The sequence below is a fragment of the Zea mays genome, chromosome 7, assembly GCF_902167145.1.
Source record: "Zea mays cultivar B73 chromosome 7, Zm-B73-REFERENCE-NAM-5.0, whole genome shotgun sequence".
In the NCBI taxonomy this organism is placed as follows: Eukaryota; Viridiplantae; Streptophyta; class Magnoliopsida; order Poales; family Poaceae; genus Zea; species Zea mays.
The window spans coordinates 179901039-179971887 of record NC_050102.1 but is presented as its reverse complement, the minus strand read 5'-3'; the positions used below and the strand labels follow the sequence as shown (position 1 = coordinate 179971887).

The following is a 70849-nucleotide window of genomic DNA, read 5'->3' as shown; positions in this document are numbered from 1 at the left end:
AATAAGTGCTGATGCCCAAGATAAGTGAAATACTGGCAATCTGCTGGTAGTATGTCTGTGTGAACAGAACAGAATATTCTTAGGAAAAAGAATTGAAATTATTTTACCTGTCCTGCATAGCTTTGGAAGCCCGTAGCTGATCCTTTCTAACTAGTAAATGAACATGTCGAGCATATTTTGTCAAATATACTGCTTCCTCTGTAGCTACATCACCACCCCCAACAACTGCAAGAACCTGGCCCTTGAAAAGTGGTGAAGCTCCATCACATATTGCACATGCGCTGATGCCTCTACTCCAAAATTCATCTTCACGAGGCAGACGGAGGCGCTTAGCCGTAGCTCCAGTTGCAATAATTAGACTATGACATTTCACCTACATATGCCCTGAGATTAATGCAGAGAAGAAAATGTCTAAAATAGTTTGCGTTCATTATACTCCATCTGTTTTTAAATATGTGATGTTTAGGGAAACTTAATTAGTTAAAAAAGAACAAATTAGCTTGCCTTAAAGGTCACATATTTAAAAACAGGAGTACCAGGTGGATACATATTGTAAAAACTACAAACAAGAGACAGGTATCAGAAGAACTAAAGACCATAAGACCAGACAGTAGTGTAAGACCTATAATCAAGTAAACCACATAGGGCTTATTTGGTTGGAACCCTCACAGGCAATTGCCTGCCAGGCAAACCATCCCAGCCCCAGGCGTTCGAAATCCAATGTTTGGGAGAACTGCCTGAGCCAGGCAGCTTCGGCGGGGAGGAAACCAAACGAGCCCATAAACACTGGACTGGCCTACAGTTCAAAAGCTTGCTCTTGTAGACATGCATCCTTACATTTTCTCCCCCTATATGAAAGCTCCTATGTTTTTTGTTTATCATCAGTGGATCTTATCCGTAGTTAATTTGTTAAATTATGTTAGTACCATCCATTGAATGCCAAACAAACAGCACACGCAAGTACGCAACACCACCTTGTGCAGAATGAAAATTCAAACTCGAAAACAGATTATAGAGGACGGACATGCACGAGGAATAGCACAACGGCGTGTACCTCACGGTCGCTGCTACGAATAACAAACGGGCTGCTCTTTACATTCACAAACTCAACATCCTCTTGGTAAAGCTCTGCGCCCCAGCGTTCCGCTTGCTTGCGCATTCTGGTTTTAATCAAATGCGCCGTCGATGATGTAAGCATGGTAACATACCAACATGACACTATGGGAATTGAACCGATCGGAAAGGTCTCACCTGTCCATGAGATCAGGCCCGGTTATACCGTCCGGGAAGCCAGGGAAATTCTCCACCTCGGTGGTGGTCATCAGCTGCCCGCCGGGGACACCCCCCATCTGGCACCCTTCAAACACGACAGGCTTCAGGTTCGCCCGGGCGGCGTAGATGGCAGCGGTGTAACCGGCTGGTCCAGAGCCGATGATCACCAGGTTCTCCACCCCCTTGCTAGCATCTGCAGGCTCGGCGAAACAACCAATTACTTTACCACGCTTCGCTCTTAGATTTGAAACGTTGCTAGTAGCCCGCTCTCACTCCGACCGCTCACAGATCAGATGTGGCTCGGGCAGTTGCACGAGCAACTCGGCGGTTTTACGACAGCCCAATCTGGAATCCGAGGGAGGCGGATGCTAGAGTGGGAGGCGCACCTGACGGAGGGGAGGAGGCAGGAGTCTCCTCGTCGACCGCGCCGGCGGCAGGTGCGGCGGCGGCGGCCTGCAGAGACATCGGCGCGCGGCTGTTGCAGCAGGTGGCCGAGGCGGGGAGAAGGCGGCAGGCGGAGGGGAGGGCAACCCGGTGGCGGCGGGAGGAGAGCGGGGCCGCCGAGAGGGCGGCGGCCACGGCGACGCGCGTGACCGCCATCGCAAGCGGCGAGGGGGGAAGTGGCGGGGCTGCTGGCTGCTGCTGCGTTGGTGGGCGGAGGGGAGGATGTGGAGCAGGAGGTGGGATGGATGGATGGATAGGGGGTGGGTGGGTGGGGGAGAGCGCGCGAGACTGCGGGAGGGATCTGATACGTGCTCGTCGCGGCAGCAGCCCAAGGACGAAGGCTCGAGCAGACGGCCGTTGATTGGGCTCAAGGCATCTCCTTTGTTTCTGCCGGCCTGCCCCCAACTCACCATTGTCATTTTATTAATTACTTATGTTTGTGCTTTGATATGTTTGTTATATACCCATCCATTTTAGAATATAAGTCGTAACCATTTTTTATTTTGTCCCACAATATAAGGCGTGCTCTCTATGCACACGTACATTATTGGTACAGTGATATAGAGAGAATTAAATGAATTTTTTTGTCTTTGAACCAGATGTGGTTACGCCTTATATACTGGAACTAAAGGTGTATTATACTAGTATGGTTGTCGTGTGTTACAACGGAACACACAATATTTGTTAAAAATTTATTACATGTGCATATCTATGTTTTTGAAGTGGCATGGTAGACAGGTTACCTCATTTAAACAAGATCTATCTATGTGAGGTAACTGTTGGGAACAGACTTATTAATCTCTGCAACACCCACTTTCTAGTATGGTGCCCACTGCAGATTACGACGTGGTAGACCGATTACATCATTTAAACAAACTATTCGTTAAATGCTTATTACCTGCACATGTCTAGACGATGTAAAGCAGATCTATCTAGTATGATGCCCGTGCGTTGCAACGAAACACAAACGACCTTCTGGTAATTACACGGCAAATCAATCGCGTAGGTTGTAGCAGTTACCGTCCCGAGGTTGTCCTCAGGTGAGGCGTGACCGTGTCTCCCGCCCGAGGTTGGCCTCACAAGCCATGATTGTCTCCCACCCGAGGTTGGCCTCGGTCGAGTCGTGACTGCGTCTCCCGCACGAGATTAGCCTCGCGAGCCGTGACTGACTCTCGTCCGAGGTTGGCCTCGTGAGCCGCGATTGTCTCCTGGCCGAGGTTGGCCTCGGGCGAGGTGTGACTATGTCTCCTGCTCGGGGTTGGCCTCGGACGAGCCGTGACTGCGCTCCCGCCCAGGATTGGGCTCGAGCGAGTCATAATCGCGTCTCCTGCCCAAGGTTGGCCTCAGGCGAGTCGTGAATGTGTTTCCCGCCCAGAGTTGGCCTCGAGCGAGTCATGAATGTGTCTCCCGCCCTGGGTTAGCCTCGGACGAGTCGCCCTAGGCCGCAGCCACCTGGCTCCACTGCCACGCCCCACGTCGTGTGCCTACACAAACATGAGAGTGTGCCTCTCTTTGTCTATTTGGCCACGTGGGAGCTCAATGAGGAACTGAGCGACGAAATGTAACATCCCAATTTTCAACCCGAGGTTTGGAACCCTAATCTAACCCCCCTTCTTATTATCTATCCTTAATCTCCCCTAGGTCTTCTCATCATATGCATACACTTTGTCTGATTAGAAGCACCTCACTTAGATTTTATTTTCTAGCACCTAAGATTATCTAGTAAATTAATTGTTCAAAAGAAAAGGATATAAAAATGGAAATAAAAATTGGAAAATAAAAAGAAAAGGAGAAGCTTTTATCTCCCCCCTAAGTAGACCAATTCCAGCCCACACCTGTGGCCGCTTTCCCCCTTCCGCGCTCGCGACTCCCCCCCCCCCTCGGCCCACCTCCGACCCACTCCGCGCTCGCGCCCGCGCACCACTGACACGCCGTCCCCACTCGTCAGTCGCCTCCCCCTCGCCCTCGCTCGCGACCGCTCCCGCTGACAGGCTGGCCCCACCAGTCAGCCACCCCATCGTCCTCGCCGCGTACGGCTTCGCCGCGGTCACCTCCGACCACCGTCCTCTTCCTCGCCCCATCCCCTCGCCCATCCCCTCGCCGCATAGGGAAGTTTGGCACCGCCCCGTTGAAAGTCGCCTAGAGGGGGGGTGAATAGGGCGAAACTGAAATTCTCAAAAATAATCACAACTACAAGTCGGGTTAGCGTTAGAAATATAATAGAGTCCGCGAGAGAGGGCGCAAAACAAATCGCAAGTGAATAAGAAGTGTGACACGAGGATTTGTTTTACCGAGGTTCGGTTCTCGCAAACCTACTCCCCGTTGAGGAGGCCACAAAGGCCGGGTCTCTTTCAACCCTTCCCTCTCTCAAACGGTCCTTCGGACCGAGTGAGCTTCTCTTTCTCAAATCACTTGGGAATCAAAACTTCCCGCAAGGACCACCACACGATTGATGTCTCTTGCCTCAATTACAAGTGAGTGTTTGATCACAAGAAAGAATGCCAAAGAAAAAGAAGCGATCCAAGCGCAAGAGCTCAAATGAACACTACAAATCACTCCCTCTAGTCACTAAGGCTTTGTGTGGAGTTGGGAGAGGATTTGATCTCTTTTGGTGTGCTTTGTAATGAATGCTAGCTCTTGTATAGTGGTTGGAAGCTGGAAAACTTGGATGCAATGAATGGTGGGGTGGTTGGGGTATTTATAGCCCCAACCACCAAACTAGCCGTTTGGTGAGGCTGTCTGTTCGATGGCGCACCGGACATGTCCGGTGCGACAGCCACGTCACCAAAAGCCGTTGGGGTCGACCGTTGGAGCTCTGTCTTCTGGGCCCGCCTGGATGTCCGGTGGCGCACCGGACATGCACTGTAGATTGTCCGGTGCGCCAGCATGGGCGTGCCTGACCTCTGCGCGCGCAACGCGCGCATTTAATGCGACGCAGGTAGCCGTTGGCGCGAAGTAGCCGTTGCTCCGGAGTTGCACCGGACAGTCCGATGTACACCGGACATGTCCGGTGAATTATAGCGGAGCAGCCGTTCTGATTTCTCGAGGCAGACGAGTTCCTGAGGCCGCTCTTCCTTGGAGCACCGGACACTGTCCGGTGTACACCGGACAGTCCGGTGAATTATAGTGGAGTGCCTCTGGAATTTCCCGAAGGTGGCAAGTTTGAGTTGGAGTCCTCTGGTGCACCGGACACTGTCCGGTGGTGCACCGGACACTGTCCGGTGCCCCAGACCAGAGGTGCCTTCGGTTGTCCCTTTGCTCTTTGGTTGAACCCAATACTTGGTCTTTTTATTGGCTAAGTGTGAACCTTTGGCACCTGTATAACTTATACACTAGAGCAAACTAGTTAGTCCAATTATTTGTGTTGGGCAATTCAACCACCAAAATTATTTAGGAACTAGGTGTAAGCCTAATTCCCTTTCAATCTGCCCCTTTTTGGTGATTGATGCCAACACAAACCAAAGCAAATATAGAAGTGCATAATTGAACTAGTTTGCATAATGTAAGTGCAAAGGTTGCTTGGAATTGAGCCAATATTAATACTTATAAGAAATGCATGGATCGATCTTTTGTTTTTAACATTTTGGACCACGCTTGCACCACATGTTTTGTTTTTGCAAACTATTTTGTAAATCCTTTTCGAAGTTCTTTTGCAAATAGTCAAAGGTAAATGAAAAAGATTTTGCAAAGCATTTTCAAGATTTGAAATTTTCTCCCCCTGTTTCAAATGCTTTTCCTTTGACTAAACAAAACTCCCCCTAAATGAGATCCTCCTCTTAGTGTTCAAGAGGGTTTTGATATATCATTTTTGAAATACTACTTTCTCCCCTTTTTGAACACAATAGGAAACCAATTGATAATATTCTTGGAAACACGAAGTTTTTGAAATTGGTGGTGGTGCGGTCCTTTTGCTTTTGGGCTCTTACTTTCTCCCCCTTTGGCATGAATCGCCAAAAACGGAATCATTAGAGCCTTTTTGAACTACTCTCTCCCCTTTGGTCATAAATAAATGAGTGAAGATTATACCAAAGATGGAGTCCTTGTGCTCATGCTTTCTCCCTCAAGAATGGAGAGTGACTTGGAGCGACGGCGAAGGATGAGTTACGGAGTGGAAGCCTTTGTCTTTGCCGAAGACTCCAATTCCCTTTCAATACACCTATGACTTGGTTTGAAATAGACTTGAAAACACATTAGTCATAGCATATGAAAGAGATATGATCAAAGGTATGTAAAATGAGCTATGTGTGCAAATCAACAAAAGAAGTTCCTAGAATCAAGAATATTTAGCTCATGCCTAAGTTTGTTAAAAGTTTGTTCATCAAGTGGCTTGGTAAAGATATCGGCTAATTGATTTTTAGTATTAATGTATGCAATCTCGATATCCCCTTTTTGTTGGTGATCCCTAAGAAAATGATACCGAATGGCTATGTGTTTAGTGCGGCTATGCTCAACGGGATTATCCGCCATTTTGATTGCACTCTCATTATCACATAGCAAAGGGACCTTGGTTAATTTGTAACCGTAGTCCCGCAGGGTTTGCCTCATCCAAAGCAATTGCGCGCAACAATGGCCTGCGGCAATGTACCCGGCTTCGGCGGTGGAAAGAGCGACCGAATTTTGCTTCTTTGAAGCCCAAGACACCAAGGATCTTCCCAAGAACTGGCAAGTCCCCGATGTGCTCTTCCTATTGATTTTGCACCCTACCCAATCGGCATCCAAATATCCAATCAAATCAAATGTGGATCCCCTAGGATACCAAAGCCCAAACTTAGGAGTATAAGCCAAATATCTCAAGATTCGTTTTACGGCCGTAAGGTGAGCTTCCTTAGGGTCGGCTTGGAATCTTGCACACATGCATACGGAAAGCATAATATCCGGTCGAGATGCACATAAATAGAGTAAAGAACCTATCATCGACCGGTATACCTTTTGATCCACGGACTTACCTCCCGTGTCGAGGTCGAGATGCCCATTAGTTCTCATGGGTGTCTTGATGGGTTTGGCATCCTTCATTCCAAACTTGCTTAGAATATCTTGAGTATACTTCGTTTGGCTTAGGAAGGTGCCCTCTTGGAGTTGCTTCACTTGAAATCCTAAGAAGTACTTCAACTCCCCCATCATAGACATCTCGAACTTTTGTGTCATGATCCTACTAAATTCTTCACATGTAGACTCGTTAGTAGACCCAAATATGATATCATCAACATAAATTTGGCATACAAACAAGTCATTTTCAAGAGTTTTAGTGAATAAAGTAGGATCGGCCTTTTCGACTTTGAAGCCATTAGCAATAAGGAAATTTCTAAGGCATTCATACCATGCTCTTGGGGCTTGCTTGAGCCCATAAAGCGCCTTAGAGAGCTTATAGACATGGTTAGGGTACTCACTGTCTTCAAAGCCGGGAGGTTGCTCAACATAGACCTCTTCCTTGATTGGTCCATTGAGGAAGGCACTTTTCACGTCCATTTGATAAAGCTTAAAGCCATGGTAAGTAGCATAGGCCAATAATATGTGAATTGACTCAAGCCTAGCTACGGGTGCATAGGTTTCATCGAAATCCAAACCTTCGACTTGGGAGTATCCCTTGGCCACAAGTCGAGCTTTGTTCCTTGTCACCACACCATGCTCATCTTGCTTGTTGCGGAAGACCCATTTGGTTCCTACAACATTTTGATTAGGACGTGGAACTAAATGCCATACCTCATTTCTAGTGAAGTTGTTGAGCTCCTCTTGCATCGCCACCACCCAATCTGAATCTTGAAGTGCTTCCTCTATCCTGTGTGGCTCAATAGAGGAAACAAAAGAGTAATGCTCACAAAAATGTGCAACACGAGATCTAGTAGTTACCCCCTTATGAATGTCGCCGAGGATGGTGTCGACGGGGTGATCTCGTTGGATTGCTTGGTGGACTCTTGGGTGTGGCGGCCTTTGCTCTTCATCCTCCTTGTCTTGATCATTTGCATCTCCCCCTTGATCATTGCCGTCATCTTGAGGTGGCTCATTTGCTTGATCTTCTACTTCATCAACTTGAGCTTCATCCTCATTTTGAGTTGGTGGAGATGCTTGAGTGGAGGAGGATGGTTGATCATGTGCATTTGGAGGCTCTTCGGATTCCTTAGGACACACATCCCCAATGGACATGTTCCTTAGCGCGATGCACGGAGCCTCTTGAATACCTATCTCATCAAGATCAACTTGCTCTACTTGAGAGCCGTTAGTCTCATCAAACACAACGTCACAAGAAACTTCAACTTGTCCAGAGGACTTGTTAAAGACTCTATATGCCCTTGTGTTTGAATCATATCCTAGTAAAAAGCCTTCTATAGTCTTAGGAGCAAATTTAGATTTTCTACCTCTTTTAACAAGAATAAAGCATTTGCTACCAAAGACTCTAAAATATGAAATGTTGGGCTTTTTACCGGTTAGGAGTTCGTATGATGTCTTCTTGAGGATTCGGTGTAGATATAACCGGTTGATGGCGTAGCAGGCGGTGTGAACCGCCTCGGCCCAAAACCGATCCGGTGTCTTGTACTCATCAAGCATGGTTCTTGCCATATCCAATAGAGTTCGATTCTTCCTCTCCACTACACCATTTTGTTGTGGAGTGTAGGGAGAAGAGAACTCATGCTTGATGCCCTCCTCCTCAAGGAAGCTTTCTTTTTGTGAGTTCTTGAACTCCGTCCCGTTGTCGCTTCTAATTTTCTTGATCCTTAAGCCGAACTCATTTTGAGCCCGTCTCAAGAATCCCTTTAAGGTCTCTTGGGTATGAGATTTTTTCTGTAAAAAGAATACCCAAGTGAAGCGAGAATAATCATCCACAATAACTAGACAGTACTTACTCTCGCCGATGCTTATGTAAGCGATCGGGCCGAATAGGTCCATGTGTAGGAGCTCCAGTGGCCTGTCACTAGTCATAATGTTCTTGTGTGGATGATGAGTGCCAACTTGCTTCCCGGCTTGGCATGCGCTACAAATCCTGTCTTTCTCAAAATGAACATTGGTTAGTCCTAAAATGTGTTCTCCCTTTAGAAGCTTATGAAGATTCTTCATTCCAACATGGGCTAGTCGGCGGTGCCAGAGCCAACCCAAGTTAGTCTTAGCAACCAAGCAAGTGTCGAGTTCAGCTCTATCAAAATCTACCAAGTATAGCTGACCCTCTAACACTCCCTTAAATGCTATTGAATCATCACTTCTTCTAAAGACAGTAACACCTATATCAGTAAATAGACAGTTGTAGCCCATTTGACATAATTGAGATACAGAAAGCAAATTGTAATCTAAAGAATCTACAAGAAAAACATTGGAAATAGTATGGTCAGGTGATATAGCAATTTTACCCAATCCTTTGACCAAACCTTGATTTCCATCCCCGAATGTGATAGCTCGTTGGGGATCTTGGTTTTTCTCATATGAGGAGAACATCTTTTTCTCTCCTGTCATGTGGTTTGTGCACCCGCTGTCGAGTATCCAACTTGAGCCCCCGGATGCATAATCCTACAAAATAATTTTAGTTCTTGACTTTAGGTACCCAAACGGTTTTGGGTCCTTTGGCATTAGAAACAAGAACTTTGGGTACCCAAACACAAGTCTTGGAGCCCTTGTGTTTGCCCCCAACAAACTTGGCAACTACCTTGCCGGATTTGTTAGTCAAAACATAAGATGCATCAAAAGTCTTAAATGAAATGCTATGATCATTTGATGCAATAGGAGTTTTCTTTCTAGGCAACTTGGCATGGGTTGATTGCCTAGATCTAGATGTCTCACCCTTATACATAAAAACATAGTTAGGACCAGAGTGAGACTTCCTAGAATGAGTTCTCCTAATTTTGCTCTCGGGATAACCGGCAGGGTACAAAATATAACCCTCGTTATCCTGAGGCATGGGAGCCTTGCCCTTAACAAAGTTAGACTAGTTCTTAGGAGGGGCATTAAGTTTGACATTGTCTCCCCTTTGGAAGCCAATACCATCCTTGATGCCAGGGCGTCTCCCATTATAGAGCATACTTCTAGCAAATTTAAACTTTTCATTTTCTAAGTCATGCTCGACAATTTTAGCATCTAACATTTTTATATGATCATTTTGTTGTTTAATTAAAGCCATGTGATCATGAATAGCATTGATATCAACATCTCTACATCTAGTACAAATAGAAATGTGCTCAACGGTAGATGTAGAGGGTTTGCAAGATTTTAGTTTTACAACCTTAGCATGCAACATATCATTCTTAGTTCTAAGGTCGGAAATAGTAGTATTGCAAACATCAAAATCTTTAGTCTTAGCAATCAAATTTTCATTTTCTACTCTAAGGCTAGCAAGAGAATCATTCAATCCCTTAATCTTAGCAAGCAAATCATCATTATCATTTCTAAGATTGGGAATTGAAGCATCACAAACATAAGAATCAACCTTAGCAATTAATCTAGTATTTTCATTTCTAAGGTTGTCTATAGTGTCATGGCATGTGCTTAGCTCACTAGATAATTTGTTACATTTTTCTACCTCTAGAGCATAAGCATTTTTAACCTTAACATGCTTTTTGTTTTCCTTAATAAGGAAGTCCTCTTGAGAGTCCATTGTCGAGCTTGGAGGCGTCAATTGGTTGTCTACTCGGTGTAGACTCCTCCTTCTTCTCCTCCGTCGCCTTAAATGCCACCGGTTGTGCTTCGGACGTGGAGGGTTCGTCAAGCTCGTTGATCTTCTTTGAGCCCTTGATCATACATTCAAAGCTCACAAAATTCCCGATAACTTCCTCGGGGGTCATTAGTGTGTATCTAGGATTACCACGAATTAATTGAACTTGAGTGGGGTTAAGGAAAATGAGAGATCTTAGAATAACCTTAACCACCTCGTGGTCATCCCATTTCTTGCTCCCGAGGTTGCGCACTTGGTTCACCAAGGTTTTGAGCCGGTTGTACATATCTTGTGGCTCCTCCCCTTGGCGAAGACGGAAGCGACCGAGCTCCCCCTCGATCGTTTCCCGCTTGGTGATCTTGGTGAGTTCATCACCTTCGTGCGCGGTCTTGAGAAGGTCCCAAATCTCCTTTGCATTCTTCAACCCTTGCACCTTGTTGTATTCCTCCTTGCTTAGAGAGGCAAGGAGTATGGTTGTGGCTTGGGAGTTGAAGTGCTCGATTTGGGCCACTTCGTCCGTATCATAGTCTTCATCCCCTACGGATGGTACCTGTGCTCCAAACTCAACAACATTCCATATACTTTTGTGGAGTGAGGTTAGATGAAATTTCATTAAATCACTCCACCTAGCATAATCTTCGCCATCAAAGGTTGGCGGTTTGCCTAATGGAACGGAAAGCAATGGAGTAGGTCTAGATGTACGAGGATAGTGTAAGGGGATCTTACTAAACTTCTTGCGCTCTTGGCGCTTAGAAGTTACGGACGGCGCATCGGAGTCGGAGGTCGATGTTGATGAAGTGTCGGTCTCGTAGTAGACCACTTTCCTCATCCTCTTGTGCTTGTCGCCTTTCCGATGCGACTTGTGAGAAGAAGATTTTTCCTTCTTCTCTTTGTGGTGAGAAGAGGAAGATCTTTTCTCCTTCCGTTTGGAGGAGTCCTTCTTCTTCTCCTTCCTCTTGGTGCGGGACTCTTCCGATGAAGTGCTCCCTTGGCTCGTAGTGGGCTTGTCGCCGGTCTCCATCTCCCTCTTGGTGTGATCTCCCGACATCACTTCGAGCAGTTAGGCTCTAATGAAGCACCGAGCTCTGATACCAATTGAAAGTCGCCTAGAGGGGGGGGGGTGAATAGGGCGAAACTGAAATTCTCAAAAATAATCACAACTACAAGCCGGGTTAGCGTTAGAAATATAATAGAGTCCGCGAGAGAGGGCGCAAAACAAATCGCAAGTGAATAAGAAGTGTGACACGAGGATTTGTTTTACCGAGGTTCGGTTCTCGCAAACCTACTCCCCGTTGAGGAGGCCACAAAGGCCGAGTCTCTTTCAACCCTTCCCTCTCTCAAACGGTCTCTCGGACCGAGTGAGCTTCTCTTTCTCAAATCACTTGGGAATCAAAACTTCCCGCAAGGACCACCACACGATTGATGTCTCTTGCCTCAATTACAAGTGAGTGTTTGATCACAAGAAAGAATGCCAAAGAAAAAAAAGCGATCCAAGCGCAAGAGCTCAAATGAACACTACAAATCACTCTCTCTAGTCACTAAGGCTTTGTGTGGAGTTGGGAGAGGATTTGATCTCTTTTGGTGTGCTTTGTAATGAATGCTAGCTCTTGTATAGTGGTTGGAAGCTGGAAAACTTGGATGCAACGAATGGTGGGGTGGTTGGGGTATTTATAGCCCCAACCACCAAACTAGCCGTTTGGTGAGGCTGTCTGTTCGATGGCGCACCGGACAGTCCGGTGCACACCGGACATGTCCGGTGCGACAGCCACGTCACCAAAAGCCGTTGGGGTCGACCGTTGGAGCTCTGTCTTCTGGGCCCGCCTGGATGTCCGGTGGCGCACCGGACATGCACTGTAGATTGTCCGGTGCGCCAGCATGGGCGTGCCTGACCTCTGCGCGCGCAACGCGCGCATTTAATGCGACGCAGGTAGCCGTTGGCGCGAAGTAGTCGTTGCTCCGGAGTTGCACCGGACAGTCCGGTGTACACCGGACATGTCCGGTGAATTATAGCGGAGCAGCCGTTCTGATTTCCCGAGGCAGACGAGTTCCTGAGGCCGCTCTTCCTTGGAGCACCGGACACTGTCCGGTGTACACCGGACAGTCCGGTGAATTATAGTGGAGTGCCTCTGGAATTTCCCGAAGGTGGCAAGTTTGAGTTGGAGTCCTCTGGTGCACCGGACAGTCCGGTGCCCCAGACCAGAGGTGCCTTCGGTTGTCCCTTTGCACTTTGGTTGAACCCAATACTTGGTCTTTTTATTGGCTAAGTGTGAACCTTTGGCACCTGTATAACTTATACACTAGAGCAAACTAGTTAGTCCAATTATTTGTGTTGGGCAATTCAACCACCAAAATTATTTAGGAACTAGGTGTAAGCCTAATTCCCTTTCACCCGTCCTCGCCGCTGTGGCCGCGTCCTTGCACGGCACCGCCCCGCCGTGCGGTCTCGTCGTCGCCGCTGTGCGGCATTAACTCCGGTGTTGTGCGACCTCACCGGCGTCCGCCTAGCTCCGCCGCTCCCCTCCCCTCGGGCGCCTATAAAAGGGTCGCCCCGAGCACCCCTTTGCCCCGCACTGGCCTCAGCCACCCATCTCCCCCTCGCTCGAGCTCAATCACGCTAGCGCCGCCGTCTTCCTCCACTCCGGTAAGCCCTTCCCCCTCTTTTCCCTTCCCCCTCTGGTGGTTCAGCGAGCAAATAGCTGGGCTCATCAATTTCGCCACACCGCCGCGAGCTTGGAACACCACTCCCCTGCCCCAATCCCCGCACGAACCTCACCGGCGACGACTCCCGCCACGGAGCTCCGCCACCTCCCCGCGGTCAGCCCCCTCCTAGCCTCCTCTAGCCAAATTGGGCCCGCCCCTAAGCTCGCCAGCCCCTCCTCATGCTAGGGTGCCTGCTTGATGCCCAAGAACCGGGTCGCCGACGACGAATCTCCGTCGAGCCCACCGGCGGCCAGGTTCTCCCCGCGGACGGTCGGTTCGCCCCGCCCCGTCGACCGTTGGCGTCGTCTCCCCCTCCCGCTCTCTTTGACGCGTGGGCCCCACGGAAACGGCGTCGCCCCTCGCGCGCCCGCGCCGAGCCTAAAACCTTTTTCTTTTTCCTTTTTCAGCCTTTTTCTCCTTTAGTTATTATATCTCAATATTTTATGCACCAAAAATTATCAAAACACTTTCTAAAGTCACATGAAATGATAATATTAGAAATTGAGACACTCCACTTAGTAAACCACTATTGATGTATTGTTTATTGCCTGTTTTACTAGAAGAAGCGGGGCCGTCGATCCGGAACCCGTAGCCCCGGAAGAAGGGCCAGAGCCCGATCTCCCGGAGGTAGACCTTTTGTGCCAGGAAAGCTTCGACGAAGGCAAGTCCATCCTTCCCTTGATGCATAAATTACCTATTCTTTCTACCACTACCTAGGCCGGGATTACAGGGTGGAATAAATGCATTGTGAGTAGAGAGATAGCCCGCATTAACATATATCTTTTGGATACAAAATGTGGGATGGGAGAAAGGGCAGTGTGTTTCTTCAATCGAGGTTTTAAAAAAAGGAATGTGCGATGAAGGGTATTCACCCTCATCACCTTGTGAGTGGGATGATCAGGGACTCCCTGGTTTAGGGGAGGGCCTAAGGTGTTGGATCAGCTGGTTTAGGCGTGAGCAGAAGGATTGTCCCCTCATATAAATACTGGTTTTATCATCTTTCACTACATGTACTCATAAATAGTACAACCACTCGAGACTGTGTGGGCAGTCACTCAATCCGAACTCGTACGGTCCAACCCCAGGGTTATGAAGGCTGGGGAGCACCGGGAGGATAAGGAGGGGGAATGTTTTGTCCGGTTTGGACATGGCGGTGGCCTGACTCCTTCCGGTATAATCGTTAAGATTAGGACGTGCGAGGAAGGAAAGAGATTCGGCATTCGGGTCTCACGACGGTGAGATCGCAGAAACCGAACTAGTGGGTAAAGTGTACCCCTCTACGCAGAGTTGAAACCTATTCGAATAGTCCGTGTCCACTGGTATGGACGAGTCTGGTGTGGTATGACAATTAGTGTTTTTACAACCTCCGTGAACAGGGAAATGTGTGTGTAAGTGCGTATTGAAAAATAAAACAAGGCCACGGGAGCGGGAAGCTCAGTGGTGGTTGAGTATTGTGTTATTTTTATTTCCTTGGGAAAAACCCTACATAAACTGCCTTTCTCTGAGAAAAAGAAGAGTGACTTCAACTCCACCATATAAAGCATGTATGATATAGGTCTCTTTCTCTTTACGGGAGCGGGATGGGCTTGCGGAATACCTAGTGTATTCACCCAGATTTATTTATGTTTTTCAGCAGCCGAAGACTTCTTTTCTGCTATGCTTGATTGAGAGGGCTGTGTCTGCACCTAGTTCTGTCTGTGGTTTGGGCTAGTGTACCTTCTACTGCGCTTTATATTCTGGCTCTCTCAGAGCTTGTACCCCGGTATTGTAATAACCTTTATTTGAACTCTATACTATTTGAAGTAAGAAATGTGGTTACTAGCCTCCTGGTACTAGTAATTGTATAACATTTGAGTCCCAAAGGATCGGGACGCTTCAGGTGGTATCGGAGCCATAGGACTGGCCGTAGGTCGCAGCTCTGACCTTAAAAGTTGCCTTAAAAGAAAATACCTCTTACCCCAAGAAAAATCTTCTCTCCTTTCCCCCGATATTAACAGACCCTTCTTTTCCTATTCCAGATGGAAGACTCTCTGGTTATTAGGACATCCTACTGATCAGAGGTGGAGGGGTTCCCACATCTGTTGCGAAGTTGTGCGCTTCGCATGGGGATCCGCAAGAAGCCAGAATATGTCTCGAAGGAGTATCTCGAGAATGGAATGGAGAAGTGCTCTATGGTAGTCTACCTGGGAGAAAGCCGAAACTACCCGAACCATCCTTCTTTCCAAGTCACTTTCACCGGACACCGCTTCCCAGATACTTGCCAGAATGTTGCCCGAAAAGCCCTCCGACAACTATGCCAGAACTACAGTAGAGTAATCTTTGAAACCCCCCTTCGCTACTTTCCACCCAGCAACAAAAATACCCCCGCCTGGAGGAAAAGACTTTAGGCCCTGTCAGGGAGAGACCCTACCGAGAATGACCCCACCATCGTCTACATGGCTGGATACCTTCACACTCTCGATAACCAATATGATGACCTTGCCTCCCACTGCACTCACCTAAACTCCCGGGTGGAAAGCCTTGAGCAACAAGTCAGGGAACTTACAAGGGAAAAGACATCCCTTCAAGAGAGCCTCGAGATAGCGGAAGGCGAGGAAACTAACACCCGTGAGGCCTACCGAGCTCTGAAGATGGATTACGACAAGAAGCTAAAGAAGCTCACCCCCGCAAGAAAAATCCGCAAGAAGACCAGAAGCCAAGGATGTCATACTGAGCAGAAGGAAGAAGCCCCTCCAGCCCTACCTCCTACCAGGATAGGGAACTCGTCCGACACCGAGGAAATGTCCCTAGCTAGCCTTGATGACCTTCTCAAGGAATTTGGGGACACACTTTAGAGAAGGAGTTTGGGAGTACCCTAGATAGCACTCGTGTGTAATGAACTTATGAAGGAGTCCGTGGATAGTTAGCAATGCAAGAGGATGTCGCGTCTTTTATTTTGCAAATGCCACAAGGACAAAATCATAGATGCTTTTGTGATTGTGGATTTGTGGTTTATTTATTGGGGCAACAGAGTCCTTGCTAGATTGACATACGTTGACAAGTGTCCTGAAAGTTTCTGAAACTAGTAGTAAAAACTTTCAGACGGAGACGAGTTCCTAGCTGCATCTAAAGTTCTGCTGTCAGCTTTACATTCTTGAAGAAGAAAATGAAAGAAAGAGCTTCAAAAAACAAAACGGAAGTGATGAGAACCTTTGGGTGACAAACGTATTAGGGTAAGTTATTTTGACTGACTGTACGTCACAGTTTTTTGCGTGAATCCATATGATATTTCAGGTCGGTCCTTTCATAAATATTGTAATTTCAGTTGTACTCTACGTTTCTCTTCTTTTTTTTCGTTTTCCTCAACTGGGGACTAAACTGTACTCTTGGTTATGAAGGAATTTATACATCAAGGGGCTTCAAATTACTATCCCCTAGAACTACTTCCCCTTTGGTACAGTATTGATCCAATCAAAACTGCAACTCCAGTTATTGCAACCGTCAAGAGCAGTTGTTTGTGAAGTGAACCACTGGCACTGCCGCACTGGCAGGTCGCGCTGGTTTTGGTACTGACTGCTCTACTGGTGGAGTCCTATCACTGAAATTTATATCAGAAGGTAAGCTTGAATTTTTCAGATTATGGTATTTATCATTGTTAGTTGCTACAGACTAATTGGCTTGATTTTCTCACAATATGTCATTTAAGGCATGTAAAATGGTGTTTAATGCAAAAGCTATTGAGGTGTCGAAAGGGGTATTTGCAAAAAATACTGGAGTTGTCTCTCCATGAAGAGACGCCTATCGCAATCCAAGTAGCAACAGACGTCTTATTTCCCATTGTACAAATTCGTCGTCTGTTCTATTGATTTGATGTTGTATAAGCGCATCTACTTCTGTATTTATTAATAGACTATGTTTATAGACACTCTATTATATAATATAACCTCTTAATTATCTCTTGTGTTTGAAGAATCGTTTTGGTGTCTCTCCAATGTATATGTCCTTATTCATTGCTATTTGCTACAACAACAATGGCTTGGTTTTCTTACAATATGTCATTTATTAGTTGCTACTTGCTACAGCAACAGGACAAGCTTGATGCCAGACTAAACGCAATCGATGTATATGCAAATGATACTTCAATGAAGGAATCACTAAGCTAGCATAAGATATGATTTATTTATTTGCTGAAAGCTATATTGAAAAGTTAAGTGCTAGTCATCCGTTCCAAAATGTAAGGTGCAACTTCAAATTAGTTACATTAAAATCCACCACCGAAATACATCTTGATAGCACATATATTTGTTATCATAGTAAACCATTTTTCTATAAACTTGCCAAAGTTAGAGAGATTTGACTTGGCGCAAAACCAAAACACATTATATTTTGGAACACAGAGAGTGCCAAGTTAGGTTGCTAATAGCACTAATGTAGCTGAATGTTGTCTTGAAAATCGAAGGTACGGAGCTGGAGTAACTAATCAGTTGAAAGGTTACCTTAGTTGTGATGCAGCATTTAAAATCGTATGGAACTGGAGTTCATGTCCAATCCATTCACGAAGTCTGATATACTTCCTGCAACTTTGACAATATTCTGTTCGATTTCCACACATCCTGTAGCACACCACCCTAATTAGAACACTGAGAAGCAGTGTTATTAAAACTACGTTTAAACGTCAAAACTCTAATTAGAGGTTGAAACCACGTTTTAACGTTTTGGTGTTCTAAACTATAAAACGCAGTGTTTTATGCATTTTAGAACATTAGCTAATTTTGGGCCTAGTCTATTAATTACTTTTGGGGTTCAATCTAGCTCATGGGTGAAGTTTTGGTATTTAACTTCATATTATTGTCTGAAATTATGATGTATTGATATTTTTCTTATGTTGTTTAAAACTACGTTTAAACTTTAAATGTTTGAAAGTCAAAATTTCACCTATGAGCGTTCCAACGTTTTATCGTTTTAATAACCTTGCTAAGAAGTGTACTCAAAATTAGTTTCTTGAATAATACATACCATGTGAGATATATCCATACCTGATGTTCAAAAAGATCGACTTCAGGCAGTTCAAACTGACAGTATTGGCACTCGAGCATCCTTTGGGGGCATTGTACGCCTGTATGAAGATCCCAAACCCACATTCTACTGTGTGTTTGCAGAGTGAGCAAATCATCTGTATACGCAATAAGATTAGTGATGCAGATGAACTAATAAATTAAGAGGTGGTAATAATAAATAAAAAGTAAAGTATACATCTATTGTCATCTCTTTAATTTTTCTACAGTCTACATTAACTTAGTGGCTGACAAAGACACTTTCATTTGTTTACTTAGGCCATGTTTGTTTCCTACATTATATAAGCTAAATTACTGTGAAAGGATAGGGTGGTAAAATATCATTTTATAATCATAAATAAGCTAACATAAGCTACAGAATAATAGCTTATTTCGGTTTATTTGTGACCCCAAAGTAATATTTTACACTTTTACCCTTTCATCATAATTTAACTTATATAATCTAAGAGGTAAACAAACACACCCTTAGTGGTTACAATAAATTATGTTGCCTGCCACAAACATAAAAAAAAAACTTTCATAACTGTTTAAAGCAACTGTACATTTTGCAGGCATAATGATTGTAAACATGCATTCATGTAATGTTGCAGCTTCTTCAGAGTAAGATAAGAACTTAGGAAAAAAACAATAGTGCAGGCTTCTGTGCTTCTTAGATGCTGCTTGGTTCACAAAATGTAATATAAATGGCAACAATAATAATTTGCACTCGAGAATTAGTGGTAACAAGTTTGAATATGCTAGTATCAATTCCTAGTATGGTATACAATTACAATTTGACATGTTATCAATTACCCATCACATTACAAAATATGTAAATCAAACAACATCTCAATGTAACGCTTGACTTGAACAATACTACAATTATGAATTGACAGCATCTAAGAGAAGCTTGGAGTTTGGAAACAAAGATGCCGGAGCATGGTTTTCATCGTAGTGTTGATCCACAAGCTTCCTCGGAACTATATTTCCGCAATGTTCGCACTTTTGAAGGTTCCTAGCGTAGTGCGCGCTGTGCAATGCAATGTTTGAAGATGGAATCTCCCGCTGACTGCAGAATAAGCAGAGAAATATGGTTAATTATCAACGTACTTAACCGCAACTAAGGACTAGTCTGAGTACTCTATTTTTAGAGGGTTTCTTACTTTTACGAGGAAAAATAAACTAATTTATCTTGGAAAATAGAAATTCTATAGAAAAATAAGGTTAAGGTTCCAAACTAGCTCTAGGTAAAAAAACATGGGGGAGAACCACAGTTAATAACGCAACAGCGCGACTAAAAACAATACCCCAGACAGTGTGGTAGCTGATGCGATACTGGTAAAACTGATTATGTGTGTACACGTAACGTGACTGATCGTTGGACAATTTTCCGAAGGTAATCCACAGAGCAACGGTACCACTGAGCATGCATGCGGAAAAAAAAATCAGTATCGTAAATATGCAGCGGTTGACGACCCAAAGTCTCATCCCGTCGTGTGTTGGCGTGGCGGAGGCGAACGAAGGAATCGACCGGCGGCGGGTAAACGCAGACGCCGGGAAGGCGAGGGAAGAGCGTTACCAGTGCGGGCAGGTGGAGATGGAGATGGCGGGGTCGGAGTCCGCGGCCGCCATGGATCGGTGATCGGAGGTCCTCCGCGGAGATCCACGTCTCGCCTGTGCCGAGTCGAGCAATTTCGGGGCGGCGATGGTGCGGAGCGGAGCAGAGGACGGGGGGCAAGGGGAGAGAGGTTGGAGACTTGGAGCCTGGAGGCGCTAGAAACGGAATAGGACGATTTACTAGGAGGCCGAGGAGAGAGAGAGAAAGGGGCCCTCTCTCCTGTTCGTGTCGGACTGTCGGGGGAGGCTCGGAGACGAGGCCCACCTGTCGGCACCTAGTAAATGCTGCTCGGTTTGGAAGAGCGCGGTTTGGGCTCTTGTTGGAGCTGAACGGGCTACTTTGTTGGGCTTCCTGGGCTACAGAATACAGTACTGTGTCAGTGGACTGCAGAGATTTTGGTTTGCATCTGGTCTACACGATTCCCCCCCCCCCCCCCCCCCCTGAGTTCAGGGAAACAGGACGCAGAGACAGAGAGAGCGCACTTGGATAGGCACCGTACGAATCTCAAGGCCGGTATCATCACCAGACACCCATCAGTCTTGATTTTTCTCATCCGGCCAACTTGTCCCACACTGCACCTCGCCACTTTACCTCGGGCTTGGAGACGAACGAAGCCACCACACGTCGGGATGCGCGTGCGCCCGAATCCATATCCGATGCCCTCTCCCCGGCGTCGACGCCGACGTCGACATCGAACGGGCAGCTTCTCCTTCCCGAGAAATTCAACCGAACGGCATGGCGTGCGTGCGAATCTTCCGCCGGACGACGACGGCCGGAGACGGGCAGACGGCGAACGCGCGGGCGCACGGCCGCACGCACGCACGCGTCGGGGGAAGCTGACGCGCCGCCCACCGTCACCGATCCTCCTCGGATAGTCGGATGGAAATGGATGGCGAGATCTCCACTCACTCCTCGACCTTTTATGGTCCTCTCCTCGTCCGCGTGCGCGCGTTTCTTTTGAGCGCTTACGCCCTATCTATCTAGTACGTGCCACGACCGATGACGACGACGACCACCACGATTTTATAATAGGCCATATATCCTATACATACGAGATTTTCATGCACAAACTTTGGTACATATGAACCGACAAAGTTTTACAAAAATATATACATATTCTTTCCATTCTACTCTAATTATATACAAACTTTTAAGTTCAAAATAGTTATGTTTTAGCTGTAATAAAAAAAAAAGAGAACATTTTAGCCAATTTTCAATTTAAACTTGCCAATTTTTTATCTTTTTATTACGTTTATAATGAATTTGAGCTTAAAATTTTATATAGAACTAAATTAGGATTAAAAGAATATGTATGAGTTTTTTTAGAATTTTTCTGAACTATATTAGTTTATATACATCTATGTTCCTTTATAATAATCTCTCGAGGCCTTTCTAGTGGGCAAATGGTTTCCCAACTTTCCCAGGTCACCAAAGCCCAAACGGAAATGGATGGACCATGACAAACACTGTTGCGTGAGTGACTGACTGACTGTCGTTGTTGGCAGCGGCAGCAAGCTGTTCCGTTGCGGCGATAGGTGGTGGTGCGGTTGATGCATCGCCGTGGTACTGTGCGTGCCGTTAGGGGGCCGTCCATGCCAGAGCCAGCCAGCCAGCACACCCCCGATGGGTGGCGGCGCTTTACGGCCACTGCTAGCAGGCTTTTGTTGACGCTTAACCAAAGCTGATTAGTCTGTTCCAACAAACCCATACAGCCTGGCGGGAAAAAAAAAACCCAACCTACACGGAACTACAAGGCTGTGGCGGCGACTGGCCGCGTGAGGAAGCCGTTCCGAGCCTTCGTCGTCCTGCAACTGGCAACTGCAATGCAAGCACCGACTTGTCGTCTGGTTCATTCAGAGTTCACGTCTCATCATCATCAGATAATGAACACAGCAAAACCGTGACCCTCTTTGTTGGACGCTGCATTGCGTATGTTTAATGTAACTGGATCTTGTGTTGAGTTATGTATGTATGCATGTACATGCACAGCAAGGTCTGGGTGTTTTCTTTTTACCATGGATGGATCACAGGTACAGGACGACGACGACACAGAAACTAATGCAAAGAATTGTCAGTTCAAGTCAGTGTATAATAGCCGAAGGAAAAAAAATGAGAGAATGGGTAGGAATGAAAACTATAGCACAGCACAGGTTCAGAGCAGAGAGCAGAGGAGGAGATGAGTCCATTGAGATGGTGGCGGTTGGTTAATCGAGACTCGAGACCGACTAAACCTAGCTGTCCGACGGCATCACTCGGCCGCTCTCGGCCGCCGCCGCCGGCCGCCGGCCGCGGCCAGGTACCGGTGCGCCGCGACGAGCTCCTCCCGGAAGCGGGCAAGGTCCAGCCGCACGTTCTGCCGGTCCAGGTACACCTTCTTGGTCACGTCCCAGCCGCGCTGCGCGACGCCGGCGGGGTCCGTCAGCACGGGGTCGCCCGTGGGGTACTCGCGGGACAGCGAGCTCTCCTCGGGGAGGATCTTGTAGCCGACGTAGCGCAGCCCCATCCGCGCCGCGGGGTCGCCGTAGTAGGCGCCGGCGGCCCAGTCCGTGCCCAGCGGCACCACCTGGATGAACACCTTCCCGGGCCGCATGAACAGGAAGTGCGTCATGGCGGCGCCGTGCACCCCGACCATCGCGTCGCTGGCGTTCAGCTCCCGGTATATCTTGCACAGCTCCGTGGTGCGGTCGGGGCGGATCACGCGCACGTCGAACCCGACGTCCGCCGCCAGCGCCGCCACGTCCGCCTCGTTCTCGATCACGCGGGACCCCGTCCGCGACACGATCACCAGCCTGGGCCGCCGCTCGGCCTCGGCCTCGCGGGGACCTGCAGGAGGCGCGCGGGGGACCAAGGCGCCGCCGCGGTGGTGGCGGTGCGGGCGCCTGCGCGCCGCGCGCCGCTCCAGGCGCTCCAGGAACTCGATGCGGCCGCGGTACGCGTCGTCCAGGAACCTGCGGAAGTCGCCGATGCCCCGGCGCTCGGGCGTCCGCGCCGGGTCCACGGTCAGCTCGCCGTGGATGCGCAGCCCGGCGATCACCTCGGGGAAGCAGTGCACGCGGCGGTCGGCGCTGAAGTCGATCGGCGGGAACTCCGACAGCTGGGACACCACGTCGCCGTACTTGGTCATCCACCAGTCGTGGTACTCGAGGATCACCAGCGCCACGCGCCGCCGGAGGTGGCGCGCCGTCACGAAGAGCGGCAGGATGCCGTCGTTGAACTCGTGGTACACGTTCCCCGTGTACCCGCCGGTGGAGAACACCACGGCCGGTACGTCGTGGCGCACGTCGCACCGCGCGGCGTCGCCGGGGGCCACGCGGCGCAGCCGCACCTCGTCGATCGTCGCCATCACGTTCGCCTCCCACTTGCGCGTGTACGGCCGTATCCGCTCCCCCGGCGTCGAGTTGCCGGTGGACACGAGCTGGAACGACGCGCTGGCCGAGTGCATGCGCAAGTCCCCCCTCGCGAAGCAGATGTCCGCGCGCTCCGACGTGCGGTCGCAGCAGAGGCTGTTGTTCCCCACGGCCGAGCACGGCCCGGACACCCCGCCGCGCGCGGCCGTGGCCGCCGCCGCCGCGCCGCCTTCATCGCTATGCACGAAGGAGAGGAAGGACACGGGCGCCACGAACAGCGTCCCCACGCAGAGGAAGGAGAGCAGGAGCATGGCCAAGAAGCGCCGCACGCCGAGCGCCCTGGGTTGCACCGTCTTGCCGCTCTTGCCACCGCCGCCGCTGCCGTAGTCCTGGTAGTAGTACATGACCCGCCGCCCGACGCCCTTGGGCTGCGACACTTTGCATGCCACCTCCTGCTCCGTCTCGCCCTTCCTGAACTGCAAGATGTAGATTCTGTGTTGCTGTTGCTGCACCATGGCCGTCGCCAGAGAGAGAGAGAGAGAGAGAGAAGGCCTCCCGGTCTCGGATGACTATGAGCAGAAGAGGAGAGGGGGGTATAAATGGCTCAGCTTTAGCAGAAGAGTATAGGAAACTATTGGCGGTTAGAGGTTGGCGGATGACTATGCTATGTCACGGAAAACGCAGCCAACAGTGATGGAACAAACATCTCTTTGAGGTGCATCCAGTGGGTCCTCTGATTGCCACCTAAATTAAAATTAAAACGCGCAATATATTTCTTATATAACGACAATCATTCACTCTAGATAAATGAATCAACCCAGTTCTCTTATTTCACATCATAAAAATTAAGCCAAGACTAGCCTCAGCTGTTTGCAGTCGTATCTGATTGAAATATATATCGCTGCACTCATTTCTTGAGAAGACATATCTACGGATAATATTATGGCATGTAAAATTTATTGTCAAGTGCTTGTGTATATAGTTTTTTTTTACGAATTGGACATGAAAGTTCCTGATTATATTAGGAAAACAAAGAACGCAAATTAGGTAGTTTAATAACCAACGAGGGTGTAACAACCAAAAACAACAACTAGAGCTAACAATTAAAAGTAAAAACCAACAAACGACGGTCGGTTAGATTGAGACATCAACACGCGCCGTACGCCCGTACAACACCGACGCACTACCGACATATAGCCTCTTTTCCGAATGAATACAATTCTGTTTAGCAACTTTTAACGGTCATTTACAAGGGAAGCATTGGGACGTACTACGGGGGTTGTTGCCAACGTACAAACCGGTAACGACATGCCAGGTCAGGGATGGTCGTGCAACTGTTTTTTTGGCGTGACGCCTGGTACGCCGACAATGATCTTGCTACAAGATACATGTATCTGCTCAACCACGTGAAGAACTTTGAGGTTCGTGTGAGGCATGTGAAGGAAGATGGCATCGCCTCCATGTTGGTGTCGCGCCTAACTGATCTTGAGGAAATAAACGCCCTAGTGTACTCCATCTCTCTAGTGGACGAGCCTAATGTCCGGCAGTGCTCTTTGGCACAACAAAGCTCCATAGAGGGTACAATTTTTCGACTGGTTGGTAGGAAAAGAAAAAAATGCAATGCAAAGTTAATCTGCTAACAAAAAGAATTGATGTCAGGTGAAGCTTGAAACAACGACACATGCCCTCTTTTGCTTTGAGTTCGCAAGGCGCTTCTAGGTGTGGCTTAGGATCGACGTCCCCGAGCACGATAAAGTTCTCCTGAGCAACCTCTTGCGTCCTCTGGACACTCCAGAGTTACACTTCAACGTTTTTGTGTTATTGTGTTGTTGGGAAACGTGGAAGAGAAAAACAAAGTTGTCTTTGATGGTGTTAGGCTCAGCCTGAGGGAATTCACAACCAGGATCAGGGTTGAAGCAATGTTGTGGAGCCAACGCCTAAAAACAACAAATCGCTGGGTGATTGATAAATGGTATTCCAAGCTTAATATGGCTAGGTGATACCTATGCTTCACCCCCTGTAACATCTCTTGTAAAACAATCCTGGGCCCTTTTCTAGGAAGGCTGAAAAACCTTCAATATATTTAGGTGGGGGACTCCCCCCCTTGACCATCTAAAAAATAGATCTTGAGTTACAAAAAGGAGAAACCATGATGTGTGGGATTTATTGCACATAGTATTCTCACTTTTTAAATAAAACACATACAACTAAGAAACTATTGCTTGTATATCGTATGTATATACTTAGAAACATTATGAATGGTTTTTGCATAATGTCTTTTGATACAATGCTCAGTAATTGACAACTCATGTATATGGGTCATTGAGGAAATAATGTAGCGAAGCCACCCTATTTCTAAGATATACATAGCAAAAGGCATCTAACCTAAATTAATAAATCATGAGCTACTCATATCACGCATGTAGAATGAATTAAGATTTATTTTATGGCTATATCTACACCATTACTAAAACAGACATAGCAACTAAGAAATACATCATGTGACGAAATACTAGGAGACTATTGCTTGTATCAGCACTTCTTATGACGAACAATGGTAAGCTATGGTGTTGCGTGGCATTTGTTATGATAGACACAATTCATGTTTATCTTGTGTCATACTATAGAGAAAGGCACGTATACAACTACAAATATTCTTTAAAAAGGAAAAAATGTTTTGTCTTATTTAGCAAATCAAGCTCTAGAAAATACGTGCAATTAACACCTTATATTTTGTGTCAATTATTATAACTTACCACCAAGTATAGACTCTATCCAAATAAATGCAATTAAGAAATCATGACGTGTGAGATTTCTTATACATATTATCCTCTCTTTGAAAAAAAACAAACATAGCTAAGAAATTATAGCGTGTATATTTTTTTTTGCGTAACGTATACTTATGCTTATGGCTTTATGGATGTGTTTTGATACAATGCCCGATCATGGACAACTCACATGTATATCTAAATAGTAGCTAGAGATAACTAAAATTTGGTTTAGAAAACTTGTTTTATCCTTTGGATATATAAGAAAAGACATTTATGCTAAATTAGTAGATCAAGATGTACACGGCAACACCCATGTTTCACATAGTAACAAGAACTAAAGATAGTGCTTTATGCAACCATGTTTCTTGGCACGCACCATTGCTAAAATAAGCATAGTATATGTCATGCAGAAATATACCATAACATGTACGCCTAACAATATCATGGTATATATCTTAAGGCAACAAATGGTAAGATAGTGTGTTGTGTGTCATTTGTTATGGTGGACAACTGGTATTTTTGTTTATCTTGTGTCATAGTGTTTAGCCACACGCAAGACATGTATACAACAAACTAGGGAGAGGATGATGATTATAAGAGACATTTTCTGTTATAATTATGCTACTACTTCTTTAAAGTTAAAAACAACAAGAAGTTATATGATGTGTAATGTGTCTGGCATGGCGTACAAAGAAAACTCACATTAGGTTAAGTTATTGTGGAATTTGAGTTAATAAATCATGCATCAATTATCATCCTTGTATAGTCTAGCATCATAGCAGCAATTTTATCAAAGAAACTATAAATTTAGTATCACAAAACAAGTGAAGCCATGTTCTCATTGTTTCCATCTAAGGATGATAAAACTCAAATCAGATCGACACAAGGGCATGCACCCTTTTAACATGACTTGCTTATCGAGGAGAACATAAAGGCAAGAAAGTATGATGTCAATAGCTAGCTGTGTACAATGCCTAACATACATTGTCGCTTCTTAACAACGAACACTGGAGTTTGAATCTCCCTTTATTTTACCTGTGTGTCGATGAGTCAGACTGCTCGGTTGTAGTGCATAGACAACTCACGTACATATATAAGCCAAGGCAGTAGTGAGGGCAGCTAGCTAGCAATGGCGGATGAAAAGTTGGCGTGGAGTGTGAGATCATTCTACCGCAGTCGTCGTCTATATACCTTGCGCTGCACACTTTACTTAGTTGTGCTATGTTGTACTCCTATGGATTCTACTTAGCTTGCTTGGAAGTAGTGAGGATGATGAGTGAATTAGTTTGAGTTGGCATATGCGATGCATGCCAGGCTGGAGGCTAGCTATTAGGTGGTTTGAACGTTGGGTCAGGGTCGGACTGGATCCATTTGGGATTATTATATTTTTGAGAGGTTACCAAGCCATATATCATGGTGTAGGATAGTAACTAGAGGTAGTAATGAATCGTGATCCAAATACTTATTCATAAAATAGTAGGACTCTAAATAAATTTTAGTTTAAAAATGAATAAAAATATGATTCGATCCTAATCCCATCCGATCCTTAAATGTTATAGTGTAAAATTTACAGCTCATTATAACCCCTACGAGTAACTAAGAAGGCTGCTCATAAGTAACATCGTGTTATTAGCATCACTAAGGGAGTGTTTGTTTGTTATTATAATCTGACCAGACTATATAGTCTAACAACTTTTGAACTAATAATTAGTTTAAAAGTTATTGGATTATATAGTTTGGTCAGATTACAATCTTAAACAAACACCCCCTAAATAGACATTGTGCTTCCTTCCTCCTAACATAGTTTCTCATTTTTTGTAGTCAATTATTTTTAGCTTTGACTAAATAAATATAAAAATATTAATAATTATATTACATGATTAGAATCATTATATAGATCTTCGAATCTATTTTTATAATAAGTTTAAAGATATCAATGTTGCTAATATCTTTTATAAATCCAATTAAATTTAAGAAACTTTAACCGATACGACAAATTATTCTGGGACGGGGTGAGTACGTGCATATGTTAATTTTAATGGTGGACTTAGCTTAGAAGTATATTTTGGCGTACTACTGAGACATATATATGGCAGTCAATTTTTAACTTGCATGAGAAAGTTCAGCTGAACCGTAAACACCTACTATACCTCGGTTTATAGTACGAGCAAGTAGTACTATTCTAAAGGATCATAAGTACCCACCAACTTACATATTGGTATAATAGTAGATAGTACAACGCTGCGCTACACCAATAACAAACTTAGTACGATGTTACACAGATAGCTGGCATGTTAAATTTGCAACCATCCGCTCTTGAGCAAATTTCATGCCACCTGCTTGTCACGTAGCCACAAAGTTAGTTAGGGGTTGTTTTGAAGCAAGGTTTATTCATAGTTCCCTATATAATATTATGGTATTTAAGAATACCGTAGTATTCTAAGACTAAAAGGTGTTTGGTTTAACTTTATGGAACATTGATTTGAATACCCCAGTACATATAACCAAAATTGCATGGTTTTAAAAGTACTGAAATTGCATGGTATTGCTGTCCAAAATTTTTAAACCATGGTATTGTTGTCAAATACAAGGGTAGATCATGGTATCTAAAAATTTTGGTAGCAAACAGGGCCAGTCTCTTTTCTATAGGTGTGTCAAAATAGCTGTCGTAGTTATTTGTTTTTTAAAATAATGGGATATGATCTAGACACTACAGGAAAACTAAGAAAAAATGTCGATCAGCTTAAGAACGTCAGTTTTTACATGCCGATGTTCTTAACTTTAAAAACGTAGGTTGTTTCTGCGGCCGATGTACATAAAATTAAGAACGTCAGTCTGGACTCTGACCGACGTTCTCAATCGATTTAAGAAACTGCACCCTCAGATTCTCTTTCCTTTCTCTCCTTTGTTCCTTTCTCGCCCGCCCCTTGCCGTCGTCGCGCCACCGCCACCGCACGCCAACCCTAGCCGCAGCAGCGCTCGTTTTCCTCGGCCGCAACCATGCCACCAAGGATGCGCTGCCACCGCGTCTCCCGCCCCATGTTGGTGTGCACGCGTCCGCCGCTGCGCCGCCACCGTGCGCCCCACGCCTGCGCCGGTGAGCTCCCGCTCCGCGCCATCGTCCGCCCGCGATGTCGCCATGCTTGTCCTTGTGACCCTCGTTGGTGAGATATTACCTTTGTCCCGATGTTTTTTTTGTCTGTCCTAGGTCAAGCAATGCTAAGTTTGACCAAATTATAGTAGAAAATAACAACATGTAGAACAACGAATTAGTATCATTAGATCAATTTTAAGACAAAATATAGACCTAGCAGTCTACCATTTGGAAAAAAGGCCACACATGTATTATTCATTATGATGCACACACTACTAGGTGTGGCAATGCTAGGTTTGCTCAAATTATAGTAGAAAATAACAACATGTAGGACACCATATTAGTATCATTAGATCAATTTTAGAACAAAATATAGACCTAGCAGTCTACCATTTGGAAACCACGACACACATGTATTATTCATTGTGGTGCACACACAAATAGTTGCCCATGAAGGGTGACAACTGCATACGTTTGGTGAGGTCAATGCGGGAGGGCAAACTAATGTGTGTTCAAATTGAATACACAAATAGAATATCGGCACACACAATGTGCACACACAAATAGAATATAGGCTTAGTGATGTTATTTTTTTTGCTAAGAGCACACCTAATCTGTGTTTAAATTGAAGGAGCTCAACTTTGTCAGTTTTTTCAAATGATTCTAAATGCACAATTGGTAATTTGTTTGCTTGCAGACGTACGGTAGCAGAGTACCTCAGCAAGGCATTACTCCGACTCCACCAGCGAACCTCGTGTCTTCGCATGGTGATGCATCACAGGTAAACTAGTGCAACTTTATCAAGTTAGAGTTCTAAATCGTAAACATGACACTGATTCTCTTGTTACAGGGTTCTAGGACATATCTGCACAACCAAATGATGCAGACAACGATGTCGTGGGTATATGCTCTGCGGATGCCAATGCTGATGCCGCTTCATGTGCCAAAGCCGATGCTGCCGACATAGTTGCCATGGGGATATCCTCCTGTATATGGGGTCGTCACAAATGCCTTGGGGATATGGTTCATGGCCGACATATATGTCGTGGGGATATCCTCCTATGGAATCGTCACAAATGCCTTGGAGATATGCTTCATGGCCGACACAACCACCTCCATCACCTGGAATGGTAAGTTAAGTCTACTTTGAGCTTTAGTTAACTAAAATGTAGTAAATCAAGCTACATCTATACGATAACATATGTACCACACCTTTTGATGGACTTGTGGACTTCTAGACTTTTTATGTGATGTTTGGACCTGTTTATGCGATGTTTGGACTCGTGTCGTGTGGACATATGGACTATTGTGTATATGTGTGTGCGAACTTGTGTTTTGGAATATTGGGTATATGTGCATGTTTTAAAATATAAACCATGTTCTGGAGGCTTCACATCCGAAGAGAGAGCCAAAACAAGGTTTATATTTTTTAAATAATAATAATAATAATAATAACAATGTGGGCCAAGCCGACGTTCCCATGCGGTGATATTTTTCTTGTAATGAGAAGTTGTAGTCATTTGATACATTTTTTTCTTTTCTATGAATATAATATAATTTATGTTTAGAACAAGTCTAACTTTATTTATTAGGTTTGACTAATTTTACATAAAGTAGTAATTTATGTTTGTGTCTCCAAGTAAATAGCCGAAATATTACATTTATAGTTAATTCAATGTTATTTATCGGATATCATAGTAGATGTTAGTTTTTTTATAGATTTAGTCAAGCTTTAAACCGTCTTAATTCTTAGAAAAAATTAAAATAAAAAAATCTTTAAACCGAGGGAGTAGTTGTGGAATCATTTTTTTTTGCAGGGAGGAGCTACGGGCTACGGCTGAACGATGAGGACAAGCAACCGAACCATCTTTTGTCTACATACATACACATGGTGAGCCGTGAGCATGCGTTTTTTGACCTGTTAAGTGTCATCTAATCTAACGATGCGATGCGATGCGATCGAGCTTTTGGAAGGAAAAAAAAAAGCAAGAAAGCAAGCAACCAAAGTACGCTTTCCGTGAGCTAACTTTCTGATGCAGCTGGCTCCGTCCCAAAATATTGTAGTGTAGCAAACCCTATGACACTGACAATTATGCAGCGCCACTTTCCGTTAGATCCTATCCTATCGATCGAGTTCGATCACCTGCTTGCTTGGCCCGATTGGGAGATTTCGAATCATGCATGGATCATATGATATCATATCCAACCAAAGGCAGAGAGGATGATCACACGTTGAGTTTGAATGCCCGCTTGAAAATTTTGCCTGTCATATTCTGCGTGAATATATATTATGACAAAAGGTAATAAGAATATTGAAGTTTGGAATTGTTGACTTCTTAGACGAACCCCGAGTACCAGTTATCAAAATATTAATAGTGTGACTACTAGCTAGACCATCTAAACCATCTTGATTATATTTGTCGATCTATATATTGAACAAAAAAATAAAAAATAAAAAACCCGGTGATGTCACCAAAGTAAGCAGTTCAACTTAAAATGGAGTGAGGAGACATGTGAAAGGATGATGAAGTATAAACAATCAAGCAAAAGTGAGTGACATGATGAAACCGGTTCTTACAAACGACTCGTGCACATGAAAGTCATGTGTGTGATGCGATGCGAGGCAGGTGTTTCACCTAACCTAATTAGCAAGTTAAGTAAACACACCATGGTCCATCTCGATCGCGCGATCGATCGAGTAGGTGAAATGCAGGGCCGGGTTGGGGGGGTTTCCTCCCCGTGACATCAAAAGGGATCAAAACATATCAGCCTTTATTTTATTTTTAGTTAAATTTAACCGGGCAAGTAATCAACAACCAAGCATATGCGTATTGTGGTGGGTGCAGTGTTAATATAATTATATATACATCAAAGACTGGCCGTGGCAGGGGTTAGTTAGGGTCATGGGAGAGCGGTTGGTTGTATATATAATTGCATTGCTATTCGCCGTAGTAGGAGAGGTTCGGAGTACCTTTCACTACCGCACTTAGCTGTTTTGACGAGTGCTTCAGAAAACACTTGGTAAACACTTTGCTGAGTGTGACTCTTGACAAACCTCACAAGTCTTCATAGAAGTTTTATGATTTCATATGAAGGCCAGCTAGGTTTCTATATATTGTATGTGACAACTTTAGCGAAACAATGTTAAATTTTTATCAGAGTTTCTACATATAATATCATGACATGTCGAAAAAAATTCATGATTGTCTGGCTTTGTTTGTGTTTTATACAATTTTAAACATAACTGAATCGCAAGTTTGCGATCACGTTTCGTGCATGGTGTCCGAAAATTCCAGTACGTTCCTAAAATAGGTCGTAACTTGTTCTAAATAACATGAATATTTTTTTGCCTTCACAATTTTCTATTTTTCGAGTGACTTGCAGTTTAAATCTGAATTATCCGAAGAAATACAATTAAACGAACTAAATCTAATAGTTATAACAAACACTTTGATAATTATGCCAAAATTAAACATGTAGGCCTACATACATTGTAGGAACACCAAAAAAATGTTTGGGGAAAAAAGAAAAAAGAAATATACTTTGTTGAGTGTTAAGACACTCAGCAAAATAATGGTTTGTCGAGTGTTTGCCAGGTAACACTCGGCAAAGAAGATATTTTGTCGAGTATCAACGTCTGACACTCGTCAAAAATTTAGCGGTCGTCAACTATAGACAGTTATTGACGGCTCTTTGCCGAGCGTCGCATTTCCCCGAGAGCTTGACACTCGGCAAAGCCTCTTTTGCCGAGTATTTATATATGTCGAGTGTTTTGCCCTCGACAAGATCTATATGAAGAGTCTTATTCTGCCGAGAGTGGCATTCGGTAAAACGTCGAGCACTCGACAAATAGAGCTGGATTCCGGTAGTATTTGTTAGGCCACCAAGGTTGAAGGAGTCAGAAAGAGATCGACCAGCAAGGTTAAATGTAGAGAGGGGTTGGGTTGATAAAGAAAACTTGTGAAGCGGCAAACACACTCTATGTCTCTATCTAATGGATGGTGTGAGTTTAATTTGATAAAGGTCGCGGTGTGAATTTTACCTGCGGAATTAAATATTTTCCATTTTCTTGTGAGTTTTATTTTTTTTTTGTTTTTGACAGATTGCTACGAAGGTGAAAGCGACCAGCTGGCTACATCAATTTTTACATTTCCCGATCCCTTGTTTATTTTTTATTTCCCTGGAGGTGAAAGAGACCAAAGCTTGCAGACGACGCACGCGCGCGTACTTGTGTCGTTCAATGGGTGGCACTAAATGCGCCAGTGGAAACTATCAAACTGCGTGTATCGTTCGTTGAGTTCGAGCGCGCGCGCGTGCAGTGAGAGAAGACGCGTGCAGTGAGAGCACCGGGCGAGAGCGAGACCCAGCCCAACCCGAACAACGACCATGCGTTGCGAGCTCAGGCTCATCGTCATCAGCTCGCCGCAGGGAAGCGACCACGGCGACGGCGATCGATCGACCTTGACGACCCGGCGAGCGCGCGCGGCGGTGTCTGTGTCTGTTGGCGCGTCGCTGCTGCGCCGTTGCGTTGCGTTGCGTGCTCAGACCGCTGCTGCGCCGGACGTCGTTTTATTTGGTACGTGCATGCTGCTTTTGACGGGGCAGGCAGCGTCACACCACACGGAAATGGCCGGACACGCGCGAGGCGAGAGAGAAAAAAAAACGACGGTCAGATGGGCTATTTTCTGACCCGCTGCGTGCTGTGTACTCGTCGTACCAAGCTGGCACCTCGTCAAAGTCAGGTGTGTACGTGGGTCGCTAGCTGTACCGTGTACGCGCGTACTCTACGTACGTAGTTGCTCAGTCGATCTCTACAGATCATAGGCGGAGGATACGTAGTCACGATCGCGCCGCACAAGCATACACGTCAAATTAAGCTAGCCCGTGCACACGCCTAACTTATTATTAGTTACGATACCGACTGCTAAAAATTCATAATACCTATACTTTTTATTTTGCTGCGACAAATATGTAGAGAATCCAAAAGGAGAGCAAAATTCATCACCAGCCAGCGAGCAGTCGTCGCTCCCGTAACAATAAAACTAAATTCAAAAGAGTAACTCTTAAAAATCACCACTAAATAGAGTAAAAAAATCAAAACCCGTAAGAATAAAAACAAACTCCAATACTAGCTAGTGTGCTTCAACAGTAATTATTATAGTCTTTATTTTTATGTGCATACTAAAAGAACCGAGATGTCCAAGAGGGAGTTGGTTTGAGTTTCTCGTTTTTTTTAAAAAAAAAAAGTTAAACCCTATTAGCAAGCCTAACTTTACCCCTGCTTATGTCTAGAAGAGTTTCCATCCAATGATCAAAAAGTTTTGCACTTTAAGTTGTAGCCTTTAAAATTAGTTGACCTCGTACAAATTAAAACACTGCAACGTTTTTTCTTTCTTTCTTTTTTTTCTCCAACGGTGGTGCAAGTAATAGTTTAGTGCTCCACATGCATGTGTAGAAACATATATATACTCCTACTAGGGCCAACCAAGCCGTGCTGGCCGTATCTGGTGCATACTATTTTTTTAGGTGAGTATATATATTTCTTTTTGGCTGCTGCGAATCAAATAACAATAATTGGACGCGTATGATTGGATCCCCCCGACCCTCTCCCTCTCGCCGTCCCAGCTTTGCCATCTCCCATGAATGAATGTGTGTGATCATGATCATGCCGTTTGGCTCTTTTTTTCTTTTCCTTTTCCTTTTTTTTCCTTACCGGACGTCCCTTTTGGTTTCGGACATGACTTGATATCTATCTATCTACTCCTAACTCGCCATCACCGGTCACCAGCTATCTCTCGTTCTATCTACCTATTTATCTATGGAGAGCGCGCGTGTGCTACAAATTGGAATTCTTTTTTTTTTCTCTCTCTCTCTTCCCTTTCCAAAATGACGGGAATACAATGGTAGTATAAGTAACAAATTTTTTTGTGAAAGACAATGGCTCAGCAATTACTACATCTTTCTATACGCCCGTGTGCGTTGCATCGGAAATAGCGCTCTATGTTCAGGAGTGCGTGGGGAAAAAAAGGCGATTCAATGACGTGTTCAGCTTGTTCGCTGCGGCTTGCTGCGGCTTCTACAGTATTTTTCTCTCTATGGATTGCAGCTGCAGCAGTCCAAACACCTGCAACAGTGTCGGCTTGTAGCCAGCCGAACACGCCCGTTGAAAGAGCGTGGTTGAGTTGCTGGTTCAAATCCACAGTCAGTCAGTCAGTCAGTCACAACTCACATGAGAGACAGCCTCGTCTCCTCTGCTCACGATGGATCACAGCATCGGCGTTTCCAGAATCGTCGCAACGCGCCCGAAAGAGACGTGCGAGCTGTTTGTTGCTTGGGCAGCAGAAAAGCATGGCGTGGCTTTTCAACACTGCACGTAAGCACAGGCACAGGACTTGCTGGCTGTGGCTGTGACTGGGTAGCTAAGCTTGGATCTTGAGGAACCAGTAACCGATCCCTATCCCATCATCGTCTGCTTCAAAACCCACAAACAAATGGTTCTTCCGGCGATCCAAAACCTCCCTCCCGATCAGCAGGCGCGGTGTGGGAGGTGGCGGGTTTAAGGCTCTTCTTGAAACTTGCACCCCTCGTCTCTTCGAACCGAGGGTTTTTTTTTTCGGCGCTCCGAGGGCCATTTTTACACGGTCCAAAAGCACAGGTCGTGTGTGTCAAGTGGCCGGCTAAGCCAACAGCTAGTGGTATTTTCATCCAGTAGTTGTATTTAAAGAAATAAATAAATAAATAAATAAATAAATAAAGAGATTTGGCATTTGACAATGTTCAGTGCAGTTCCATTCCCTGCACGGAATTATTATTATTGTTCTGAAACGGAGTACATGCCTTCGCTGTTTCTGGTCGTCCTGTTTGACCCATTCTCATCTTGATCTGTTCCTCAAACGTCTACCTCGATCTCCCTGTCTATCTATCTCTCTCTCTCTCTCTAGGTACTAATGGAACTGCTTGACCTTCTTGAGCCAGTGAGATTCGTAGCTAGACTAGATATTCATCAGATGGCTGGCTAGCTAGAATGGACCCTGGGGGGGATTCCAATAATACAGTAGCCGTTTCCTCCAAGCTAGCTAGCTGCTGCATGTGGCCTTCATGTGCATGCCATGCCATCCGCTGTGCGTCTGCAACTGCAAGAACTGCTGCTGCCTGTGTGCGCGCGACTGCATATAACATAATATATAATACGATCTCGCTGACAGCCTGACACCGTGTTAACCAGCACAGAGAATTCCTCAAAGATTGTTAACAAGTCAAAACTGCCGCTCTTGCTTGCCTTGCCTTGCGTTGCTTTGGGATCCAGGACTCCGCGTCACGTACTGGATGGGTGGAGGCCTGGGAGCACTTTTGGTGCAAGCAACCGAGTTGGTGCGCTAAAATATTCTCCCCGGGCCACATGCCCGGCTAGTACACCACCGTGTGGTACTGGTACTGCCTTGCATGGCCATCGGTCGGCATCGTCTGCTCCTACTCCTGCTCCGACTCCGATCAGCTGCAGCTAAGCATCACTGTTGGGTGTTCGTTCGTTACCAGCTGCTGATGATCTGAGCTGAGAGCCCCAGGTGGTATGGTATGCCGGGACCGGTGGTTGAGCAGAAGCCGAGATGATAGACTAGTGCTGTACAGGTTGGAGCTGAAGCGGACGAGGAGATCAGGATGATGATTCAGGAGGACCCCCCCAGCCGAGAGGAGAGATGATCCCTCTGACTGTGACGTCACCTCATCATTCGGGAGCATCGTCTCATGTACTAAAATAAAATAATGGGCGGCTATATATATGTGTATACATTCTCGGAGACCGGAATATTCACATTCCGCCGTCTAGAAAACGCATTTGGTTAGGAAGGTTGAGTATTATTACATGTACAATTGGACATACACCCCCCAGAAAGAAAGATGCAATTCTAAGTTTGGATTGAGTCAGACTTAGTTAAATGTAACAGTGTTTCTGAAAAAAAAACACTATATATTATTATATATGACTTTAAATATGCATAAGCTGAGAATACGATTTATAATTTCTCTTTTTTTTTGTTTTTGGAACGACGATGTAGCAGAGTATCAAGCTTGATTAGACTAGTAGTCCATGGGTTCGGATGGGGGGCTGCTGACACCAACCTGGTTAGATAGAGGCGATTTTTATGATTGAGGTGAGGCCTGTCCGCCTGTGCACTGGCTGTACTGTACACGACATGACATGGAAGAGGGGATTGGATTGCACCATCTGCCGACTGCCTGCACATAATTCGCCGAGGGAATCAGGATAATCTGGGGGCAACCTGTTATGAGCGTATGATGGCTTGGCTTGGCTGCTTGCGCGTGGCCCTGGTCCCCCCCGTCTCTTGGATAGATAGGTAGGAGGACGGTTGAAACCACCCACCTTTCTGTGCTCCGGTGGCCGGTGGGGGCTACTGCTGCTGGTGTCTGCCTGCCTGCCGGCGGCTGCAGATTCTCTTCTCTTCTTCTTCTTCTTTTTTTTCCCCCTTTTGGCGTTGGTTCAGCTGACTGTCCAGCGTAGCAATCAGATCGATCGATGTGCTGCGTACGGGAACGGCCGGAAACTAACTGTATGTACCGCAGTGTCTGACAGGCAGCAGCACTTGCACTCAGCAGTCAGCAGTGGTGGTGGGTCTTGTGGTCACCGGATACATTCATACACCTGTCGTGCATAATGGCATCGGTATCCCCAACGGGCAGGGATGGAATTGGCTGGCATTAATCTAACACAAGTGCATTAACCAAGAATGACAGACTGAAACTGAATAGGCCAAGTTGGCGTGCCATCGAACTGGCAGCGCACATGCTACGTGCCTATATCACACGCTAGCTCGTGTAGCTACAGCCCACAGCCTTTTTTTTTGGGTGGCTTTTATGATTGGAAGTGGATTAGGAGCAGTGGAGCAGCAGTGATCATCAGTAAAGAAAATAGAACAACTAGCACACTAATTGGCCTTGGAACAGTAATGAGATCCTCTGCAGGTACTTCCCAGAAGGTAATTACAAATGGGTCATTGACATGTGGACCCAATCTAGATTTGGACCCACATGTGAGTGATGGGAGAGGATTAGTTTAGGGTGCCTGGGCCTCTCCGGGTGGATCGTGGAAAAGGGATGGGGAGCAAATCGATGACCGACGCGCGCACGCCACGCCGAGGCCGGCCGTGGAGAAACGGGCAGTGGTGGACGCGTGGCGGCCGAGAAGAGAAGTGCCTCGTACTGTCGGAAGCTGACCGGAGCACATTCGCAATCATTCCCGAACCCGGCCGGATTCGCAAGTTTTAACGGTCATCTACTCCCGCCGCTGAAAGTCAACGGCTGCGATGTGGGGTGGGAGTGGTCAATGGCTGCTGAGATGATTACCAGACTCAAACACGCACGATTCGATTCGCCAGTTCGGCAAGCTGCACCTGCCGCGGAACTGAATAACCATCCATATCAGTAAAACCGCCGCGGACTTACATTTATACAACGATAAAGATCAGAGCAGCTATACACGAAGAGCAAAACCGGGACTGGGAAGTCCAGCAAGAAACACAGACCTCAGGATTCCAGAAGTTTATTGATTTCTGTTGGCATTACCAAAAAAAAAAAAAACAAGCCACTGTCACTTGTATTAACCATCTAGAGTTCTTGGAATGTCCAAACTGACGAAATCTAAGAGGAAGAATTGAAACAGGTGATCCACCAGCTATAACAGACTAAGTGTCCTCTTACAATTAACATTCATAACGAACAACCCAGCCGCAGGTCACCTTATAGCAGATGTCGAAAACAAAAAACTATTATCAAAATGTATAACAGCACTGAGGTACCAAAGCGCTTAGGCAGAATCAAGGGCCGAGAACAAAGCAGCATGATAACACCCCTGTGCAGGCAAACTCTCTGAACTGCTACAGCTATCATTTCTGGCAAGCAGCAGAAAAAAGGTGTGTACAGAACTGGCTGCAGAAAAAGGCCACAAGGTTTACATTCTGAAATTCTGCCTTGTCTTGATCATCCGCTTCAATGCCGCGAGCCAGAAGTTGCACTCGTCCCAGTCACTTGTTGTTAAGAGTACCTGACACCAAAATTGTGCAGTTGCAGATAGTTAGAAGTCAAGGAAGAACTGATATCCAAAACTTCCAAAAAGAACATGGAGAAGACAGACTCTACAGAACCTAAAAGATCAACGTCCAATCTACCTGGAGGTGCATCGCAGTGGCAAAATCGCTAGCATCAATTGCACTGCACAACTGCCTGAGTTTTGATGCAACGTTTGGAGATATGTCATCACTATTTAGTTTTGAAAACAATGCCCCTATTTTCCTTGAATTGTCCTCAATTTCACGCTTTTTTGCTTGAGTAGCTTGTGATCCTCCCAGAGCTTTGGACGTCTCATCGAATAGTCTAGTTAGTGTACCAATAACAGGTCTCAACTCAGCTACAAAGAGAACAAGAGTGTTAAGACATTTGGTAGACCTCATAGGAAATCACAAGTGAGTCAAAACAAATCCTTGAAACCAGAATAGAAAAGGTGAGATAAGATAGTCTAACAGCAAAGGGACGGAAGCCTTTAGCCTTGCATCTGCATTCAACATACCAGACACTTTTGTCGTATCAGCTGTCTGCACAGTCGGGGGCGGTGCAGGAGGAGCTGGCTGTGCCTGCACCTGTGTTGGACTTGAGGGCTGTGCGGGACTTAGACCTGGCCTCGGAGCAAAGCTTTGATTGTTCGATGGCATGAACCTTGAAGTTGAGTTAGCAGCAGCAGAATGGGGAAACATCTGGTTAGGGACTGTTGCTGGTACAGGAGCGCTCGGACCAAAAGAAGATACTGGTGGAGCAACAGGCTGGTATTGAACAGGTGATACAGGCTGATGAAATGTTGTTGGAGGTCCGCTTGGATAAGAAGCAGATGGTCCAGAAGGATACTGTTGATTTGCAGTGCCCTGTTAAACCAGAGAGACAAGTCTGTAACTAATATCACAGAAATACTAGTAAAATACAAGCAGTATACCTACCGTGTAAAGCTGGGAACCTAGGGTATTAGGTTGCTGATATTGTCCCGGATTTTTTAGACCAGCTGGGTTCGCAGGAGTAAATGCCTTCACTGTTTGCTGAGGCACTGGTACAGGTGAAGGGCCTGGCTGTTGCTGCAAAAAATGACAAACGAAACAGTGTGTAATGATTTTGCATTGCTTTAAATGGAAAAAGGCACAAAACACTCATTAACTTCGGGGGTGTTTGGTTAGAGGGACTAAACATTAGTCTCTAGTTTTTAGTCCCATTTAGTCCCTTTTTTGCCAAACACTAGGACTAAAATATGGACTAAAATGATTTAGTCTTTAGTCCTTCACATAGGTGCTAAAAGAGACTAAAAGTCCATAATTATCATGTTGCCCTTACCTTTTTGTATGGATAACTAATATTATGAGTATATTCTAAGGGTATTTGAGTCTTTAGACAATGTATTTAATGATTTTAGAATCTGTTTAGTCTCTAGAACCAAACATGTAGAGACTAAAGTTTAGTTCTAAGACTAAAGTTTAGTCCTAGGACTAATTGAAACCAAACATGGTCTTCATATGAGGCAAAATTTTGCTGGTCAAAACTCAAAAGTAGCAGATACTTGAGCAATAAAAACTTCAAATACATGGGGACTACCGGCTACATGTTAAGACATACCACAATGTATCCAACATTACATTTCTTTTGGTCAAACACACCAACAGAACAAGTGAAAGCAAATATTTGCTATTTTGCAATCTCTTGATGGCACAAAGACATGCAAGTGAGACAGGAGGTAAGTTAAAAAAATTCCCTGTGCACTCACACTACAAAGCACTGAGAAGCTTCTCAAAGCACAACTGGCCTATAGGGTTGTTCACATACATATGATGCTTAAAAAAGGATTTCCTGAATCACAAATACCTGAGAGCTGGCAGGGGCGCTAGGTGGAACAAACATATGGGTTGGTTGTTGAGGTTGATATGTGTTGTTGTATCCATAGGCGCCAGTAGGTTGTTGTGGGTAAGCTTCTGAATATGTATTACTTGGTACATTGTATGGCTGAGGTACCTGCTGTTAGCAGAGGTCAGAATATTATACTACAAAATCAATAGAGCAAAAATGCCCCTCCCGTTGATAAAAAAATGTTTGATGTTCAAGACATTGTCACAGCCTTACAAGATGACACTTGACTTTAGTTTCTATGAGAATATGACATTTTAAATAAATATGTCAAATATTGTGAATTCATTTTTATGATGAACCTAGCAACATCAATATTGCGATGTAAATCTACTATGCAACTCTTACAGAAAAGGTTTGACAGAAAGAAAACCTAAAACGGCACATTTGTTAGGATATATATTAGTTTATTCTGGCAAACATTGAACTGGTAAATCAAAATGATGGTACAGGAGGAACCTGGTAAACATTCTGAGAATGGTCTGGGGCTGTATAAGATTGATTTGTGCCATAAAGGGAAGGAGTGGCGGTGCTTTCAGAAACATAACTCCTAGCATTATCATTCTCTGCAAAATAAAACCCTAATAAATACTATGATATAAAATCCATGTGTAATTACCAATATTTTAGGACAAAGGCATGAAGAAAAGTGACTTTACCATGGATTCAAAAAGGCGAAACAAAAGACAGTTGCCGCAAGTTCAAATATGAATATTCACAGCATACATGCTAAAGGAAGAATTAAATCAATACACCAAATTTAAATAAATGAATACTTCATTTACATGTAAGCAACAACGAAAAGTTAAACAAAGATAAGGAAAAAAGGATAATCCCTATACAGATTTTAGATGTACAAGTTCTGAATAGAGGCTCAAGGTTATTGCATGGAAGGCTAGCCAAAAGCTGAATGACGTGGTAAGATATTTGGTTGTAAATAACAATTAGAAATATCAAACATAACAGGATGAAAAAACAACTTATGTTGCAGTACTAAAATGGGATCAGTGGTGTAAGGTATGAGATGGACAGTACTTTTCAATATGCACAGGCACCAATGAAAAATACAGAACCCATTCAGTTCAACAATGTGTGGTCACATCATAGCAAAAAAGATAGACCAGAAAAAACGGATCAGAAAACTTCAAACCAACTAAAGGCAGAATATCGGTAGACAAATAAGTGATATATGTTTGGAGTGACCTTCCATAGAACATGCAATTCGATCTCTCAAAATTGCCAGCTCATTTGAATGTTCATCTGATCCCAACAGTTTTAAATACTCCATTGCAGTTTTAAGAAGACCTTGACTAGCCAGCAATTCAGCGTAGTTCTCAACAAGCTTAGACAGTGATGAGCTAAATCTCTTGTGGCCCGTAGCAAGGGCGAGAGTAATGGTTTTTTCCATCAAATCCTGCATTTCCACACTAGTCAATTAGGAACTGTCTGGGAGCCATGCTATAGAATGTGAACTATTACAAAATCGTACCTGGAGAAGATCAACATAAATCTTCCCACCATCTTCAGATTTCAAGGTGCGGGACCATATTTCAACAGCTTTATCAATATTTCCAGCACAAATATAACAGAGGGTTGCAGCTAGTGTATCTCCGATATTTAGAAGTCTAGACGCAAGCGTGTCACACAAAACATGCCACTCCTCTTTCTGTGCAAACTGTTTTGAGTTCACAGTTAAGTTAGATTTCAAAAACGAGCTCATATCAAATTTATACCATAGATAAGGAATATGAGAAGTCATCAACCCAGCTAACAAACTGTTTCACGGGGCAGCATCCAGTCCACTGGTTAGAGAAACAGTTTTCTAAACAACAATCTAATAAAATGCAGGTAAATAAAGTTTGTTCAGTAAGGTTCTATTTACAGCTTTGACAGAGTTTGGACAAAGTTATGTTTTGTGAGGTGGTCAGATAATACAGCTTCTGTGCGACCCCAGCATGAGTTCAAGCATCCAGTCCCCAACAAAAAACATGGTGTTTCAGTCCTCATGTGTGCAATATCAGATTACCTGTTATGGCCACTCCGGTTTGAGCCTTTGAGGTCATCCACTACATGGGCACCCAAATTATGACCAGGCCAGGCCTGAACAACAGGTTTCAAAGAACAACTATATTTCCATTGAACTACTGCTCTACTAGTCCAGCCAAATTTTCATAACTAGGGTCAAGATGGTGCTAAAAACACATCAGACTGGATCACTGGACAGCGTCCAAATCAGTTCAGTCTATAGTGAATATACACAAGATAACAAAGAAAAAAATGCAATGCCACTTTAGGAGCCATCTATCAAAGCTTGAAAGTCAAAACCAGTCAAACCACCATCAAGGTAATTCTAGACTGAACAAGAAAATATTAATTGTAGTTTGCACTTACCGTGCAAAGCAGAGCAAGAGTTTCCTTCCATGAACTTAGTGGCCAGGTACTTACAAAACTCATTAAATCATTGCCCACCATAGCGGAGACAACCTATACTTGAAACAGTATAAAAATAAATAATGGTGGTTATGGAAATTACTATGTACAAATAAACAAAGATATTCAAAATCGAGAATAAAATGAAACCTTTAAGTAAGGTGAGATACTGTTTTTAAGATAATGATTTCTTGTGCTTTCCCAGAGAGCAGAACCACCGGCATGGGCTATAACCAAAGCATCAGCTATACGATTAGCAGAAAGACACTGGTTAACCGCCCCTTTGTAGTCTCCAACCACCAATGCATGCTGAATACTTTTGTCAATTGATGGATCTGACGGCACAACATCTCCAGACATTTCCTGCTCTGTCTGTTGACCATTTGTAGAAACTAAATCTTCAGCCAAACTAGCCTCTGAAGGTTGAGGATTGTTGAAAAAATCATCCCCGTTATCAGTAAGAAATTGGGCATCTGCATAATCGGTTATTGTGGCGTGATCAAGATTAAGTGTATCTGCCAATGTTTGGCTCAATTCATCAGGTGAACTTGCAGGTGGTGCCTGAGGTGGTTCGAAGCCAAGATGAGCAAGCAATTTTGTCCTTACAAAATCCCCGTCCTCAAACATAATCATCAAGAAGCCCCATGTTTCTCTCTCCTCATCAGATCTGATCAAGCAGGCATCGCATAAAGTTAGTCTTCATGCAAATGTCAGTAGTTCTACTAAAGGAGATGTACATACAAAGATTCTTGTGATTTTTTTTCACACAGAGCACGCAGCGAACTTTTGTCGCCATTCAGAATAGCATCTTCAAACTCAGCTGATCGGCTCACCAGACTTTGCTCAATCACCAAATTGTGCACATGCACCTATAAAAACATAATGTAAACACAGGATCTTGAAGAGGAGAAAACAGGGCACTGATAAGGAATACATACCTCAGATGTAGATGCTTGTGCACCTTGGGTGGGTGCCACCGGATGGAAAGAAACAAGTTTACCACCAAAGCCAAAAGATGCACCAGTGGAGCATTTCAACCATTTTGGAACCGGAGCCCTTTGACGCGCTGAGCATAATTTAATTCTTATCACTTATCAGACAAATCATATCACAGCAAAAGGTATGCACGCTTGTACAGTTAGTGACTGACTGGTAAGGCTGTTCAATTGGTACTCTGTCGAGTGAAGAAATAGATTTTTGATTTGGTGCCTACAGCTTAGTTGTAGTCTCGTATAGATATAAACAGCAATTTTAATCAAATGGTCACCGCAACTAAAGCAGTTCACCAAATAAAGGCAAAATAGTATCTAGACCAGTTAACAGAGCATAACACGGCAGGGAAATAAACCCGCCAGTAATAATCTCAAACATAAATGAAATCTGATAAAAGGGCATTGTCATAGAAAGAAACATCACATTTGTCCTTGTTACGAAATGATGGATCAAGGTCAATATTGTTGAAGAGTGCTTTAAGATGAAGGGATGTACACAAAACCAAAGGCAATAATCTAACTGAATATGAATCTAATTATCACAGAAACTTAAGCAAGAGGCACTATGCTAATTCACCTGGGGCACCAACAGCATCGCCAGCCGCATAAATACCAGAGAACTGTAAAATACAATAAATAAAGAAAGGGATTAAATACTAGTGATGATGGTTGATACCGTATAAAATAAACCTGGTGCAACCAATCAACTCATTTTATAAAATGCAAAGGACCAAGCATAAAATTTAATTCACACTGAACAAATAAATGAGGAAATTCGTTTGTCAAATGTATGTGCACAAAAGATATGATTATAATCGAGCTGAATCAGTCAGCCTAGTCCCAGCTCAACTTTTAGTAACAAGTCAATCAAAAAGAGAATCTTAAAGTGAAGCTTAGAGGGTTGAGGCCTTGAGGGCCTGTTTGGTCAACCTTAGACTCACAATCGTAATAGTAGATTAATCCTTCCAATTCACATTGTCAGTGAACCTTAAGTGCCCCCACCCCCAACACATAAACTCAAATCATAAGGTTGATCTAGATCTCTAAATAGCTTGTCGATTGATCTCTCCAGGCATCCATGGACCTTGCCATGTGTTCTCACCTTACTATGCGATCTACATTCAAAAGAATATGTAGCTCTAACCCACTATGTCCGCCTCATTCCTTCCGCGTGCACACACATTCACGAACCCTTTTGACTGCTCCACTGGTGAATGAGCACCTTAACTTCTGAGCAATTCACAACCTCGCCAGCCACCAATTCCCCGCTTACTGCTTGAGTGATCGCTGTTACCACAGTGTTGCGCTTAAAAATTGCCAGATAATGCCCCACAATACACTGTATACTTCCAGTCTGAACCAATTCTATTAGTGAACTTGATTGCCCTAATCACACATTTTCCAGGTCACAAACCCAGCTGAAACAAAAGCATTGACATGCTCAGCTGTTGGCTGTCGCCAATAACAAATTAAAGTGCCACATGATCTTTAACGTTTTATAACAGAAACATAGCAAATACTCTCCAACTGTAACTTAAGACAAACAGCACTAAAATGTCCTACTTAGATGATACCATTAACTTCTATAGCTCTATAACACTATTGACCTATATGACAAATAAAACATTTAATACATTATATTAGCAAATCCTACACCAGGTCTCAAAAGGTGGATGACAGCTCTGAGTGTAAGGAAGATGAAGTATATTCAAACCCACATAAATTTAACAAAGGATATCCAACATATATTCTGAAGTGGGAAAATATAATCATCAGTACCTCTAGGTTGTATATGCCGATCTTCCCATCAAATGAGGATGCTGCAATGACACCTGGTATTTTCCGGTACCAGTGAAGGTCAAAGTTCCAATTAGCACTTGCAGGTAGCTCACTAATAATCTGTAACAAATAACAAAATAAAAAGGGTATGGTAAGAAAAAAAAACTTGTTTCAGGAAAGAACATAATATATCTCTGCACTTTGCTTTTAGATGTTTAAGTTATAATATACCTCTCCACTAACAGTATCCCAGCAAATTGTTCTGTTGTCTTTTGAACATGTAAGCAAGAATGAACTATCATAAGGACACCACGACATAGCAATTACACCTGCTCAAAAGAGAATCCATCAATATAATAATAAGTATGTGCACTTTGTGTACATTGGCAAGCAATAGATGAGAAACAAACAAGATTAGTAAGAGAAATGAAACCTTTTGAATGGCCAACAAATTCTCTTACTGGTGAAATGGTCTTCCTCACATCCCAAACCTGTGAAAATAGGATATGAGCAGTGGTATTGTTCGAAATGAAAGAAAAACACTTAAAAGAATGAGTGTGTGATGCAAACTTGATGGAACATCACTGTATAACCACCTTTTTCTTCAAAAAGTACTAATTGCCCTATTTAAAGAAGTCAAAAAGGGAAATTAACAGCATTGTCCATTTAATTCCAGGTTCTATTAGCTTACATGGGGAAATGTAAGTAAACTAGATTATTTTTTAGATTGGGTGTGTAGAGGAAAGGGGAATTAGAAAAGGTAATTACTCTCAGTGAGGGAGAACTGTCATCATCTGATGCAACAATCAACTGGGTGGACATATCTGGATTCCACTGGAGAACAGAGCATTTCCTTCGATTTGAATCTGAAAAACTGATCAACAATTCAAAAATAATCAATCCAAATCACATATTGTATCAGAAAGAGATCTCGAAATTGCATAAGTAACTCTAGCAACTACTGTAATTACCTAGTCAGTGGTTTCTGGTTCCTTAAATCCCAAACAACTGCAGGTAAAGAAAACCAGTCAGACAGAATGATCAGAAGTCCAAGTGATGGTAGCTAAACTTTTGCAGAAGCAACCAAAATTTCATTTACCTGTCATCCCATTACTCGAAGTTGAGGCAACTATATGTTGAAACTTGGGATTCCAGGATAAACAAGAGATTTCAGCTTGAGCATGGGACCCAACACTCTGTTAAAATTATTTTAAAAATTTGATTACATGCTAAAAAAGGTGGATCCGAATAATGTAGCCAGAACATAGTGACACGGCTGAAATACCCAAATACATCCTGCTTTCCAGCTATGTCACGAGCCCTAAACCCCAACTTTATTTTCCATTAACAGCAACTCCCATCAATCATATGAATAAACAAGCATGGATATGCAGTAAGATAACATGAAGGATATTGGGGGAGGGGGGGACTTGGTTTGCATTCAACAGACTAGTGTATCACAGGCACAAACATCCAGGCGGCTACGACTATAATCTTACACAATCAGAAGTCCCCCAACTTCATCTGTGCATCAAATAGTGTAGCGCTGTAGCCAGTTCTGCTCATACTAAATGGAAATTAAAAATGAGAATGCTACTACATACTCCTTCCGTCCCAAAATATAATTCATTTCAGACGAAACAAACATTAATTAATTAACCTATGAATGTAGTTTGTATGTATGTCTATATTCGTTATCATTCATTTGAATGTGGACGTAAAAAAAGAGCTAGAAAGAACTATATTTTGGGATGGAGGGGGTATATTAAAACATAAAACATGACCGTCTGGAATGCAGTGTTATTAAAACTACGTTTGATGGTCTGGCACCTCAGGTGGAAGCTGTCCTTCAAAAAAGTGGCCGGTGAGTGCACTGTTTGGTACATGGCTGGAGCCATCAATCTTCAGAAGCTCCTAGCCATGTCGTTGCCCTCTAATCCTTAGGATTTGTGGGGGTTGGTTGGGTTCCTCCCTATTGGGTGTGGCTTGTAATTGGATTTTCTTGTGTTTTTTCGGGTTAGGCTTTTTTTTAGCCTTACCCTTGTTTTCTTTTCTATCTTAATGAAATGACACGCAGCTCTCCTACATAGTTGAAACCGCATTTTGGCGTTCTAAACTGTAGAACGCAGAGTTTCATGTGTTTTAGACCATTAGCTACTTTTGGGTCCAATCTGTTAGTTACTTTTGGTTGGGTCCAATCTGGCTCATGGGTGAAATTTTGGTAAGCCACTAACCTCTCTGTTTTGGTATTTAACTTCATGTTATTATATTATTGTCTGAAATTATGATATATTTGTATTTTTCATATTTTGTTTAAAACTACGTTTAAACTTTGTGTTTAAAAGTCAAAACTTCACCCATGAGTGTTTCAATGTTTTATCGTTTTAATAACCTTGCTGGAATGGCAAAAATCATGCTAGGGTCATCGTAAGCAAGCACGGTGAAATCATGTTTACCATGGAATGAAAAGCACTACTGAATCATTAGAAGCCATAAGTAGCAGAAACCATGCATCTCACGAATAACCATTAACCAATCAGGCAAATCCTTAATCCTCTTGTATGAGGATAAGCTCTGTGCAAAACTGCAAGTACCTTGAGTGGAGGGTACACAATTGGCTCAACGGGGTTCTTGAGATCCCAGATGCAAAGCTCCCCCTGCTCAGCCCCAGAAGCGAGCCGATTCGGTGTCAGCTCACTGAACTCCAGTCCACAAACCTGGCAGACCGAACACAAACGCGATCATCGCACGACGAACGCCAGGTGCGTAAAACTAACTAGCCAGCCCCGCGCAACTCACCGGTCCGGTGTGCTTCTCCAGACGCGCGACCATGGCGTCCTCCGCTTTCCCCTCGGAGCTGAAACAGCGGCAATTCAGTCAGAACGGGAGCAGATCCCAAGTGCGAAGCGGAGCGAGGAAGGCGGATCCGGACCTGATCAAGCTCAGCGGGTTCCACACGGCGACGGAACCGTCGCTGAGGCCACCGGCGAGGAGTCCAAGCGAAAAGGAGTCGCCCTCGACGGCGCCCGGGCGCGACCAGGAGAGGCGGTTGAAGCGGTCCGGGGAGGGCGCGGCGGCGAGGAGCGGGAGGTCCGGGGAGTCGGACTGGAAGTCGAGGCGGAAGATCTCGATGTTGGCGGAGGCGGAGAAGCTCAAGTCGACGGCGCCGGTCATGGTGCCCGCGGCGAGGTACGGCGCGTCCGGCGCCAACGCCGTCAGCGCCGCCCGCTGCGCGCTCTTGATGCACGCCATCGCCGGCGAGACCGCGCAGATCTGGGCGCGCGCGCTATAGCTCGCCCAGGGCAGGGGCGCTTTACGGAGGAATTGCGAGGGCGATCGAGATCGAAGAGGAAAGAGAAGAGAGGTGGTGGTGATGCAGCGGGAGAGGGGTTCGGCCGTTCGGGACTTGGCCGAATCGCTGCGGATCTGATCGGGCGGGGGTTTGCGCTTACGGCTTACCCTGCCTGGCGTGCTGAGACGCTTGATTTGGAAGCCTTCGGCCGGCTTTTTTTCAAAGAACTTTTTTTAAATGTTGGTTGTGAAGAAAAATTGGCTGTAGTAAAAGCTGATGATTAGAATCTGGGTGTTTGGTTCGGCTGCTGTGAAGAGAAATTGGTAGGTAGAATTTGGATGTTTAGATACGCAGATTATGAAATTGTAGATTCTGATTAAAAAAGAAACAGATAAATACAGACAACCAACTAGTGCATTACGGGACTGATAGGATTATTAAATATCAGTGTCTGAAATATATATGCTTAAATGTCCAAATTATGGTATTGTTAATATCTGAACATGAGGATTAAAGGTACACTAAACAACTGCAATGGCAGCAGCGCATGGATATACTGTTCCAAACATGAGTTAAACCTTCATCAGAAACATGTGTTGAATTTACGTGAGTTAAACCTTCGTTGGAATCGAACACGTTCCTTGCCTTTTGCCACGCTATACTCAATCTTAAAATATACGAACAGCATCACACACTAGTGTGCAGAATGTAAAGAGGTAGTGCAGGAATCACCCGCTTCCTCGCGACGCGGCCGTAGAGCCGATTCTCCATCCACGTTGAAACGGTGCAGTGGAAAGAAGCGCTTCAAGGAGAATCAAGGTAGTGTTTGGTTGAGGAGCCAAGTAGAACGGAGCCGTTCCATCCCTGATTCTAGGAACGGAGCCGCTCTGTTCTGTGTTTGGTAATCTGGAACGGAGCGGTTCTATTTTTTGTTTGGTTGCAGAGTGAACGGAACGGAGCGTGACTGTGAGAGCGGGATTGGAACGGAGCGGCTCCGTTCCATTGATTTTTTGGAGCGGAATGGTTCCGGATCTGAGGAGAATATTCTCTAATTGAAGCCATTCCGTTCTAGTTACTTTGTAACCAAACAACAACAAAACTGGAACAGAACGGTTCCGTTCTACTTGGCTCTCCAACCAAACACTACCCAAGTGGAGAATTCAGGCGTTTGGCATCGAGATCCAGCTTTTCCCCACCAGAAGCTGCACAGAATCTATTCCAAACAGGCCCTACCTATTTACGAGCGATCAAGGGTCGTTCAGCTGTTCGCTTCCTGTTAAAAAGGCAGCTGTCGGAAGCTTATACGGATTAAAACTAAACGAACTAACATAAGTGACGTGGACCATTTTAGATTCCAACATGTATCTGTAATATGTGGATCAAATTGAGACAGCTCTACTAGTGAATCTGATCCATAGTTTGAATCTATGATCTACAGTGTTTGACTCCAAATCCAAAATATTTGTTTGACTCTAGATAATTTGATTGAGACGACCTAATTTATCCTTTGATAAGCTCCACTTACCACTTTCTCTGATTCTTTCTAACTATTTTGACAAATTTGCACGAATAAAAAAACTATGGATTGTCGAAACTCAAAACGAGGTGGGTGGGGCCAGCGGGCCTGGAGCTCCAGCGGTCGTCGAATAGTCGGAAACAATAGAAGTGAGATAAACTGGTGTATAAAAACGAACGAAAAGGAATATTAAATGGAAATTCAAAATTTAATACAAACACACATGATATTGCAGATACAGATATGCAACACCTTGGTTACAAGGAATGAAGTTTGGTCCTTGGTTGAAAGAACTAAGAAAAACGTGATTGGAACCAAGTGGGTCTTTCGAAACAAGTAAGATGAACATGACGTGGTTACAAGAACAAGGTAAGGCTAGTTGCTCAAGGATTCACTCAAATAGAAAGCATCGACTTTGGAGAGAGTTATGCATCGGTGGCCAGGTTAGAGTCAATAATAATGTTAATTGCTTATGCCACTCACCATGATTTCAAGCTCTACCAAGTGAGCGTCAAGAGCGCCTAAATGGACCGATTCAAGAATTGGTCTATGTTGAGCAGCCGCTAGGATTTGAAGATCCAAAGAAGCTCAACCACGTCTATCAACTATATAAGGCTATCTCAAGCACCTTACCAATCCACATACCCATAATCAAACTCCACTTTGTGAACAGTGCAGTCTACAACGCAGAACAGTGCAAAAATAATGTTTTTAGATAAACTTTGGGTGGACTATTGCAGACGACCTAAGGGCTAAGGCACTCTATGGGCTCAAACAGGCCTCTAGACCATGGTATGAATGTGAAAGGTGAATATGGTTTAACCTTTTCCTATAAATATTTTTGGTGGTTGAATGCCCAACACAAATAATTGGACTAACTAGTTTGCTCTAGATTATATATTCCACATGTGCATAAAGGTTCAACACAAACCAATAAAAGATCAAAGTTATGGTTCAAAAGCAAAGAAGCAAAAGAACCGAAAGGTGCCCTGGTCTGATGCACCGGACAGTGTCCGATGCACCAGGACCGTACAGCTGCGAACTCGCTACCTTCGGGTTTCTTCAGCGTCACTCCGCTATAATTCACCGGACTGTCCGGTTGTCGGCGTTTCGACCCCGGGGGGTCCCTGGACCGACGAGTAAATTGTCGCTGCGTGTCCCAGCTCAGATGGGTCGGCGCGAGACGGGACACAAAGGGGGGAAAACAGTAAGGGGAACCCGCGGCCTTTGTGTTGTCCTGCGCTCAGGGCGGATGGATGCGCTTGCAGTAGGGGGTTACAAGCGTTCGCGTGGGAGAGAGAGAGAGAGAGAGAGAGAGAGATCGAGAGCCTTATGCGTCGGCCCGTTCTCCCGCGCGGCCAACCTTCTCGTACGAGAGCCCTGGACCTTCCTTTTATAGGCGTAAGGAGAGGGTCCAGGTGTACAATGGGGGGTGTAGCAGTGTGCTAACGTGTCTAGCAGAGAGGAGCTAGAGCCCTAAGTACATGTCGTCGTGGCAGTCGGAGAGGTTTTGGCACCCTGTTCATGTGATGGTGTGGCCGTCGGAGGAGCGCTTGGGCCCTGTGGAAGGACAGCTGTCGGGGCTGTCGAATCCTTGCTGACGTCTCCTTGCTTCCGTAAGGGGCTGAGAGCCGCCGTCGTCATGGAGCACGCGGGGCGCCATCATTATTTGTTTACCGGGGTGAGCCAGATGGGACGTCGGTCTTGTTCCCCGTAGCCTGAGCTAGCTAGGGGTAGGGTAATGATGCCCCCCCTATGACGTGGTCGGTCCGAGCCCTAGGTCGGGCGAGGCGGAGGCTCCTCCGAGGTCGAGGTCGAGTCCGTCTTCCGAGGTCGAGGCTGAGTCCGAGCCCTGGGGTCGGGCGAGGCGGAGTCCGTCTTCCGAGGTCGAGGTTGAGTTCGAGCCCTGGGTCGGGCGAGGCGGAGACCGTCTTCCGAGGCCGAGACTGTGTCCGAGCCCTAGGGTCGGGTGAGGCGGAGTCCGTCGTCCAGCATCAAGATTGAGCCCGAGCCCTGGGGTCGGGCGAGGCGGAGCTTCCTATGGCACCCAAGGCTGGACTTAGCTGCTTTTAGCCTCACTCTGTCGAGTGGCACAGCAGTCGGAGCGACGCAGGCGCGCTGTTTTCTTGTCAGGTCGGTCAGTGGAGCGGCGAAATGACTGCTGTCACTTCGGCTCTGTCGACTGAAGAGCGCGCGTCAGGATAAGGTGTCAGGTGATCCTTGCATTAAATGCTCCTGCGATACGGTCGGTTGGCGTGGCGATCTGGCCAAGGTTGCTTCTCTATGAAGACTGGGCCTCGGGCGAGCCGAAGGTGTGTCCGTTGCTTGAGGGGGCCCTCGAGCGAGACGTGAATCCTCCGGGGTCGGCTGCCTTTGCCCGAGGCTGGGCTCGGGCGAGGCGAGATCGTGTCCCTTGAGTGGACTGAGCCTTGACCTTAATCGTGGCCATCAGGCCTTTGCAGTTTTGTGCTGATGGGGGTTACCAGCTGAGATTAGAAGCCTTGGGGGTACCCCTAATTATGGTCCCCGACAGTAGCCCCCGAGCCTCGAAGGGAGTGTTGATACTCGCTTGGAGGCTTTTCTCGCACTTTTTGCAAGGGGACCGACCTTTCTCGGTTGCGTTTTTGTTCCGGTGGGTGCGCGTGAGCGCACCCACCGGGTGTAGCCCCCGAGGCCTCGGAGGAGTGGTTTGACTCTTTCGAGGTCTTAGCACGTTTCGTGATGCTTCGGCCGGTCTGGTTGTTCCCTCATGCGAACTGGCCGTAGCCCGGGTGCATAGTCAAGTCCCAAGTTCTCGGGCTGGTATGTTGACGTTGTCAACGGTTTGGCCGGAGCCGGGTTTGCGAGAGCAGCCCCCGAGCCTCCGCACAGAGCGAGAGGACGGTCAAGGACAGACTCGGCTTTTTTCATACGCCCCTGCGTCGCCTTTCTGCAAGGAGGGGGGAAAGCGCCATGTTGCCCTCGGAGGGCGCCGAACATGGTGTCTCCAGTGAGTTGCTAACGGGTAATCCGAGTGGACACCCGTGCCCCATTCGTTAGGGGTCGGCTAGTGGCCCGGAGGCGCGCTCCAAAAGTACCTGTGGGTGATTCGCCGGACCCGGACCCCTTTTGACGGGGTCCGAGGGCTCGATGCCTCCCTCTGGTGGGATTCCGTTACAAAATTGTTCTCGTCGGTCTCGGAAATGTCCTAGGGTACCTCGGGAGCGTAGCCCGAGCCTTGGTTATGTATCGAACGTACCCAGGGTCATCCCTCGCTCTGCGTGCTCTGAGGCGACTGTCGAACCCTTCGGGGGCCAGCCTACGAACCCCTGATCAGTAGTGGGCGCGGAGCCCGAGTGGCCTGAGGCAGCCGTTGAACCCTTCCGAGGGGCCAGCTTTCGAACCTCTGACCAGTAGTGGGCGCGGAGCCCGAGTGCTCTAAGGCGGCTGTTGAACCCTTCCGAGGGGCCAGCCTTCGAACCTCTGATCAGTAGGGGGCTCAGAGCCCGCTTCCTTCGCGGAGAAGGACCCCTTTCGGAGTATCCCCTTTCCCGGTCCCTGTGGCAAGAGAGAGAAAGAGGAAGTGGAGAAGGATATGAAATCGAATGACGTGGCGCACCTTTTTTTAACGCGGTCATTATGGCGGAGGTGAAGCGTCGCCTGCTTTGCCTGCCAAAGGTGCCGCCTGTCCCGCCGCGGAGTTAACGCGATGGGACGAGTGGTTCGTGGGGAAGCCGTTGTGCGTGCGCGAGCCGTTCGAGGAACGGAACACGGGCGCGTCGTCTTCACGCCCGTGGGAGAGGGTTCTCCTGTTGTCCCAGGAGGGGGTGTGAGCTTGCTGACGACTTGACTGCTGCTTCCGCCCGCCTGCCACCGCCATTACTGCCGACCCATTTCTGGCCGTATCGACCGTCGCGCCTTCTCCCGCGGCTGACTGACCCGTGACCGATGTGCTCAGTTGGCACTGTCGGGTCATGCGCAGGGTCGCCTAGAGTCGCGGCACCGGTTCCGCAGTCGAGGAGGCGCTGTACTGGCGCGAGTGGCAGTGCAGTTTCTCGCACGTAGTAACCGGCGCGCCAGTTACATGACGTGTGGGCCTGGGCCTCCATGCTGGACGCGTCGTAGTCGAAAGGGTGCGCCCCCTTGGTGCGGTTGCATGTCGCCTGCTTGGCGGTCTGCCCTTTCACCCGCTGGTCCGGGCGATAGTGGAGGAATGCTTGTAACCGCTGGGATGTTGTGCGCTCCGCGCGTGGCGGTTTGGCTTCTTCTGTCCTGGGCCAGCTTGCATGACGCGTGGGACCCAGCCCCCGTGTCGTAGGGGGAGGACCTTGGAGCGTGTTGGAGAAGACTCAGTCCGCGACGGCTGAGGACGCAAGTGGGGAGAGTCGCCTTTAAAAGGAGGGTGACCCCCTTGGATGGCAACCATGTCTTTGCACTCCCTTCATACATCACGTCCTTCCACCTTCCGAGCCCCCGGATGGGGAGCACTCGCGTCACTTTCGTCTTGCTGTCGTTGGAGGAACGCAACTTCGCGGAAGTTGGTACCTTTCAGCCATCGTTCGGCTTCAAGGATTTTCATCAGGCAGCCCGGCTGCATCCCCTCGCCGGTGGTCACCCAAGACGGTGACCACCGGTTTGATGGTGGGGAGAAGCAAGCCGGGCTGCGACCTCTGCCCCGCCCTCAGCTTCAAGGATCTTCATCATCCTGGCTGGGGCGGAGGGCGAGGCGAGCCGGAGCTCTACCTCCCGCGCGGGTCGGCGGACCACCTCTTCTTCCAGCTTCTGGGGGTGGAAACCATCCCCCAGCTCTGCGGAGGAGGCGCCCTCCAGCCATGCGGGGGAAGGCGAACTGTTGCTGCCTAGCTAGGATGCAACATTCCGTCCTCTGTCCTCGCTTTCGTGGCGAGGACGGGAGTGAGGACCTGCCGGTGCGCTTTGGGGCGGCCGGCGCTCGCTGGTACGGTGTTGGTGGGCAGGTGGACACCGCCGCCGGTGCTGAGGTGGTGGCGGCTGGAGAAAGCTTCTCCACCGTTGAGACCGTCAGTGCCACCTGCAGACCGACCTCCGGCTCTTTGGCTTTAATGTCTGGTTCTCGTCCCTTGAGTGGGGACGCGAACGAGAGCCTTCCGGTGGCAGCGTCCATCCTGGGACCATCGCTGCTGCTGCAGAGGTCGCTGGCGGGTCGCCTGGAGTTCATCGTCCCGCAGGCTCTCCGATGTGGAGGTTGTTCATACCCACGGGAGTGGAACCGGAGTTCTGTTTGTAATGGCACCTTGAGTGCCGGTGTCTTGTTCATTGCGGCTGTCGGGGCCTGAACATCTAGGTATTTTTGGTGTAATACCATATTTTTCCTCATTTCGAGCACTAGGACTCGCCTGTCGGCTAACTGAACTGTTTAACCAAGTGCGAGTTGCCTCGTGCGAAGGTGACGAGTGAGGTATCCGTATCCCGGAGGCGTAGGAGTCCCTCGGCTCGGTCGGCCTTGTCGCCCGAGGCTTCTCTTGCTTAGTTAAAGGAACCCTCGGCCACTCTGCGGTGAGCCGGGGCCGAGGGCAGCGGTGTCAGCGTGGACAGAGGCGGAGTTGGCTCGAAAAAGGAAGCTTCGTCGGCCGGGGCTTGGTCGGGTCGTCCACTGGCGGGAGCAACGCCGGAGTCGAGTTGTCGAGGCCACGAGCCGGGCTGGTGTCCTCGGGGGACAGCTGGATGAGGCTTCGGGGCGGCCGGCCGAGCCGTCTGCTCGGGCCGGGTTCCTGGAGGAGACCCTGGCGGCGATGGCCCAGGCGTGGTGCTGACGTCGTCCTTCGGAGCGGAGATCCTTTGCCCGTGTTGCCGTCCGAGGCTCGGTCGGACTTCGCCGAAGATGGAGTTGACGCCGAGGGTGCTGTTGCTCCCCCTCCATCGACGTCTGAGCCTGCAGGATCGGTTCGCATGTAGTATGCATATGTTTTTTGCGGCCGCCGAGGCCCAAACATACTATCGTCGCGTTGTAAAGCTGCGTTTTTTCCTCTTGTTTCGAGTATCAGGGTTTGCTCGTCGGTAGCAGAATCGTTTATCCGAGCTAGAGTTACTTCTCACGGAAGGTGATGAGTGAGGTATCCGTATCCCAGAGGCGTAGGAATCCCTCGGCTCGATCGGCCTTGCCGCTTACGTGTACTCTTGCTCGTCCGTGAGATTCTATTATCGACGTAGCCGAGAAAACCCGAAACATCGTTTCGGCAGAAACTCTTTTGAGCGTTAAGGCTTGTTCGGTCAGCAGGATCGCTCATCCGAACGCGAGTCACTTCTCGCAGAAGGTGATGAGTGAGGTATCCGTATCCCGGAGGCGTAGGAGTCCCTCGGCTCGGTCGGCCTTGCCTGCTTACGTGTACTCCGTCGTTTTCATGATCCCACTACCGAAGTAGTCGAAAAGCACGAAAGATATTCCGGCAGAAAGACTTTTTCCGAGGAAAATTTTGACGCGGAGGGGGTTCCCCCCTTGTAGCCCCCGAGGGAGGGTCGGGCTTTGCCGAGGCAAAGCTGACCCTTCCTTGATGGTTAGACTTCATATGTAAACGAGGTATATGAACGGCTTGAAAACATCTTAAGGGTAGAAGCGACGTAGCTGTCGGATGTTCCAAGCATTGCTGTAGACCTCGTCTTAACTGTTGGCGAGCTTGTACGTCCCGGGCTTCAAAACCTTGGCGATGACGAACGGCCCTTCCCAGGGAGGCGTGAGCTTGTGCCGCCCTCGGGCGTCTTGTCGTAGTCGAAGCACCAAGTCGCCCACCTGGAGGTCTCGGGACCGAACTCCTCGGGCGTGGTGGCGTCGCAGGGACTGCTGATACCGCGGCGAGTGTAGTAAGGCCATGTCCCGAGCCTCTTCCAGCTGGTCCAGTGAGTCTTCTCGGTTGGTCTGGTTGCGGCGGTCGTCGTAGGCCCTCGTCCTTGGGGAACCGTATTCTAAGTCTATGGGCAAGATGGCCTCGGCTCCATAGACTAGAAAGAACGGCGTGAAACCCATGGCTCGACTTGGCGTCGTCCTCAGGCTCCAGACCACCAAGGGGAGTTCCTTCATCCATCGCCTGCCGAACTTGTGGAGGTCGTTGTAGATCCTCGGCTTGAGTTCTTGCAAAATCATGTCGTTGGCACGTTTTACCTGCCCATTCGTCATGGGGTGTGCCACGGCGGCCCAGTCCACCCGGATGTGGTGGTCTTCGCAGAAGTCCAGGAACTTTCTGCCAGTGAACTGGGTGCCGTTGTCGATGATGATGGAGTTCGGGACCCCGAAGCGATGGATGATGTTGGTGAAGAATGCCACCGCCTGTTCGGACCTGATGATGTTTAGGGGTCGGACCTCGATCCACTTGGAGAATTTGTCGATGGCAACCAGTAGGTGCGTGTAGCCCCCGGGTGCCTTCTGTAAGGGACCGACGAGGTCCAGACCCCACACAGCAAATGGCCAGGTGATGGGTATTGTTTGCAGAGCCTGAGCAGGTAGGTGCGTCTGCCTTGCGTAGAATTGACACCCTTGGCAGGTGCGGACAATTCTAGTGGCGTCGGCCACCGCGGTCGGCCAGTAGAAACCTTGTCGGAAAGCGTTTCCAACAAGGGCTCGAGGCGCTGCGTGATGACCGCAAGCCCCCGAGTGTATTTCTTGTAAGAGCTCCTGGCCTTCGGCGATGGATATGCATCGCTGGAGGATGCCGGAGGGGCTGCGGTGGTAGAGCTCCTTCCCGTCACCCAGCAAGACGAATGACTTGGCGCGCCGCGCCAGTCGCCGAGCTTCGGCTCTGTCGAGGGGTAGCTCTCCTCGGTGGAGATATTGCAGGTACGGGGTCTGCCAGTTTCGATTAGGCGTGACCCCATTCCGCTCTTCCTCGATGCACAGAGCCTCACCCTCGGTAGCCGAGGGTGCCTCGGGCCGGGCCGAGGGTGCCTTCTTGGGCTCGGGCGTGTCGTTTGTCTTGACTGAGGGTTGATGTAGGTCCCGGGAGAAGACGTTCGGGGGAACCGTTGTTCGTGCCGAAGCTATCTTCGCCAGCTCGTCCGTAGTCTCGTTGTACCGCCGGGCGACGTGGTTGACCTCGAGCCCGTAGAACTTGTCCTCCAGGCGCCGAACCTCGTCGCAGTAGGCTTCCATCTTCGGGTCGCGGTAGTGGGAGTTCTTCATGACTTGGTCAATGACAAGCTGCGAGTCACCGCGAGCGTCGAGGCGTCGGACCCCTAGCTCGATGGCGATGCGCAACCCGTTGACCAGAGCCTCGTACTCAGCCACGTTGTTGGACGCCAGGAAATGGAGGCGCAGCACGTAGCGGAGGTGCTTCCCGAGGGGAGAGATGAAGAGCAGGCCTGTGCCCGCTCCTGTTTTCATCAGCGACCCGTCGAAAAACATGGTCCAGAGTTCCGGCTGGATCGGAGCCGCTGGAAGCTGGGTGTCGACCCATTCAGCCACAAAGTCCGCCAAGACTTGGGACTTGATGGCCTTCCGAGGGGCGAACGAGATTGTCTCGCCCATGATCTCCACCGCCCATTTCACAATCCTACCCGAGGCCTCTCGGCACTGGATGATCTCCCCCAGGGGGGAGGATGACACCACAGTCACCGGATGGGACTCGAAGTAGTGTCGCAACTTTCGCTGTGTCAGAATTACCGCGTACAGTAGCTTCTGGATTTGCGGGTAGCGGATTTTGGTCTCGGACAGTACTTCACTGATGAAGTAGACTGGCCTCTGGACGGGCAATGCATGCCCCTCTTCTCGTCTCTCAACCATGATCGCGGCGCTGACCACCTGAGTGGTAGCGGCGACGTAGATCAAAAGGGCTTCTCCGGCAGCGGGGGGCACCAAGATGGGCGCACTGGTAAGGAGCGCTTTTAGGTTCCCGAGGGCTTCCTCGGCCTCGGGGGTCCAAGTGAAGCACTCGGTCTTCCTCAAGAGGCGGTACAGAGGTAGGCCTCTTTCGCCGAGGCGCTAGATGAAACGGCTCAGAGCCACAAGACATCCCATAACCCTCTGTACTCCTTTCAAGTCCTTGATGGGGCCCATGCTGGTGATGGCCACGATTTTCTCCGGGTTGGCCTCGATGCCCCGCTCGGAGATGATGAACCCCAGGAGCATGCCTCGGGGGACTCCGAAGACACACTTCTCGGGATTGAGTTTCACGCCTTTCGCCTTGAGACACCGGAATGTCGTTTCAAGGTCGGAGAGGAGGTCGGAGGCTTTCCTCGTCTTGACTACGATGTCATCGATGTAAGCCTCGACCGTTCGACCAATGTGCTCTCCGAACACGTGGTTCATGCACCTTTGGTACTTCGCACCTGCATTCCTCAAACCAAATGGCATAGTAACGTAGTAGTACATGCCAAAGGGCGTGATGAAAGAAGTCGCGAGCTGGTCGGACTCTTTCATCCTGATTTGGTGATACCCTGAGTTGGCATCGAGGAAAGACAGGGTTTCGCACCCAGCAGTGGAATCCACGATTTGATCGATGCGAGGCAGAGGGTAGGGAACCTTCGGACATCCGCCATTTCCCTCCTTTCTTTCTCACAAGCACAGGGTTGGCAAGCCATTCGGGATGGAATACCTCTTTGATGAACCATGTGGCCATCAACTTGTGGATCTCCTCGCCTATGGCTCTGCGCTTTTCTTCGTCGAATCGGCGCAGAGGCTGCTTCACGGGTCGGGATCCAGCTCGGATATCCAGCGAGTGCTCGGCGACATCCCTTGGTATGCCAGGCATGTCCGAGGGACTCCACGCGAAAACTTCGGCGTTCGCGCGGAGTAAGTCGACGAGCACAACTTCCTATTTGGGGTCGAGCTCGGAGCCTATTCGGATCTGCTTGGAGGCGTCGTTGCTGGGGTCGAGAGGGATGGACTTGACCGTCTCTGCTGGCTCAAAGTTGCCGGCGTGGCGCTTCGCATCTGGCGCCTCCTTGGAGAGGCTCTCCAGGTCGGCGATGAGGGCCTCAGATTCAGCGAGGGCCTCGGTGTACTCCACGCACTCCACGTCGCATTCGTACGCGTGTCGGTACGTGGGGCCGATGGTGATGACCCCGTTGGGGCCCGACATTTTGAGCTTGAGGTAGGTGTAGTTGGGGATGGCCATGAACTTGGCGTAGCATGGCCTCCCCAGTACTGCGTGGTAGGTTCCTCGGAACCCGACCACCTCGAACGTGAGGGTTTCCCTTCGGAAGTTGGAGGGAGTCCCGAAGCAGACGAGCAGATCGAGTTGTCCGAGGGTTTGGACGCGTTTCCCGGGGATGATCTCGTGAAAAGGTGTTGCGCCTGTCCGGATCGAGGATAGATCGATCTGCAGGAGCCCGAGGGTCTCGGCGTAGATGATGTTGAGGCTGCTGCCTCCGTCCATGAGGACCTTGGTGAGCCTGATGTTGCTGATGACGGGGTCGACAACGAGCGGATATTTCCTCGGGCTCGCCACGCGGTCGGGGTGGTCGCCCTGGTCGAAGGTGATGGGCTTGTCGGACCAGTCTAGGTAGACTGGCGCCGCCACCTTTACCGAGCAGACCTCCCGACGCTCTTGCTTGCGGTGCCGAGCCGAGGCGTTCGTCACTTGCCCACCGTAGATCATGAAGCCGTCGTGGACCTCGGGGAACTCCTCTGCCTTGTGATCCTCCTTCTTATCGTTGTTGTGGGCCCTGCCACCTTCCGCCGGTGGCCCGGCCTTGTGAAAGTGGCGTCGAAGCATGACACACTACTCAAGGGTGTGTTTGACGGGCCCCTGATGATAGGGGCACGGCTCCTTAAGCATCTTATCGAAGAGATTGGCACCTCCAGGAGGTTTCCTAGGGTTCTTGTACTCAGCGGCGGCGACAAGGTCCGCGTCGGTGGCGTCGTGTTTTGCTCGCGACTTCTTCTTGTTCTTCTTCTTGGTGCCGCGCTGAGTGGACGCCTCGGGGACGTCTTCCGGCTGGCGGCCCTGGGGCTGCTTGTCCTTCCAGAAGATGGCCTCAACCGCCTCCTGGCCAGAGGCGAACTTGTTGGCGATGTCCATCAGCTCGCTCGCCCTGGTGGGGGTCTTGCGACCCAGCTTGCTCACCAGGTCGCGGCAGGTGGTGCCGGCGAGGAACGCGCCGATGACGTCCGAGTCGGTGACGTTGGGCAGCTCGGTGCGCTGCTTCGAGAATCGCCGGATGTAGTCCCAGAGAGACTCTCCCGGCTGCTGGTGGCAGCTTTGGAGATCCCAGGAGTTCCCAGGGCGCACGTACGTGCCCTGGAAGTTGCCGGCGAAGGCTTGGACCAGGTCGTCCCAGTTGGAGATCTGCCCCGGAGGCAGATGCTCCAGCCAGGCTCGAGCGGTGTCGGAGAGGAACAGGGGGAGGTTGCGGATGATGAGGTTGTCATCGTCCGTTCCACCCAGCTGGTAGGCCAGTCGGTAGTCCGCGAGCCACAGTTCCAGCCTCGTCTCCCCTGAGTACTTTGTGATGGCCAGGTTCTGGCCGACCCCACTGGAAGCCGGTGGCGGCCTTGCCCTAACGTCGTCGGCAATGCGGTGCTGGATGCCCTGGGGTAGATGACGCGCTTCTCCGGCCGGAGCTTGGTCTGCCCATTCCTGCCCGATGTTCCGTCGTAACTGCTCAAGTGTTCCTGCTCCCTCGTCGAGCCTGGCCTGCATCTCGCGGATTTGCTCGAGCTGTGCGTCCTGACCCCCCGCAGGGACTGGGACGACAACTAGCTCCCGAAGGATGTCAACGCGAGGCGCAAGCCTAGGGGGATCGCCGTTTTCTGGCATACCAAGATGGTTGCCTTCGCCGGGCCCCCCTAGATCGACGTGGAAACATTCACGACTTGGGTCGCAGTCCTCGTCGCCGAAGCTGCGGCTACCATCGGAACAATCGGAGAGGCAGTAGTCGCATGCGGTCATGAAGTCTCGCATAGCACTGGGGTTACCGAGCCCGGAGGAATCCCAACAAAAGTCGGGCTCGTCATCTTCCTCGGAACCCGAGGGTCCGTAGGTCGAGACGGTCGTCAGTCTGTCCTAGGGCGACCGCATATGGTACCCCGGAGGGTTGGTATATGCCTCTATGAAGGCTTCCACCGAAGCGAGGTCTCTTGGTGGGTCGAAGCTGAATCCAAAAGGCACGAGATGGGAATCGGTCGGTACCTTTTGGTCGACGGGCGGTGACGAAGTCGCGTCAGGGGCGGACTGCACCGTTGTCTCAGTTATGAGGGCGACGCCCAGCAAGTCCTTCGCGAGCGTGCTGGCGTCGTTCGTCTGCTTGGGGTTGGCGTGTTGCGGGGAAACGACGCTCGTCTTCGTTTCAGACGCAAGGTCGAAGCCCGACGTGTCCCCCGCTGGGGCGCCGGCGTCGTCGACTTGCTCGACAGCCGACAAGGTGTCGCCTCCTGCTTGGCCATGGTTGCCCCGCCTCCTCATCCGTCGGTGGGGGAGGTGACGGGACAAACCCGGATGTCGTTCTTCCACCATGTGGGGAAGACGTCGTTGATTCCGCCGCCGGCGGGTGGGCTGACGGCCGCCATTGTCGCTATCGCGTGGCGGAGGAAGGAGTATCATGTCGTAGCTGCCGTCGAGGGACATGAACTCAAGACTCCCGAAACGGAGCATCGTCCCAGGTTGGAAAGGTTGCTGGAGACTACCAATCTGGAGCTTGACGGGAAGCTGTTCGTCAACACGCAGCAGACCCCTACCTGGCGCGCCAACTGTCGGTGTTTCGACCCCGGGGGGTCCCTGGACCGACGAGTAAATTGTCGCTGCGTGTCCCAGCCCAGATGGGTCGGCGCGAGACGGGACACAAAGGGGGAGAACAGTAAGGGGAACCCACGGCCTTCGTGTTGTCCTGCGCCCAGGGCGGATGGATGCGCTTGCAGTAGGGGTTACAAGCGTTCGCGTGGGAGAGAGAGAGAGAGAGCCTTATGCGTCGGCCCGTTCTCCCGCGTGGCCAACCTTCTCGTACGAGAGCCCTGGACCTTCCTTTTATAGGCGTAAGGAGAGGTTCCAGGTGTACAATGGGGGTATAGCAGTGTGCTAACGTGTCTAGCAGAGAGGAGCTAAAGCCCTAAGTACATGTCGTCGTGGCAGTCGGAGAGGTTTTGGCACCCTGTTCATGTGATGTCGTGGCCGTCGGAGGAGCGTTTGGGCCCTGTGGAAGGACAGCTGTCGGGGCTGTCGAATCCTTACTGACGTCTCCTTGCTTCCGTAAGGGGCTGAGAGTCGTCGTCATCATGGAGCACGCGGGGCGCCATCATTATTTGTTTACCGGGGCGAGCTAGATGGGACGCCGGTCTTGTTCCCCGTAGCCTGAGCTAGCTAGGGGTAGGGTAATGATGCCCCCCTGTGACGTGGTCGGTCCGAGCCCTAGGTCGGGCGAGGCGGAGGCTCCTCCGAGGTCGAGGTCAAGTCCGTCTTCCGAGGTCGAGGCTGAGTCCGAGCCCTGGGGTAGGGCGAGGCGGAGTCCGTCTTTCGAGGTCGAGGTTGAGTTCGAGCCTTGGGTCGGGCGAGGCGGAGACCGTCTTCCGAGGCCGAGGCTGTGTCCGAGCCCTGGGGTCGGGTGAGGCAGAGTCCGTCGTCCAGCGTCGAGGTTGAGCCCGAGCCCTAGGGTCGGGCGAGGCGGAGCTTCCTATGGCGCCCGAGGCTGGACTTAGCTGCTGTCAGCCTCACTCTGTCGAGTGGCACAACAGTCGGAGCGACGCAGGCGACACTGTTTTCTTGTCAGGTCGGTCAGTGGAGCGACGAAGTGACTGCGGTCACTTCGGCTCTATCGACTGAAGAGCGCGCGTCAGGATAAGGTGTCAGGCGATCCTTGCATTAAATGCTCCTGCGATACGGTCGATTGGCGTGGCGATCTGGCCAAAGTTGCTTCTCTACGAAGACTGGGCCTCGGGCGAGCCGAAGGTGTGTCCGTTGCTTGAGGGGGCCCTTGGGCGAGACGTGAATCCTCCGGAGTCGGCTGCCTTTGCCCGAGGCTGAGCTCGGGCGAGGCGAGATCGTGTCCCTTGAGTGGACTGAGCCTTGACCTTAATCGTGCCCATCAGGCCTTTGCAGCTTTGTGCTGATGGGGGTTACCAGCTGAGATTAGGAGTCTTGGGGGTACCCCTAATTATGGTCCCCGACACCGGTGTACCACCGGACTGTCCGGTGCACCAAGTGGAGAAACGACTACCAGCGCAACGGACGCCTGCAACACTACAGTGCACAGACAGTGTGCGCAGAAGTCAGAGCAGCCGCCAGAGGCGCACCCGACAGTGGACAATGTCTGTCCGGTGCGGCACCTTACTGTCCGGTGCCACTAGAAGACAAAGCTCCAACGGTCGAACCCTAACGGTTGGGTGACGTGGCTGGCGCACCGGACAGTGTCCGGTGCGCCCATCGACAGCAGCCGCCCCCAACGGTTGTTTTGGTGGTTGAGGGCTATAAATACCCCCCAACCACCTCCACTCCAACCATCCAAGCATTTATCACTCTCCATTCAATACAAGAGCAAAGTGCAACACTCCAAGACACAAATCAAAGCCACCGATCCGATCAAAGTCCCCAATTCAATTCTAGTGCATTAGTACTTGTGAGAGGATCACTTGTGTTTCTGGTTGCTCTTGTTTGCTTGGCTTGGCTTTCTTTTCTTTCTCACTTCTTACTCTCAAGTGCTTTGTAGGCGAGGCAAGAGACACCAATTGTGTGGTGATTCTAGCGGGGTCTAAGTGACCCGTGAGATTAAGGAAGAAGCCTCACTCGGTCTAAGTGACCGTTTGAGAGAGGGAAAGGGTTGAAAGAGACCCGGTCTTTGTGACCACCTCAACGGGGACTAGGTTCTTTGGAACCGAACCTCGGTAAAACAAATCATCGTGTCATCCGCTTTATTTTCTTGGTTGATTTGTTTTTCCTCTCTCACGGACTCGGATTTAATTCTAATACTAACTCCGGCTTGTAGTGTGCTTAAAATTGTAAATTTCAGTTTCCGCCTATCCACCCCCCTCTAGGCGACTTTTCAGAATGGCTTAAGGATTTTCTTCTTAAAACTGACTTTCGAAATAGGCAAAGTCGACTATACACTCTTCACTCGTAAATTTGATCATGGATTATTTGTGTGTCAATTATTAGTAGATGATATTATATTTGACAGTACTAATAAGACCTTTTGTGATTAGTTTAGCAGAGTCATGACAAACAAGTTTGAGATGTCTATGATGGGTGAACTAAAGTTCTTTCTAGGATTTCAAATTAAGCGACTCAAGGAAGGGACATTCCTATGTCAAATTAAGTACATCAAATACAAGCTCAAGAAGTTTAACATGGAAAAGGCTAAGCCCAAAAAGACTCCCATGGCATCGAATGGACATCTTAAGCTCAACGAAGAAGGTAAGTCCATTGATCAAAGGCTTTAAAGATCCATGATAGGTTCTCTATTATATATTTGTGCATTTAGGTCTGCTATTATGCTTAGTGTGTGCATGTGTGCGAGGTTTCAAGCAAGCCTGAAAGAATGTCACCTAGTGGTCGTTAAGAGAATTCTTAGATATCTGGTTCACACTCATAACCTAGACTTGTGGTATCCTAAGGGCTCCACTTTCGATCTACTTGACTATTCTAATTCAGATTATGCCGGTTGCAAAGTTGAACGAAAGAGTACTACCGGGACTTACCAATTCCTTGGGCAGTTTCTGGTGTCTTGGAGTTCAAAGAAACAAAATTGTGTTGCACTATCCATTGTCAAATCTGAATACATAGCAGTTGGTGCCTGTTGTGCACATTAGCTATGGATGAAGCAAATCTTGAGCAACTTTGGATGTGAGTTCAACAAAATTTTGTTGTTGCGTGACAATGAGCGCCATAAAACTCACAAATAATTCAGTGCAACGTTACAAAACCAAACACATTGGCATTATACATCATTTTACGAGAGACCATGAAGCCAAAGGAGATATCGAAATCAGTCATTTGAACAAAAGATATTGTCGCTGATAGTCCTCGCACGTCAAATATATCGCAAGGAGTGGTTACCCAGAAGGCTCCGAACAAAAGAAGAACAATAAAATCGGAGGCATAGGGGCAAGTGCGACCGTCCAGTCAATCAAAGCTCCCTGTCATTCGCACCGCGGACAGTCTAGCACATGTGCACGGACGGTCCGGTGCCCACGTGGATGGTTCGAGTGACTCAGTCAGATGGTCCAGCAGTAACCAGAGACCACATCGTCCACACACACCTTCAAGCCTCGACAACTAGATATAGTTATGTGGAAGCACAATACATTCAAAACATCTGGTCTGTTAGTTAAAGCTAGCCTTACTTTTAATCAATCAATCTTCAAATATATTAGTAAGAACGTCATTCCCCGTGGTTGGCTAAAAAAGCAACCCCGACACCGGCTAAAGCAACATGACCGAATAAAACAGCCCAAAATGTGACACACCAAGTGTCGCATGTTCATCCATCCCCAATGGTGTCCTGGTACTTTTCACCAGCCTACCCATCGCCGATATATTGTCCTATTCAAGTATAGAATAGTACGGTGGTGAACTCATATTACATGCATAGTCCCTTCGCTTATTCGGGCTGGGGGATCAAAATTCTGTCTTTTGACCCAAGAATCAAATAGTCATGGCTGAGAAAATGCAATCCTAAATGACCATTATGCATTAGAATTCTATTAAATGATTACTCTATTAGATTAAAAAGTCAGTGTCGGGGACCGTAATTAGGGGTACCCCCAATGCCCCTTAACCTGACTGGAAAACATCTTCAGAACAAACTGCAAAGACTGATAAGCACGGTTCAAGTCAAGGCCTCGTCTACCAAGGGACGTGACCTCGCCTCGCCCGAGCCCGGCCTCGGGCAGGAACAGTAGTCCCGGACGAATTCACGCCTCGCCCGAGGGCCTCCTCAGGCAGTGGACGCACCCTCAGCTCGCCCGAAGCCCAGCTTGGGCAAACTTTGTCGTGCAGCGACCTCGGCCAAATCGCCTTACCAACCGACCATATCGCATGCGCATTTAATGCGGGGATCGCCTGACACGTGCGCCTTAGTCGGCAAGGTCGAAGTGACCGCAGTCACTTCGCCCCTTTACTGATCGTTCTGACAGGAAAATAGCACTATTCACCCCGTTCCAACTACTGTGCCAACCACCAGGGTAAAATTGACAACAGTAAGTCACGACTTCCCCCGAGTTCAGCCTCGGGCACAGTAAGGAGCTCCGCCTCGCTCGACCTCAGGCCTCGGCCTCAGCCTCGGCCTCGGGAGAAGGTCTCCGCCTCGCCCGACCTCGGCCTCGGACCGACTACGCTACAGGGGATACATCATTACCCTACCCCTAGCTAGCTACCTCAGGCTATGAAGGAACAAGACCGGTGTCCCATCTAGATTACTCCAGTAACAGGTAATGATGGTTCCCCGCGTGCGCCCATGACGTCGGTTGCTCTCAACCCCCTACGGAAGCAAGGAAACGTCAGCAGGATCCATGCCGCACCGCCAGCTATGCTTCTACAGGGCTCAAGGCACTTATCCGACGGCCACGCTAGCACATGTACAGGGCTCAAGGCACTTCTCCGCCAGCCACGTTAGCACATAGCTACACCCCCATTGTACAGTTGGGCCATTTCCTTGTATCTATAAAAGGGGATGTCCAGGGCCTTCCTAAGGCACGGACGCAGGGGATGGGGCGAGCGAAGAGAGGCAGGCAGAGAAGGAGAAATGCAGAGGAGGCTAACTCAGACAGCTCACCTCTGGGCTAGACTCTCTCTCTCTCTCTCTCTCTCTCTCTCTCTCTCGCTCTCTCGCAACGCTTGTAACCCCTACTACAAGCACCCCGGTGCAAGATAATATAAGCCTCACCCTCCTGCTTGTGTTCCATCTTGCATCAACCCATCTGGGCAGAGACACGCAGTGACAAATTCACTGGTCGGTTGATGGTCCTCGCGGGTCCGAAACACCGACAGTTGGCACACCAGGTAGAGGCCTGCTGCGTGTTGACAAATACTTTCCCGTTGAGTTCCAGATGGGTAGCTTTCAGCAGCCTCTTCAGTCGGGGATGGTGCTCCGCTTCGGGAGTCTCGAGTTCATGTCCCACGACAGCAGCTACGACATGGTACTCCTCCCATCGCAGCACGACGACAACGACGGTCATCGGCTCGCCCGGCGATGGTGAACTCGATGACGGCATCTCCCTGCGGTTGAAGAGGAACATTCGGGTTTACCCCGCCACCCTCCTCGCCGGAGGAGGAGGAGACGGGGCAACCGTGGCCAGGCAGGAGGCGACACCTCGTCTGCTGTCGAACCAGAGCGAGTCGACGACGCCGGCACCCCTGCGGGGGACATGTCGGGTGTTGTCCTCGCACCTGAGACAACGACGGGTGTCGCTTCCCCGCAACGTGCCAACCCCAAGCAGACTGATGATGCCAGCGCCCTCGCGAAGGACTTGCTGGGCGTTAGCCTCATACCTGAGATAACGGTGCAGTCCGTCCCCGATGCGACTTCACCACCGTCCATCAACCAAGAGGTACCATCCGTTTTCTACCCTGTTCCCTTCAGATTCAGCTTCGATCCACCAAGCGACCCCGCTTCGGTAAGCGCTTTCGCAAGGGCATATCCTAACCTTCCAGGGTACCATATGTGGTCAACTTGGGACCGACTGACGACCGTCTCAACCTCCGGACCTGCGGGTTCCGAGAAAGAAGACGACCCTGACTTCGGTTGGGATTTCTCTGGACTTCGTGATCCCAGTGCCATGCGAGACTTAATGTCTGCACGTGACTACTGCCTCTCTGGCTGCTCCGACGATGACCACAACCTTGACGACGAGGGTTATGGCCCAAGTCGCGAGTGTTTCCACATCGATCAGGGGGATCACGACGAAGACAACCACCTCGGCATGCTGGAAGATGACAACGCCCCTGTGCCTGCGTCTCGCGTTGAGATCCCACGGGAGCTAGCTGTGGTCCCAGTCCCTGCGGGGGGTCAGGACACACAGCTTGAGCAACTTCGTGAGATGGAGACCAAGATCGACGAAGAAGCAGGGCGGCTTGTGCAGCTCTGACAAAACATCGAGCAGGAATGGGTAGGCCGAGCACTCGCCGGAGGAGCGCGCCATCGGGCCCGGGACGTCCAGCGCCGTATCGTTGACGATGCCAGGGCAGGGCTGCCCCCGGCCTTCAGCGGGGCCGGCTGGAACCTAGCTGTGGCGGCGATGCTACTTCGAACAATGTCGGAGCCATCCACCACGAAGAGGCGGCGTATCCAGAGCGAACTCAAGGATCTCCTGGAAGATGCCGCAGTCCGACGAGCCGAGAGCTCTGCCTCCCGAAGGCGAGGGTGCCCCTCGGAGCATCGCGCAACGTCCTCCCGACGCATGTGGGAGGCCTCGGTCCGCACCGAGCGCACACGGGACGGGACGCCCGCAGCCCCGGATCGCCTCGGCAACGAGCAACACCGTCGCGACCGTCGAGCCTGCCTCGAGGAAAGGGTGTGCCGTGGCTACCACCCCAGGCGCGGAGGACACTACGACAGTGGGGAGGATCGGAGCCCCTTCGCCCGAACCACCAGGTCCACGAGTCTTCAGCCGGGCCATACGACGGGCGTCGTTCCCGGCCCGGTTCTGAGCCCCGACTACCATCACCAAGTACTCAGGGGAGACAAGGCCGGAGTTGTGGCTTGCGGATTACCGGCTGGCGTGCCAGTTGGGAGGGAGGGACGGTGACAACCTCATCATCTGCAACCTCCCCCTTTTTCTCTCCGACGCTGCCCGAGCATGGCTGGAGCATCTGCCTCCTGCGCAGATCTCCGACTGGGACGACCTGGTCAAGGGCTTCGCTGGAAATTTCCAAGGTACGTATGTGCGCCCTGGGAACTCGTGGGATCTTCGGAGCTGCCGCCAGCAGCCAGGGGAATCCCTGCGAGAGTACATCCAGCGGTTTTCCAAGCAGCGCACCGAGTTGCCCAACATCACCGACTCGGACGTCATCGGGGCATTCCTCGCCGACACCACTTGCCGAGACCTGGTGAGCAAACTAGGACGCAAGACTCCCACCAAGGCGAGCGAATTGATGGACATTGCCA

At 48.1% G+C, this 70849-nt stretch overlaps 3 protein-coding genes and 1 pseudogene across 5 annotated transcripts in view; all 4 read right to left on the bottom strand.

Annotated features, from left to right (window-relative positions):
* Positions 1-2022, bottom strand: part of LOC100216789 (uncharacterized) — a 4966-nt gene extending 2944 nt beyond the window's left edge. Inside the window, exons 1-4 of the mRNA NM_001143188.2 lie at positions 1659-2022; positions 1252-1465; positions 1055-1160; positions 108-373 (exon numbers count right to left, since the gene is read on the bottom strand). Of these exons, the coding sequence (NP_001136660.2) occupies positions 108-373; positions 1055-1160; positions 1252-1465; positions 1659-1872 (800 nt within the window). The 5' untranslated portion in view covers positions 1873-2022. The remainder of the gene's footprint in view (positions 1-107; positions 374-1054; positions 1161-1251; positions 1466-1658) is intronic.
* A 16793-nt stretch (positions 2023-18815) lies between these two features.
* On the bottom strand, positions 18816-20696 carry LOC100276467 (uncharacterized; annotated as a pseudogene). Its single transcript, NR_160775.1, has 2 exons — positions 20291-20696; positions 18816-19150 (listed from the first exon to the last, which is right to left on the bottom strand). The product of NR_160775.1 is annotated as an uncharacterized protein (transcript).
* Positions 20697-21682: 986 nt separating this feature from the next.
* Positions 21683-23628, bottom strand: LOC103633517 (Glycosyltransferase family 61 protein). The gene has a single exon (NM_001323014.1). It carries the CDS (start codon positions 23559-23561, stop codon positions 21948-21950), a length of 1614 nt encoding a protein of 537 aa, NP_001309943.1. The 5' UTR covers positions 23562-23628; the 3' UTR covers positions 21683-21947.
* A 14822-nt stretch (positions 23629-38450) lies between these two features.
* LOC103633515 (protein transport protein SEC31 homolog B) lies at positions 38451-49563 on the bottom strand. 2 transcript variants are annotated; one of them, XM_008655196.3, is made up of 22 exons: positions 48997-49563; positions 48864-48921; positions 48659-48781; positions 47164-47260; positions 47036-47072; positions 46833-46938; positions 46498-46555; positions 46296-46393; positions 46065-46184; positions 44863-44905; positions 44232-44359; positions 44035-44162; positions 43444-43960; positions 43255-43347; positions 42353-42538; positions 42067-42277; positions 41323-41429; positions 40825-40974; positions 39915-40046; positions 39494-39842; positions 39096-39334; positions 38451-38971 (listed from the first exon to the last, which is right to left on the bottom strand). In XM_008655196.3, the coding sequence occupies exons 1-22, from the start codon at positions 49314-49316 to the stop codon at positions 38879-38881; spliced, it is 3393 nt and encodes a 1130-aa protein (XP_008653418.1). In that variant the 5' UTR covers positions 49317-49563; the 3' UTR covers positions 38451-38878. The 2 variants fall into 2 exon arrangements, with proteins under 2 accessions (XP_008653418.1, XP_008653419.1); XM_008655197.3 differs by having other exon boundaries at positions 40825-40971.
* Positions 49564-70849: the final 21286 nt, after the last annotated feature.

Coding starts and splice junctions, on each gene's coding strand:
- LOC103633517 (NM_001323014.1), bottom strand. CDS start 23,561: ATGGTGCAGCAACAGCAACACAGAATCTACATCTTGCAGTTCAGGAAG.
- LOC103633515 (XM_008655196.3), bottom strand. CDS start 49,316: ATGGCGTGCATCAAGAGCGCGCAGCGGGCGGCGCTGACGGCGTTGGCG. Junction 48,922..48,996: donor AACCCGCTGAGCTTGATCAG/GTCCGGATCCGC, acceptor CCGCTGTTTCAG/CTCCGAGGGGAAAGCGGAGG. Junction 42,278..42,352: donor TTTATGTTGATCTTCTCCAG/GTACGATTTTGT, acceptor GTGGAAATGCAG/GATTTGATGGAAAAAACCAT.